The sequence below is a fragment of the Sorex araneus genome, chromosome 5, assembly GCF_027595985.1.
Source record: "Sorex araneus isolate mSorAra2 chromosome 5, mSorAra2.pri, whole genome shotgun sequence".
Classification (NCBI taxonomy): domain Eukaryota; kingdom Metazoa; phylum Chordata; class Mammalia; order Eulipotyphla; family Soricidae; genus Sorex; species Sorex araneus.
In genome coordinates this window covers 34,194,454-34,257,290 of record NC_073306.1, presented here as the reverse complement: position 1 = coordinate 34,257,290, position 62,837 = coordinate 34,194,454, and the positions used below count along the sequence as shown (strand labels likewise).

The window sequence follows — 62,837 nt, the reverse complement described above, 5'->3', positions numbered from 1 at the left end:
GTGTGGGCCAGAGTTCAGAGTCTGGGAGCGGGGAAACACTGTGCACTTTGGGAAGCCAGTGCCCAGCAAGAACCATCTCAGCTCCATGATGGGGGATGCACACATGTTGGTGCCTTGCCTCATATTACACAGCAAATAGAGGGCAGGGCAGGATCTGGAATTACTGCCAAAATTGAAAGCTTGTGACTATTTCCCCCCCCCCCCCATCAAATCCCTTATTTGCAGGGCAATTTATAAAGGGGTTTTTTTTTTTTTTGCTTTCTGGGTCACACCTAGCAATGCACAGTGGTCACTCCTGGCTCATGCACTCAGGAATCACCCCTGGCAGTGCTCAGGGGACCATATGGGATGCTGGGATTTGAACCCGGGTCAGCCGCATGCAAGGCAAACGCCCTACCCACTGTGCTATATCACTCCAGCCCCTATAAAGAATTTTTATTGCATATGCATTTCCTGTTCCTTGGAAATTGTAAGTTTTTGGGTTTTGGGCCACACCTAGTGGTATTCAGGGATCACTCCTGAGCAGCCTCAAGGGATCACCGTATACAAGGTAAGAGTCCTGCCTACTGTATTACACCAGCTCTACATGAGTGATAGTTTCGGGTTGGGGCCAAGCCTGGCTCTGCTCTGGGGACCATATGTAGTGCTAGGATTTGGGCCGGTATCACTGCAGCAGTCACATGCTAGGCAAATGCCTTAACCTTTGTACTAGGTGGACCAAAACATTTGGGGAGGTGGGATGGATGGATTTAGGGCCACAGAGTGGTGCTTGGGGACTATTCTCGGCTCTGTTCAGGAGTGACCTTATGTTGCCAGGGATTCGGACCAGGATCAGTTCTTAAGTTGGGGCTTGTTGGTTGGGTTACATCCAGCAGTCCTCATAGTTTACTTGCAGCACTACTCCAGGGTCACTCCTGGCAGTCCTTGGGACCACATTCATTGCCAGAGATTGATTGCTGCCCCTCCCCCCAAATATTTTAATAGCACTCAGTAGGCATTTCACAGATGACTATCATTGGGGAGTGCACCGACTCATACATGTAAACTTGAATTACTAGATTCTACCCCTATTTCAATTCCTCATAACTAATCTGTAAGGTAGTAGTATATTCATTTTGAAGTCAGGAAAATTTTGAGGTGCGGCGTCAGGAAGGAAATTCAGGGTCTAATGTATTGGCCATGCAGGCACTGACCCTAGTTTGGGTCCTGACAAAGCACATGTTCTGAGCACATTCTGAGGCTGGGGCTGGGGAGTACAGCTGGTAGGTCACTTACCTGGTATGCGACATGAGGGTTTAATCCCCAGGACTCTCTGATCCCTGAGCTCAGCCAGGAGTAAGCCTCAGCTGAGCACAGCTGCGAGTGGCCTCAAAATAAAAACAGATGTCCGGAGAATAAACAAAATAGGGCTCTGTCTGGACCAACCTGGAAACCTGCTTGATCATGGGTCTGGGAAATGGCTCACAGAGGCTTTGCATATGGGAGGCCTGGTGGCCTGGGTTTGTCCCTAGCACCTATGTCCCTGAGCACCACAGAGAGACCCCTGGGGCACAACTCAGTGTGGCCTCAAAACAAAATAGAGTGATGTGAGTTGTCAGGAGAAGCTGGTAAGGTAATGGGAGCCAGATTTTAAAGGTGGGGGTGGGGGGAATGCTGGAACCGTAGTATAGCGGGTAGGACTTTTTTCCTTGCACTCGACTGACCCGGATTTGATCCCCAGTATCCCATATGGTTCCCCCCACACCACCTGGACTAATTATTGAGTGCAGAGCCAGGAATAACCCCAGAGTATTACTGGGTGTAACCTGAACAGATTTTTTTCTTTTTTTGGCTTTTTGGGTCACACCCTGCGATGCTCAGAGGTTATTCCTGGCTCTGCAATCGGGAGTCATTCCTGGCAGCGCTGGGAGACCATATGGGATGCCAGGGATTGAACCCTGATTGGCTTCGTGCAAGGCAAAAGCCCTACCCACTATACTATCGCTCCCTCTAAACCCATTTTAATACCCATCTTAATGGGTATTAGATTCCATAATAAAGCTTTTGGGTTGTTGGGGCAGAGAGATTGTACAGTTACGGTACTTGGCATCCCACCTTGCATCCCATTGCCACTAACCCTAGTTCATATCCTGAATGTGGTCCCTGAGTACCTCTGGGTGTGGCTAAAATTGTCTCTTACACTAAGGAAAAAGCCTTTTGGACTGTGGACAATAGAGAGTTTAAAGTAAGGGAGTGGCACGATCATATCTGCCTTCCAGATAAGCACTCAGGCTAGTATGGAGAATGAAGGAGTGTGTCAAGGCTATTGAGAACCCGCTGATTTGTAAACCAGATATCAGTTGGGGCTTTTCTGACCCCTAGAGCACTCTGTATCTCTGCCTTGAAAACCACAGAATGTGGGGCTGGGGAGATAGTATGGAATAGGAATTAAGGTACTTGTTGGAGTTACCCTTGAGCATTGCTAGTGGTGACCCAAACTCTTCACCACCTCCCCAAAATAAAGGAAAATTCCACAGAGCAGGGAAGTTGGAATACACAAATTCTCTACATTCCTGGGACTTAGGTACTCGCAGTCTTTGCCTAAGCATCTATGTGGTGCCCATGAACCTCGTCACAGGTGCTGTCCGCTTCCCCAAGAATTGTCACATCCAGCATTTTATAATCCCTTCTAGAGGTTAGGAGTCAAGGTGGAGTCAGATGTCAAGTCACTAGCTTCCTCTCTTCTCCCACCACATACCTCATCCGTCTCTGATTGTTCTGGAAATGTCGGAAGGCTTCAGTCTGTAGTAGAAAGTTGCTTCCCTTTTCGTAGCCCCTGCTGCCAAGTACATGCTTAAAAGAACATAGCCCATGAAACAGTTAACCCACATAACCCATTCCATAAGAGTTACAAAAGGAAATTTAGAGATTCACAAAGCATGTGAATATTAAGGTTCAAGACAGTGGTCTGAGTGTGATTTTTGCCCCCTTTCTGAGACCCCTACTAAAATACCAGAAAAATGATATCAACTCATTACATTTCATTTTTTTTGGGGGGGGGGTCACATGCAGCGATGCTCAGGGGTTACTTCTGGCTCTGCACTCAGGAATCACTTCTGGCCGTGCTCGGGGGACCATATGGGATGTCAGGGATTGAACCCAGGTCCGCCGCATGCAAGACAGACGCCCTACCCACTGTACTGTCGCTCTGGCCCCTATATTTCAGTTTTTAAGGGGGCAAAGAATGGCAGGGAGGGAAAATGGTGATAGGTACCAAAACTTAACGAATTTTCTGGAAGTATATATACATATCCATGGCTTAATAGTCACGGTCCAGAACATTAGCAATGGGAGCAGGAGCCAGTCTTCATGGCAATCCCGGGGCTCCTCTCTGTGTTCTGAGTTTATAATTGGCAAGCGCTCAGTATCAACTGGAAAGCATACCTGAAAACAAGGGAGTTTGTAGGCGTATCTTTGCCAAAGCTGCACCATTCACTTCTTATCTGTACAATAGCGAGTACCTGGCACAGTTTGCCTCTGAACACACTCAGGGAGAGAGCACGCACAAACCCTGCCAGGTTCATACTACAGAAGCCCAGTAAGTCGGGGCCTGAGTGATAGCACAGCAGGTAGGGCGTTTGCCTCGCATGTGGCTGACCTGGGTTCGATTCCCAGCATCCCATATGGTCCCCTGAGTACCGCCAGGAGTAATTCCTGAGTGCAGAGCCAGGAGTGACCCCTGAGCATCGCTGGGTGTGACCCAAAAAGCCAAAAAAAAAAAAAATAGCAGAAGTCCAGTAAATCTTAAATCCTTCAAAAAGACCCATCTCAGTCTTCTGCTCAAGAGAGTGACTTTTAAGGGAAGCATCTACAAGGGAGAGAAAACAAGGCAACAGAACTGATTCAGTCGGGCCCGAGAGTACAGTGAGTAAGGTGCTTATCTTGCTCGCAGCTGACATTTGAAAATCCCCCAAATACCACCAGGAGCAGCCCCTGAACACAGAGTCAAGTGAGCCCTGAGCAAGGCTGGGTGTAGGCCCAAATCCCCCCAAGATCAAATAATAGCAAAACAGGAAAGGTTGCTAGGAGAAAGGATAATAGAAATAGCCTGGGCCAGAATGGTAGTACAGTGGTAGGGTACTTAACGTGCTTGCAGCCGACTGGGTTCAATCCCTAGCATCCCATATGGTTTCCCAAGCACTGCCAGGAGTAATTCCTGAATGCAGAGTAGCCCTTGAGCATCACTGGGTGTGCCCCTCCCCCCAAAAAAAAGCCTTTTGATATTTTGTTTTCTTTTTGGGTCACACCTGGAGATGCGGAGATGCACAGGGGTTACTCCTGGCTCTGCACTCAGGAATTACTCCTGGTGGTGCTGGAGGACCATATGGGATGCTGGGAATCGAACTTGGGTTGGCCACGTGCAAGGCAAATGCCCTACCCGCTGTGCTACTGCTCCAGCCCCCAAAAACCTTTTTAAATTGAAAGCTAAAAATAAAACATTTTGTAGACCAGAGACATTGCTTGTGAGTTCCCAAGAAAAGCACTGTGGGGGCACTTGAGGGACGAGAGCGTTCTGTGGCTGAGAGCCGTGCCCATGGCCAGCCCATGGCCACAGACGGACGAAGGACTGGGGAAACGGAGAAACGGGCCAGGCTGGTCGGTAGACAGTTTATTTCTCTCTCCTCCCCAGCGTAGTCTGATCTCTCCCTTACAGCACAGTGGAGTTGTAGTTTTGGTCGTAGTCCCAGTCATCATATTTCCATCACCCTAGTCTCGTAGACCTCAAAGTCCTCTACTTCATCTTACCCCATAGAGCATAGTTACATAGTAGTCATGAAGGGTGGGGATTATCAGTGCTTGATGCAGTTGGGGGTACATGTAGGTGGGGTTGAACCTTCTCATTACACAAGCAGAGGGAAAGCCACTTTTTCAGGGGAAGTTCTAGGGGATTAACATAAAGACAAAATCTCATGGGAGGGCTCAGCACTCTAGATTACTAAATCTGCTCGAGGGCAGGATTCCATCTAAGGTGTGTTGCTTTCTCCTTTCCTCAGCTAGTAATCGATTTATTTATTTATTTATTTATTTATTTATTTTGCTTTTTGGGTCACACCCAGCGATGCTCAGGGGTTACTCCTGGCTTTGCACTCAGGAATTGCTCCTGGCAGTGCTTGGGGGACCATATGGGATGCCGGGGATCGAACCCAGGTCGGCCGAGTGCAAGGCAAACGCCCTACCCGCTGTGCTATCGCTCCGGCCCAGCTAGTAATCGATTTAAACAATCATAGTGAACTTAACTTATTGAAATGTTTCTAGCCATTTCGTATGAGCACAGTAAGAGATACATTAAGCTTAAAGGTTGGCTCTTCCTGGGGACAGCTCGCTAGATATCCCAGACTAGAGTCCTCAGGCCAGGTTAGTCTTTCCTAACCCCAGCAGGGTTCTTATTGATTACTTCTTTTGGGTTCATGATAGAGTTTGTTCCATGCCCATGCACTTAACTTCTACTTACGGTGCTTAGCTTGTCCCCTTTCAATGCCAGGGTAGCTTACAGCTTGCCCTGGATTCATCCAGTCCCTTCATCGGGACCTTGCTTTTTGGGGTGTTAGGAAGTAAGGGCAGCTGAGGCTTGCGTCAAGTAAATATGATGGAAGCCCAGGAGTAAATATTGTTTGGAGTCAATTAACTCCCATGTTACAAAGCATAGCATTAAAACCGGCTCCCTGTGTCTGTACAAAAAGGATCATTGCTAAATGAACCATGGAAGTGACATAAAGGAAAGAGAAAAGCAATATAGGATTATCAGTGCTTGATGCAGTTGGGTGTGCCTCAGGGGCACTGTTGTGGGAGGAGCTCAGTAAACCTAAGCTCTTCCTCTTTGCGGGAGGAGCAAGGACAAACCAGTGTTATCCAACAGTAGCTTAAAGGCCAAGCACATGCTTTACATGCGGGAGACCAAGTTTCAATCAGGGCCAATGCATGGTCTTCTGAGCTCCTTTGGGAGTGAGCACAACCAGGAGTAGTCCCCAAGGATTTTCAGGTGTAGGCCAGACTCCCAAAGACATTCTTTTTTTTTTTTTTTTTTGCTTTTTGGGTCACACCCAGCAATGCACAGGGGTTACTCCTGGCTTTGCACTCAGGAGTTACTCCTGGCGGTGCTTGGGGGACCATATGGGATGCCGGGGATCGAACCCGGGTCGGCTGCATGCAAGGCAAACGCCCTACCTGCTGTGCTATCGCTCCGGCCCCTCCCAAAGACATTCTAAAGATCACTGGAAGATAAAAGGCCTTCTGAAATTTATTTATTTGCTCTTTGGGTAACACCTGGTAATGCTTAGGGGTTGCTCCTGACCTCAGGAATTACTCCTGGTGGTGCCCAGGGAACCATATGCAATGCCAGGGATTAGTCCTGGGTTGGCTGTGTGCAAGGCCAACACCCTACTCGCTGTACTATCACTCTGGCCCCCTTCTGAAATGTAGAGATAAAATACAAAGATATGGGCGGAAGACACAAAGGACATAGATGATCAATCCAGAAATTTCTTTTGATGAAACTGCTGGTTGACCTCCAAAATCTATTCACCTATTTCAGTTGGGAGGGGTGGAGAGAGGGCACGGAATCCTTAAGGAACCCAACATTTCCCAGCCACCTTTGAAGCTATGTTTAGCCATTGCTAATGAAAAATGACCAAAAATGGTATGTGATACGATGGGGTCTAGACCTCAATATAGAAAGTAGGCAAGCCTTCACTTCATTCTGCCCTCCCCCGCAATTTTTCACCAATTGCAGCCTACAGGAATTCTGCTTTGATGATTGCAGACTACACAAAGCCCCAGTTTAGTCTTGCCACTGTCTGTTTATAGCAGATACCTATTTAAAATTGAATTTCGGATAAACAATTTTTTAGTATAAATATGTCCTGAATATTGCACCCTTGTGAATGACAAAGCGATTAGATAAGAAGAACTGGGCTCTTGCATTTCACATGTAGCAATACTACCTCATTCACTGGGATACTTACCTCCCCATTGCTAGTGGGAGACAAACACACTGTGTACCAAGCTGCTGCTTCATTGCAATTCTCTTGTGGCCTAACCTTTTATCTTAACTAATACTTATAGTTAGAAATGAGTTTTTGGGGCTGGAGAGTTTCTGGGGCAGCAGGTAAGGTGCTTACCTTGCACATGACTGACCTGGGTACAATTTTCAGGACTCCATATGAACCCTGAGCCTGCCAGAAGTTATCCCTGAGCTCAGAGTCAGATGTAAGCCCTAAGCACCACTGAGCTTAGCCCCCAAATTTAAAAATAAAGGGGCTGGAGCAGGGCTGGAGCTATAGCACAGTGGCGAGAGCATTTATTTGCCTTGCATGCAGCTGACCTGGGTTTGATCCCTAGCATCCCATAGGTCCCCAAGTCATCCAGAAGTGATTCCTGAGTGCAGAGCCAGGAGTTACCCCTGAGCACTGCTGGGTGTGCCGCCCCCTACCCCGCCAAAAGGGAGGGGGCTATAGAGATAGTACAGCTAGTACAGCGGTGTAGGATATCATTGATTTGTCCTTTCTCCCTTGCCACAAAGAGTTTAGGTTTATCTGGTAATACCCATCACAGTGCTCTTGAAGCACTTCCATTCCTCTGTGTTTATTGGAATGTAGCTCTAAACATTTTAGGACAACATTGGTATGTCCTGTTTCCCTTGCCACAGGAAGCTTAGGTTTATCACAGTGCTCCTGAGGCACTTCCATTCCACTGTGTTTATCTGTAAACTCTTCTCTATGCTTTTTTCCCCAACCAGTCTATCACCTGTCCCCCCTAATCAGACTCTGTTAACTTATAAGGTCAGATTCCTCAGAAATCTATGATTTTTATGTGTATGAGTGAAATACTGCCTTTCTCCTCTCCTTGTGTCTTTTGAATAGTTTAGTTTAAAGCAATGTTCTTTTTGTATGGACAAAGGAAAACAGTTAATATTATGCTTTTGCAACTTGGGATTTAATTGCTTTCGAATGTTATTCCCTCCCGGGCATCTGCTTTCTCGAGTTAAGCCTCAGTTGCCCTTAGTTCCTAGCACCCCAACAGCAGGGTCCCAATGAGGAACTGAATGGACCCAGGGCAAGCTGTGAGCTACCCTGGCATTGAAATGGGCCAGGCCAAAGCGCCGTGATTATTATTTTTTTTCTTTTTGGGTCACACCCAGTGATGCACAGGGGTCCCTCCTGGCTCTGCACTCAGGAATTACTCCTAGCTTTGCTCAGGGCACCATATGGGATGCTGGGAATCAAACCTGGGTTGGCTGCATGCAAGGCAAATGCCCTACCTGCTGTGCTATCACTTCAGCCCCCATAATTCTTAACTATAAGTTAAGATTTTGATCATGGACAAATGTTGTCATGATCCAAAAGTAACGACAAGACTATGACCTTGCTAGGGATAGGAAAGACTAATCTGGCCTGAGCACTGTAGTCTGAGATCGAGATGACCCCAGGAAAGCAATTCTATAAGCTTAATGTAGCTCTTATTGTGTCCATTCAAAATGACTAATATGAATGTGAGGTACTTGTCTTGCACATGCCCAATCTGGGTTCAATCTCCAGCACCCCATATGGTCCCCCAAGCACTGCCAGGCCTGAGTGCAGAGTTGGAAGTAACCCAAAGTATCACTGGTATATTGATACCCTACTGCCCCCCCCCAGAAAAAGTCCAAAGTAAAAAAAAAAAAAAGAGTGTTCAATAGCATATTTAAAAAACTACCGAAACTTGGCAAACTCAAAGAGAGGTCATTTGAAATTTTTGAATTAGATTAAATAAACAAAAGACGGGACCTGATGAATGAGTGGGGAACGCACGTGCCTTGGAAGATGATGTCCTGAGTTCAATCGCTGGTGCTGCCCACTTGAGTTGCATGCAGTCTGTTGGCTCCAAGATCCGGGAACTCCAGCGCTGCCACAGCATGTGATCTTTAAGCAAAAACAAGTGTGTGTGTGTGAGTACTGAAACTAAAGCATGACCTGAGGTGATCACCACTACAGAAGGATGTGCATGGCCCGTAGAGGGACTCACAGCAAGCAGGTGTGTGAGAACCACAACCAGAATCCCAACAAGTGTATGTGTGAGTACCACAACTCGAAGTATGTGCCCCCCCCGCCCCCGGGAGCTCCATAATGGTGGAATACCACGGTGTATATGGATATAAACTGATAAACTTCCCAGTCAAAAGGTAGAGCAGGAGGGGCCGGAGCCATAGCACAGTGGGTGCTTGCGTGCCTTGCATGCGGCCAACCTGGGTTCGATCCCCGGCATCCCATATGGTCCCCCAAGCACTGCCAGGAGCAATTCCTGAGTGCATGAGCCAGGAGTAACCCCTGAGCATCGCTGGGTGTGACCCAAAAAGCAAAAAAAAAAAAAAAAAAAAAAAGGTAGAGCAGGATTTTTTCCACTCTGGAGAGTACGTGTTCTCTCTTGAGCATGTATTGCGCTCTCTGTCTCTCTGTTTCTGTCTGTTTCTGTCTGTCTCTGTCTCCTTCTGTCTCTCTGTCTCTTTCTCTCTTTCTGTCTCTCTGTTTCACTCTCTCCCCTTATAAAACAAAACAAACTTGGTTTGCCTTAACAACAAAAAAGACAGGAGTAGAGACTGAGTGATAGTACCGTGGATTGGGCAAACCCTGCTCACCCTCCCCTCTGCCCCCCAGAAGCAAAAAACAAAGACCAGGGGCTGGAGCGATAGCACAGCGGGTAGGGCGTTTGCCTTGCATGCGGCTGACCCGGGTTCGATCCCCAGCATCCCCTATGGTCCCTTGAGCACCACCAGGAGTAATTCCTGAGTGCAGAGCCAGGAGTAACCCCTGTGTGTCGCCAGGTGTGACCCAAAAAGAAAAAACAAAAACAAAAACAAAGACCAAAAAAGGAAATGGAAAGAGATTCTAGGGACGAGCAATGACTAGTTTTGTTTGGGGGCCACATCTGGAGGCGCTTAAGGGCTACTCCTGGCTCTCTGCTTGAAGGTTGCTCCTGGTGGTGCTCGGAGGATCATGCAGTGTAGGAATAGAACCCAGGGGTAGGCCTCCTGCATGCAAGCACCCGTTGAGCCCACTGAGATATTTCTCCAGTCCATATTTATATCTGGCAAAGTTAAAACACGCCCAAAGGGGGCTGCAAAGGGAGCTCTGTGGTAGAGCACTTGCCTTGTATGTGTGAGGGCCTGGGTTCCATCCCTGGCACTATAAACCATAGATGGGCCAGAGAGATAGTACAGCGCCCAGTCTGGGTTGGATGTTTGCTTTACATGCAGCCAACATGGGCGTGCCATTCCCTGCCACCAAATATGGTTCCCCTGAGCACTTCCAGGAGTGATACCTGAGCACAGAGCCAGAAGTAACCCCTGAACATTGCCAGGTGTGGCCCCAAACACAGACAAACAAAAAAACAACAGAAAGAACAAAAACCCAACTGTTCCAAGGACCAGAGAGAGAGAGAGAGAGAGTCCGTGGACTGGAGCACATTACTTGTGTACAGGAGGCCTGAGTTTGACCCCTGACCCTCTGATCCCCCAGCACTGTCAGAAGCATCCCCAAAGTGCTGAGTCAGGAGTAACTCCTGGGTACCACTGGGTGTGGCCCAAAAACCAAAAGGAAAAAGAAAATTTCAGGGGCAGGAGCGGTAGTACAGCAAGGTGGGTGTTTGCCTTGCACGAGGTCAACCTGCTGGGTTCAAATCCTGGCATTGCATATGGTCCCCGCCAAGCACCTCCAGGAGTAATTCCTGAGTGCAAGAACCAGCAGTAATCCCTGAGCATCGCTGGGTGTGACTCAAAAAAGAAAGTAAATGTTCAAAGAGACTAAAACATTATATAATTTTAAAGCAGTTGTTTCATTAGGAAGATGTGTGGTTATACATGCAGGCCAGGATGTAGCTTAGTGATAGAACATTTGCCTTTCTTGTCTGTGGCCCTGGGTTTGATGCCAACACCAGGAAAAGCAAACAAAGAAATATGTATCAACCATCATCATCACACAGTATATAAAACAAACATTGTTAGAACCGAAGACAAAAGTAATAATAGCTACTGGAAAGTGGGGAATCTGGGCGGAAGAAGCCCAGTCCCGATCCGAGCAGGCTTGGAGGTCTCAGCCCCGGGTTCCACACAACTGGGTTCCTCTGCTGGTTCCTTCATGCTTGAAGCTCGTCACTTTAACACCGAAGAGTATATTTGTCAGACTTTTTAAATCTTTGGTGAGGAATCAGGATTTCCCCAGGAGGAGCACTCGAGGCTCTCAGGCGTGTAGTGCTCCCCCACTGATCTAGGGGCTTGTGTTTGACTCAGTCATCTGGGACAAGCTGTTTTTCAGCCAGCCACCGAGTCTTCCAGCTCACCTACTCTTTTTTTTTTTTTTCCTTTTTGGGTCACACCTGGAGATGCACATGGGTTGCTCCTGTCTTTGCACTCAGGAATTACTCCTGGCCATGGTTGGGGGACCCATATGGGCTGCTGGGAATCGAACCCGGGTTGGTCGTGTGCAAGGCAAATGCCCTACCCACTGTGCTATCGCTCCAGCCCTCACCTACTCTTAACTTAGTAAAGCTCCATTTCTCTGATATGTGAATCTGGTGGCCAGGAATCTTGAACTAGATCTGGCATCCTTGAGCCTCAGTCACATTCTTTGCTCTGCAGCTTGATGCGGTTGGACGTGATGACTTGGCTAATGTGAACACTTCACTGTGCCCCAGAGATTTCCAAAGACACCCTGAGTAGCTTTTGGAGCCTGAGGTTGGGGCCAGCGTGATGACAGATACAGATACTGTGGATGTCCGCCATAAAGGGCTGTGTCCAAGGTCCCTTCTGGTAATCTCTACAAAGAACAGTCCACAGCACTGCCAGGGAGGCTGCTGTCCGCAGCCGCTGCAGAGTCCCAGAGGGACGGCAGTCTACTTGGCTTAATTAGCCGCAGACCAATTGAACTTTTTGACTTATTTTGTTTTGGGGGGGCACATCTGTTGGTGCTCAGTGCTTACTCATGACTCTGTGCTCCAGGGATTACTTCTGGTGGGAATCAGGGAACCATCTGTTGTACCCATACTGAACCTGGGGCGACACATGCCAGGCAAGCCCCCTAACCACTGTACTATCACACTGGTCCCTGTCACGTGTTTTTAAGCATATATAATATTAGCTTCATATACACAACATAATGATTTGATATATATATGTAAATGATGATCACAATGCCTATTTAATATCCATCGCTAAAGTTATGATTTTTGTTTGTTTGGGGGCCACACCCAGTGGTGCTCAGGCTTACTCCTGGCTCTGGAATCAGGATTTAGTCCTGGAAGTGCTTGGGAGACCATATGGGATGTTGGGGATTGAACCGCAGTGGGCCTCACACATGCAAGTGCACTACCTGCTGTAGTATCGCTCCGGCCCCTCGTTCCCCAGGTCTTGGCCTGTGTTTAAACTATGTTTCTCACATGATTTCCGGAGGAGGTATCGAAACAGAATTCTAAGTTTACTTCAGACAGATTGTTGCATCATAGTACATTTTTGATTTTATTTTTTGAATGTTTATTAGCATATATAATACATATATATTCACAATGGACCCCCCCACCTCCTGCTTCCCGTCCCATTGTTCTTGTGTTGTTTGCCAGGACTGCTACATCTGTTGTGCTCACACTTGTGGCTGCAAGTTCTCATACTTTTAGTTGTGTTTGCACACCTGCTCCCTCTCCTGGGTGTGGTGCTCAAACATTTTCACAACTAAGGTTGTGTATTTTAGTTGTGGTACACAAATGGCCGTGATGTGCTGGAGATTGCGCACTGTCTTATGGCTGTGTTGGGGTAGGGTGTGTGTGTGTGAGGGAGGGAGGCAGGGAGGGCGGTCCAAATAGCAACTGCCAGACCACACTCAGCATGTGTGGATACCAGGGCTAGAAAACAAAGCTTCACGCTGGCAAGATGGGTGGGTGTTTTTGCCACTGAGCCACCCCTGCGGCTGTTTGTATGAACTTTTACAGATTTTTTTTGGGGGGAGGGGGTTACTGTAAATTGGTATCATTTTCTTCAGTGGGAGTGTGCTGTGATCTCCACTCAGCTGGATCTTAAGTTGTTGGAGGTAAGGATCAGAATGCCAAAGTTGTATTTTTTTGTTTGTTTGTTTTGTTTTTGGGTCACACCTGGCAATGCACAGGGGTTACTCTTGGCTCATGCACTCAGGAATCACCCCTGGCGGCGCTCAGGGGACCATATGGGATGCTGGGAATCGAACCCGGGTCAGCCGCGTGCAAGACAAACACCCTACCTGCTGTGCTATTGCTCCAGCGCCCAACGTTCTATTTTTTGAATCTTTTTGTTTTTGGGGCCACACCTGGCTGTACTCTGCACTCAAGGATCACACTTGGCGGTGCTTGGGGGACAAAATATAGTATTGGGGATCTTACCAGTTTGGCAAGATCTATGCAAGGCAAGTGCCTTAGCCACTGGATTATCTCTCTGGTTCAGGGAATATAAGTTTTTCCACCAAACAGTGAAATTCGGGGTGGGAGAAGGAATTAAGCTATACAGAACCTGCTCAGACAGGTTTAGGAAGATCATGCTGAGGTTGGATACAGGATCACCAGATGGCTTTGTTGTAATAATACCAGTAAAGAGCTTTTTCCAACATGATTCTTGCTAACCCCCTGAGAGTTGGAGGTTGAAACCAGCCTAGTCTTAAATGTTTACCCAGCAGCCACTAGTTGGTAGCAGTGTTCCAGGGAACTGACTCCTGCTCTTCAGTTCTGGTCCTCGCTAGCAACTTCCCACTCCAATTCCTGGGGCTCAAAAGCAGTAAAACTTGGTGGGAAAAAGAGGAGGTGAAAACTGTGAAGTTTTTTTCATTTTTTTTTTCTGGTGGGGGGTGGAGCACACCCAGGGGTGCTTAGGACTCAGAACACCAAATACAGTGTCAAGGACTGAACCTGAGTCTGGGGGTGCAAGGGAAGTATCCTCTGTCCTATCTCTGTGGCCTGTTGTTTTTTAAAAATCCCAGGGGTGGTTTTTTGGTTTTTTTTGTGTCTTTTTTTTGCTTTTTGGGTCACACCCAGCGATGCATAGGGGCTACTCATGGCTCTGCACTCAAGAATCACTCCTGGCGGTGCTATGGGATGCTGGGATTCGAACCCGGGTCGGCTGCGTGCAAGGCAAACGCCCTACCCGCTGTGCTATCACTCCAGCCCCAGGGGTGTTTTTTTTTTTTGGGGGGGGAAGGGTTAGGTGGGGGCAATGGTGCTCAGGGCTTACTCCTGACTGCACTCAGGGATCAGTCCTGGTAGTGCTGGGGACCACATGGGGTGCTGGGGATCAAACCCAGGTCAGCTGTGTGCAAGGCAAGTGTCTAGGTCTTTGAACACAAGGCATGCACCTGACCGCTCACTCACTCCCCAGCTCTCAGGGAAAATTTTAACTAAGGTTCATGTCTTTTTGTGTGTGTGTGTGTGTTGGGGGCTTACTCAGCAATACTAAGGGCAAGCATTGGCTCTGCACTGAGGAATCACACCTGGTGGTACTTGGAGGACCGAACCGGATGCCAGGGATTGGGCTGACCTACTGCAAGGGCAAGCACCCTACCCACTGTACTATCTCTCCAGCCCCTAGAGGTGCATTTGAAAAAAAGATCTACTCAAGCTGCAGTTGGAGAATGCGGGGAAAGTGCTGGAAGCAGTGAGGAGGTGCTGCAGGAGCCCAGGAGCGATGCCCAGGAACTGCAGTCGGCCCTGCAATTGCAAAGGACACAGCTTTCTAGGAAACTTAAAATTCTTGAGGAGACACAGAATGATCTCGCATATGCGGGACATAAAGAGACATAGTAAGGGGACAAAAAATGGCCAAAGGCAGCAGAAAGAGCATGAGAACTGGTCTTAGGTAGGAAGCTTGCCACTGGGGTGGGGTGCGGGTGGTGGGACAGGTCAGGGAAGGGAACACCAAGACTATGGTGAAAGGAAAACATGCCTGCCATAGAGGTAGGCTGGAGGGAGAGTAAAACCGGGAGTATTCTTAGAGGAAAGTGGACACTGGTGAAGGAATTGGTGTTGGAACACTGTACAACTGAAACCTAATCATGAATAACTTTGTAATAATTCACAGTGATTCAATACGAATCTTGATGGGATCCTGGGGCTACAAGAGATAGTACAGCGGGTATAGGGCTTGCCTTGCACGCAACAGACCCGGGTTCAATCCCAGGCACCCCAAACCCCACCCGGCATGATCCCTGAGGAGAGCCAGGAATAGGCCCTGGGTGTGGTTCAAAAAAGGACCAAAATATAAGAAATAGAATTTTGACAGAAAAAAAAAGGAATGAATGTATTGGTGGGGGAAGTGGGGTGGTGGCAAAGCCGGTGCTGCTCAGGGCTTACTCCTGGTTCCGTGCTTAGAGATTCCTCCTGGCAGGGCTCCAGGGCTCCTCTGTGGGGATCAAACCCCAGGTCGGCTGCGTGCACGGCACATGCCTTACTCGCTGTACCCAGAGTGTGTAACTTCTCTCACCCTGAGTGTGTAACTTCTGATGCATTCAGTGGGCAATCCTGACCAGTTCACAGTCACAGGAAGACAGAGGAGTGACTAAGCAGAGGCGTCCCCAGCTTGGAGGGGGGACGGTCAACTCCCGCACAATGTAGAGTGCGTATTGATGGTCAAAAGACAGGACGCTGGAGTGATAGCACAGCGGGTAGGGCGTTTGCCTTGCACGCGGCCGACCCAGGTTCGAATCCCAGCATCCCATATGGTCCCCTGAGCACCGCCAGGGGTGATTCCTGAGTGCAGAGCCAGGAGTGACCCCTGTGCATCGCCGGGTGTGACCCAAAAAGCAAAAAAAAAAAAAAAACAGGACGCTGAGGATCGGGCAGCAGGGCCTGATGAGGACCGGTTCCAGGGAGGCAATAGCAGACGCGTGAACCTGAGTTCAGATAAAGCATCTCACAAAACTCTCGCTGGGAGCAACTACCAAATGACACGTCGTCCAGAGAGGTGCGGCATGTCTTCCAGAGGAGCGACTACCCAGGACACCAGCGCGGAGGAGGCAGCCACCGCCCCTCCCCGCTGCCGCTCCGTAGACCTGTGCCCACATTGTCTCCAAGAGCCAGTGCCAGGGCCGCTGCCCGCAGCAGACAGCTCCCGATAGGAGGCCCGGGCCGTCCCTCACCAGCCAGCAGCGCGGCCGATTGGTGCAACCCTCGCCGTAGCTCCGCCTCCCCGAAGGTGGGGTAAAGGAGGCTGACCAATCGCTTGGGCGTGCGACCGCCCAGCCAGGCCGGGCGATGCGCGGGGCATGACGGACGGTCGCGCCGGCCGCATCTCCAGCCGCGGCCCACCGCGCTCTTTAGAGAAAAGGTGTCAGGGGACCGGAAGCCGCGTGTCCCGGAGCATTGTGGGCCAGGGCTAGGCGGGGCCGGGCTCGGCGCCTGCGCAGCGCCGCGGAGGGAGCCGGAGCGCCCCTGCCGCTTTGCGTCCTCGACTCTTTACCACTGGGTGGGATGACAGCCGGGAGGACTAGGGTGGGCGAGCGTATGCGCGGCGCTGTCAGCGCTAACTCCCCGCTCTAAGCTCAGGAACCACCCCAGGCGGGGCTCGGGGAAACCAGTGCAGTGCCACGGATCGAACCGGGTAGACCTCTTGCAAGAACCTTAACCCTTTTGGGGCTGGAGCGATAGCACAGCGGGTAGGGCGTTTGCCTTGCCTGAGTGCAGAGCCAGGAGTGTCCCCTGTGCATCGCCGGGTGTAACCCAAAAAGCAAAAACAAACAAACCCTTAACCCTGTGCTGGCTCCCCGGCCCGCCTTAGCAATTGTAAGGGGGCCCGAGGGCACCCGTGGGAACCGGGCCCCGTTGTACTCTTCATCGTACCGCCCCTGTGCACCCGGCTTCTTCCCATTAAAGGTTGCACATTTGACCAGGCTTTCTCGGATCCCTTCCACCCTCTCAGTTGACTCCAAGTCAGCTCGCCCAAGCTCAGGCTGCGCGCATCTGTTTTCTGAATCTCAGCGCCCCCACTTGTGAGCCGGACGTTAAGGTTTCCTTTTACCAGCCCTGGAAGAGGACAGCGGGCAGGGCGCTTGTCTTGCACGTCCAATCCCTGGCACCAATATGGTCCCCAGAGTTTAGCCAAGGAGTGACCCAGAACAGAGCCAGGGTTAAGTCCTGGGCATAACTGGGGTGTGGCCCCCATTAATGCACATAGACATTTCCTTTACTAAGTACTTGTTCTCTCCTCATAACCTTTTGACAAGGTATTAGTTTGCCAGCTGGAAGTCACTTTGTGGCTTCAACAGGCAGCCCCCTCCCCCACTTCTATCATCTGAGTCCCTAACACATCCTTGGTGCTTTATTTCACTATGTTCTTAGTGTCCTTGGCACACCAGGCTCTGATTTTCACACAGAAGACTCAAAGTGAACGAAATGCGCTTTTTGTGTATGTGAGATGGAGACTGGTGAGAGGCATGAGGGTAGATTGATAGAAGGAAAGAATGATCTACACTTTATATTCACAGCTGCAGAAGTTTAGGAGTCTGTAGCACATAAACTAGAACCGGAGGGGGGGTTTCAAGAGAATAAATGGGAGAACGCACAGGACACTTTATTGGGCTCATGGAGTGGTGGTTTATTTTGCTTTTATGTGGGTGGGCTGGGAGATGGGGGTAGGGATTGGGTAGTATCATTGTTAAAAGCAAGGATTTGGGGCTGGAGAGATAGTACAGGGGTTAAGGCACTTGCCTTGCATGCAGCAGACCCTGGTTGGATCCCTTGCATCACATATGGTCTGCCAAGCACTGCCTGGAATAAGCCTTGGGCAGTCAGAAATATCCCCTAAGCACCTCTAGGTATGGGCGCCCCCCCAACCCAAAAACAAAACTCTTAAAAACAAGGGATTTTAGCATATTTGCTGTGAGACTAGCGACATAACCTCTTTGATCCTGTCCAAGGCACAGACATGTCTCACAAAGTAATGCATATTCAGTGCTGGAGTAATAGTAAAGCGGGTAGGGCGTTTGCCTTACACGCAGCTGACCCAGGTTCAATCTCTGGGCATCCCATATGGTCCCCTGAGCACTGTCAGGTATGGCCCAAAAAGCAAGTCAAAAAGCCAACAGAAACAAAAGCAACCCCCCCCCCCCAAAAAAAAACCCCAACAACAAAAAAACCCAAAACATGCATATTCAGGCTTAAGCATCATCAAAAGAACATCATGTTGTTTGAACACCGATGATCCTATATGATGGAAAATAGGATGCTTTGAATGCCAAGGTACTCAGATTTTCATCCTGGCAGTGGAGAGGAGGGCCAGAAGGATTTTTGAGTGATGGAGACTGTGGATCAGGTGCCTGGGACTGGAGCTCAAATCATAAAGTGTGAAAGCACTCCAGCAGGCGCTTCTTTCCCTACCCTCAACCCACAAGCATTGCAAAACCATGTTTCTAAAAACCAGCCATTTACATGTTTTGGTGAGTGACAAGAGGGAGTAAGGTGATGTATTTACAAGTTGGTCTGTCCAGATATAGTATAACTTAGTGTTTGTATCTGCATGTAATATTGACAACCAAAAAATATATATATATAAATATCTTCCATCTATACAGGGCAGGCAGGAGTGTCTGCATCTTCTTGAGCAGTGAGCTCTCAGCCTCCCATGGCCCACCTGTCACGGTGATCGTCTGGCCCTCAGTGCAAAGGAGACTAGAACCTGTCAGCCCAGCCCGACCCTTTCCCTCTCCTCCCTGCACTCCAGTGCTCCCAACTGGTCTCAGGCAAGGAAAGATGAACGTTGAGTGGCTGGGCAGGCAGAGCGGGGAATGGGCGAATCCTAACACTGCCCCGACTCCTAGGAGGGGATGCAGACCCGAGAAGGGAGTGGCCACAGCTACCTCATCGAAGGTGAAGGCTATGAGGGTAGCAGCCTCATAGTTCGGAGTTCGATTAGTGTGTCCTTGGTCACAGGTCCAGCCCTATAGATTAGCAGGAGGCAAGTGTCTAGGCAGGGCTTGGGCTCCACCCTCAGGTACTGAGCCACTCAGGGTGAAGCCGAGGTGTGGGTACAGGAAACTCTGGCTGATAAAAAAATAATAATAAAATCAGTAATAAAAAAAAATTATAAAACCTGTTGCTTGTCTAAATAGATATGTGCAACAGTCTTGCTTTTGTTAAAATCCTGGAGCTGTTAAGAGTCCCGAATATTCTTCTGGGAATCATTGCTGGCTGAGAGGAGCCCCAGGCCCGGCTCCGCTGAGATCAGTCTAGCTTGGAAGTCTTCTCCGGCTGCCTGTGCTCCAAGAGATCCTTGGGAGGCTTCGGGGAGCAGGCCGGGGCTGCAGGTGGGGGCAGTTCACACTTGGGAATCAGCCCCCAGGGGGTGGAACAGCTCCTCTGGTGTCTTGTCATTTTGGTTGGCTCCACCCTGCCGGAAGCCGGAAGCAATCTCGTCAAAGGTCCGGCCTTTAGTCTCAGGAACTTTGAAGTAGGTGAAGATGAAGAATAGAACCAGGAGCACGGTGAAGATGATGAAGACATATGGACCACAAAGTTGCTGCAAGACACAAAGAAACACTGTTTCAAGTCCTGATAGTCTCTCTTGGATGTAGGACCTTAGATGAGGCATTTTACCTCTGGGACTTTGATCTGAAAAAGGGAACCACCTACCTACAGTCCGGTGTGTTGGCTGGGAAGACAATAAGGTTCCCTCTGCCTATAGAGCTGGGAGTTAGTGCTCTGCTGCCCACTAACTTATATTTTTTTCTTTTTGAGTCACACCAATGATGCTCAGGGGTAGTTAAGTTACCCCTGGCTCTGCACTCAGAAATTTCTCCTGGTGGTGCTTGTCCCCACTTATTTATATTTGGTTTGGGGGCCACACCTGGCAGTGTTCAGGGCTTATTCCTGCTTCTTCCCTCAGGGATCACTCCTGGTATTGCTGGGGGGAGCATCTGTGGTGCGGAGAATCAAACCTGGGCCAACCATGTGCAAGGCAAGCGCCCCGCCTGCTGTATTATGGCTCTGCCCGCCCCTCCCCACATAGGTCCTCAGTTAAACAGCAAAATAGGAGAAATCCAAAACTAAGGAGAGAACCCTGGAGTTGAGGTCGGGGGATTCTGAGTCTCGGTTTCCTCCTGAGCACAGTTCCATGGAGAGCAGCTGCGAGAGCAAACCACACAGCACAAAAGGGTCCTGCATGCAGGTGAGAAATGCCATGTCTGGAGTGAAGGCTGTCCTCACCTCGACATACTGGAAGCACATGCCCACGATGAAATTTGAGGTCCAGTTGGAGAAGCCAGCCACGGCAATGGCAGCTGGGCGAGGGCCCTGGCTGAAGAGCTCGGCCACAATGAACCACGGGATGGGACCAGGACCCACTTCAAAGAAGGCCACGAAGCCAAAGATGGCCACGATGCTCACGTAGGACATCCAGGGCAACTGCTCCTGTTGATGAGAGGTGGGGGGGATGGTTAGGTTGGGCTGAGAAGGGTCCTCAAAAGGAAGCAGAAGCCAGAGGTAGCCAAGGGCAGGACTGAGAGCTCTGGGCGGGAAGGGAACAGGCCTGGCTCTTGGAACGTGGCACTGGATTTGTCCAGAGACCTAGGAGCTTGCCTTGGGGCTTGTTTCTTCATCTGAAACGACTTAAAGCGGCAGGGAGCAGGAGGCCACCCTCTGGGAATGGTCATGTGTGTGCACGTGGGTGGTGCTCCGAGAGGTCCCTATGGTCCCCTGGTTCTGGCTGCCGCACAGGCTGCCTGCTGCCTGGCAGGGAAGCCGAGAAGGAACATTCCTGGGGGTGGGTGTCAGCAGGGCTGTCACAGGGGCCAGCACAGAACAGGCCCCAGGCATGTGCTTCTATATATAATCCTCCGAGAAAGCTACGTAGAAGACGTTAGGGCTTCCGTTTACAGATCCAGGTCAGCTGATCACTCCTTTGCTGAATCTCTTGGCAACCAGCAGACGCGCTGTGCCTGGGATCAGCTGTGAAGTTAGCACGCTGCCGCATTCTTTAGGAGCGGGCAACAGGAGTGGGTGCGTGTCCAATGTCAAGCCCAGGCCAGGGGTCCAAGAAAGGAAAGAGCAGCCCCCAGCTGGAGCTGAGAAAGGTCCTCTGCCCGTCCTGTCCCGCCCCCCCGCCATGGGGCCCCACACTCCCCATGTGCAGTGACTCACCAGCAGGGCCAGTGCGATGGTCATGAGCACAGCACAGCCTGCCATGCCAGCCAGGCCGATGAGGTGCAGGGTCCGCCGGCCGGCCCGTTCCACTACAAACAGCTGTGGGTGGGCAGAGAGCGCGTCAGTGGCCTTCCGTTCCACTCCCCCTGTCAACCCACTTGCACAGAGCTCGGGGCAGATGCCTCACTCAGAGTGAGGGGGAGAGGGCTGGCCCCCAAGCCCGACAGCTGAGCATCCCGGCTATGACCTTGGGGGGAGCCGCTGCCCCTCTCCAGCCTCAGCCTCATCAGCTGTTTGGGGCTGAGCCATGGACTTGACAAGCTGTGCCTGAAATGAGCTCATGCTCATGGGGCAGGCGACGAGGGTGGCTGGTCAGGTCACGAGGTCCCGAGCCGTGGGCAGGGACACACACTCACCGACACGACAGTGAAGGCGGTGTTGACCACGCCGGAACCGATGGTGGCATACACCGGCTGCGCCACTCCTGCCTTCTCGAAGATGCTCGTGGAGTAATAGAACACCTAGGGGGGCAGAGGCATGATTGGGGTCAGGCGAGACACGGGCACTTCCCGGGCTTCTGTCCCCGGGCGTGCGGGCAGGTTCCTCCCCTGGCAGGGATGAGCTTCAAGTTGGGGACCAGAGCATGCTCTTTACCCAAGGGCTCTGTGGCGGGGGGCTGGGGGAGGGGTGAGGAGGGAGCACGTACCGCGTTGATACCGGACAGCTGCTGGGACAGCTGCAGCACCATGGCGATGAGGATGGGCTGGCGGTAGGCGGCCGAGCGGAACAGCTCCAGGATGGTGACCTTCTTCTCCCGCATCATCTGCCGACTCTCCTCCTTCATCTCCTGCAGGTCCTGGGTGACGTCCGCTGTCCCGCGCAGCTTCTTCAGCACTGGCAGGGGCGAGCGGGGTGGGGGGGTGGCTCAGAGGGCGGGAGGAAGCCCGGGGCAGCGGGGAGGAGGAGGAGGGCAGGGCCCGAGCGTACCGCTCTTGGCGCGGTTCTCCTCGTTGCGGTTGATGAGCAGGAAGCGGGGGCTCTCGGGGCAGAAGGGCAGCAGGATGCACTGCAGCAGGGCCGGGATGAAGATGATGCTGAGCAGCAGCGGCCACAGCTCCTCGTTGCCCATTATGGAGTCCAGCCCGAACACCTGCCGAGGGCAGAGGGCAGGGGTGAGTGACCACCAGGCCCCCGAGTGTCTGGTCGGGAAGGAGACGGGCCTGCAGGGGCTCGTCTGACGGGCTGCGTCCTGCTCCCTGCCCCGCCACTCACCTGAGCGATGAGGATGCCGACGACAATGCCCAGCTGGTGCAGGGTGCCCAGGGCCCCCCGCAGGGCCGTGGGGGACACTTCCCCCACGTACATGGGCACGAAGCCCGTCGTGAGGCCACAGTACACGCCGATAATGAAGCGGCCCAGGATCAGCATCTCAAAGGACTTGCCCAGTTTGGAGAAGCCCATAAGCACCGCAGACACGAAGGCCAGCAAGTTCATCATCAGCATGGAGTTTCGTCTGGGGGAGGGAGTCAGAGGTCAGGCAGGCCTCAGGGATGGCTCCCTGGGGCTGGGTCCAAGGTCCTGACCAGCCCGGGTGGGAAGAGGCCCCCCCACACCACTCGAGACATAGTCACACCCCGCTTCTGCTCACCGGCCAAAGCGGTTGACAAAGAGACCCACAGAGAAGGAGCCGATCATGCCGCCGACAGAAAAGATGGCCACGGAGAGTGACCAGAGTGTGGTGAGCGTGGTGGGGGAGATGCTCTCCTCATAGCGGTGGATCCACGTCTGGTTGTAGAACTCCTCGATCACCTGTGTGGGGAGAAGCCATGGGTGGGGATGCGCGGGCAGACCCCAACCCCAGGCTGGTTGGCAGAGGGGCATGGGCCGACCCCCACCCATCCTGCAGCCTGTGTGCTGGGGGAGAAAGGGCCGGGCTCCTCTCCCACCCCGACACATGGCTCCGGATGCCTCGCAGGGCCTGTCAGGGCGGCTGGTGGTCGGGGGGGACAGGGAGAGCGGACAGGTCCTGAGAAGGCCCCTTCCCTTCTCCCGGCCCCCTGCTCCTGCCAGCACCAACACCCCATGTCCACACCAGGGAGGAAATGCAGCTGGACAGGCTCCCTGACTGCACTTGGGGCCTGGGGCGGGGGGACTGGACCCACGGGGACTCACAGAGCTACTTCCTGTCCCCCAGGCCCTGCGCCTGGTGGAGGTCCCAAGACTTCCTCCCTTTTCCCAGGGGCCCAGCAGGGAGGCGCAGGGAGGGGAGGACAAGGAAGTAGTTCCAGGAACTGGAAACACCTGTCGGAGCAGGGCCAGCCCACTAGCCCTGCCTCCCTGCAGGCCAGCCTGGCCGCCTCCCAGGTATGTGGAAGGTGGGCAGCTCCGGCTGTGCGGCTGTGCGTGAGGGCGCTCACCCTGCGCACCTGTAAGCAGCACACACGCACCTCAAATGCTAACAGAGCAAGCCTCTCGATCCTCACAGCCCAGATTCAACTCCAAGGGTACCCGGCACCTCCCTGCAGGCCTGCGGGGGGGCCCTCCCAGGGAGCTAAGAAAGAAGGCCGTGGGTCCCCCAAGGGGAAGCTGAGGCGCTGCATCCCCAAGAATGCCCAGTGGGCTGAGAAGTTTCGCACCACAGCTGCACTAGGTCCCTGGCCTCTGGTCACACTTTTCCCCACCCTGCTGCAATCTGACCCTGATCTGGAGACCCTGGCACCCCAGAGGGTTGCCCCAAGGGTTTAGGATGGAGATAGGGGGAGGCAGCCAGAATGTTCCCAAGGGGCGGCTGCTATCACTTTCAGATGTGACTCCAGTACAAATACCTTGACGGCCCCCCCTGCAGCACTGCAGCCGCACGGGGTGCAGGAGCGCATGAGGCCCTCGCAAAGGCCTCTCCTGGCGTCTGGTCCCATCGCAGAGACCCTCCCCACCACAATCCGGGGGCTGAAGTGGGGGCACAGTGGACCAAACCTGCACCCCCCAATGCAAAGTGCAGCAGGCCCCTGCCTGCCGGGGTGCAGCCAGCCTCTGCTCCGGCCCCCGCAGGTAGCCCACCAGAAGCCCCGAGAGCCAGTTCGCAGCTGTCCTGGGAAGGCTGTCCCCCCCACCCCCCCGGAGGGCAGGGGCCCGAGCAGGGCCCAGGGTGGCTCCAGGAGCTGCGCTGTTATTGGGGGAGTAGCCAGTGAAGAGCGGGCCTCAGGCACGCCCCCTGGCAGCCACACTCCAGCCAGGGGCGGGGAGAAGGCCGGGCTGACCTGAACAAAACACAGAGTGCTTGTGTTCTTCAAGGGATGAGCGCGAGCCGGAGGAGGCTGGGCTGGGGACAGTGATGCTCCATTTATCAGGCTGCGAGAACGGGCTGTCCTGGGTGAGGGACTCTGCTGCCCGTGTTGGTGCTCCCCCGCCCCTCACTCCTGCGCCCGGGTATACTTCCTCATCCCTCACTCCTGCACCTAGGGTGGGGTGCTCCCCCGTCCCTCACTCTAGCCCAGAGTCAACAGACTCATCTGGGATGCGCCCCACGGATGGTCCTGGCTGGCTTTGAAAGATCCTCGCCCCCTCATTTCCAGGGTGTCCCTTTATCTGACGCCCGGGGTTGAGGCCCCGTGGCACCCTTTCCAGCAGGTGGGCTCTGGCTGAGTGGTGCGCACAGAGGGCGGAGCAAGTCCGTGTGCCGCCAGAGCTGGCCGCCCAGGGGAGCTCAGTTGTGGAGCCTAACTATTCAGGGTGGGGGTGTGTGTTTGTTGCTCTCTTTGAGGAGGTCCAAGCAGCTAAGTGATCTGCCCCCACCCCACCCCCCATAGCGGGTGGCAACTCCCGTCAGAGGAACCAACCCTCCTCCAGAGTGAGCCCCTGGGCTCCAGGTCCCTCTGGCCCTCAGACCATGTCTGAGAGGTGATCGTCCCCTTCGCTGAGCCCCAGGAGCATGTCCCCCTCCCCGGCCCTACCCACTCCCCGTGAAGCTGTGCTGAGGGGCTCCTGCCTCCCGGGGGCCCGGGAAATGTCTGGAAGCAGCTTTGTGCCTCTTACCCAGCCCTGACACAGGAGTGGGGGGCAGCGTCCTCTCCCCATAACCCAGGGGGCTTCAAAGCTGGCCCTCAGCCCAGACCCACTCTCACAGGGGCAAGTTCGAGGGTGACCCCCTTCACCCTCCACCCACAGTGGCCGGGCGCCCTGGGGAGAGACGGGCCTGCTGGCTCCTGGCCTAAGGAACACCCCCAGAGCAAGCTGGTTCCCTGCGAGGCCAAACAGTGCTGAGGAGACTAAAAGTGTCAGTGGGTCTCACCCTCTTCCCACCAGCCAGCTCCCCATTGGCTTCAGGCAAGCCCGGCCCCCCACCAGGGCGAGTGGGTTTGGCCTCACCATCTGTCCTCCCTACCCACACAGCACCTGTTCTGGGGCTTACCTGGACCTGCTTCCCTACTCCTTCCGCTCCCCCCGCCCCCAGCCCCTCGTGCGGGAGTCACAGCTGAAATGCTCCCAAACAAGCTCTGCGTGCAGGGGGCTGGGCGGGAGGGCCCTGGTCTGGGGACAGGGAGTAAGACAGCCGCTGGGCACCCCTGCACCGGCGTGGGGAAGCAGCCGTCTTTCCTCTCTTGCCACCTCCTGACTGGCTGCTTTCCAGCAGAAAGCCCTCCACTTCTGGGGCGGGGCCACTCGCACCCTGGGGAATCCCCACCCTCCCCCTACTGAGAGCTGTGGGTGACTGACGTGACTGCCGTGACTGGGGTCTGGCTGTCTACAGAGGAAGTGGGCATGGCCTTTGTCTGGGCAGCGGCCTAGCCCTTGGAGTGAGGGGGTTGCCTGCTGATGAGTGGGGGACAGGGCTCCCTGGCCGTGAGCGGCTGGGAGACAAAGCTGGGCCCAGGGGGCTTTCAGTGGCAGGAGGGCTCTGCAGGCAGCAGGGCCCACAGACCAGCGGCGAGGCAGGGTGAGCACCTCTGGGGGAGATGCTCACCATGCGGGCAGTGAGTCCCATCAGCAGGGAACATGCTGGACACAGGACTGGGCAAGACTTTAGGTAAAAGCCTCGGTGGAAAATGCCAGGAACAACCACACTTTGTTTCTGCTGCTTCACTTTCTCCCCACTGCCCCAGGCCTTTAAAAACATGAAATCGACTCCCTTAGCTCATGAGCCACGTAGAAGGCCCCAGAAACAGGCTCGAGCGAGGGCTCTGCTTTTAGGGGCGGAGTCTGTTTTTTTTTTGGGGGGGGGACACACCTGGTGATACACAGGGGTTACTCCTGGCTCTGCACTCAGGAGTTACTCCTGGCGGTGCTCAGGGGACCATATGGGATGCTGGGATTCGAACCCGGGTCAGCTGCGTGCAAGGCAAATGCCCTAAGGGCTGTGCTATCGTAGGGGCGGAGTCTGGAAAAGGCTGTGTGGATCAAGCCTGCATGGGTGTCAACATACATTACACACAGAAACCACACACTTAAAGTGACCCCCACACTCAGTCACGAGGCCCATCAGGCGGATGAACCCTGGTTTAAAAAGCTCGGGTAGGGCCCAGAGCGACAGTGGGGAGGGCAGGGTGCTGGACAGCACACGGCCAGCCGAGGTTGGATCCCCAGCGTCCTGTTAGTCTCCTGAGCCCACCAGGAGTGATGCCTGAGTGCAGAGCCAGGACTAAGAGCTAAGCACCACTAGGGGTGGCCCAAAAACCTAAAGGTGGGCAGGGGGAAGCTTTGTAGCACATGCCCCCCCTCTCTCCTACAGTTAAGCCTGGAGATTCATCAGGAAGAGGAAGGAGCCTCCCCCGCACACACACACTGACTCTCTGCTCAGCCTCAGCCTCAGTCCGAGGCTCCACGTTGGGGTGGGGGTTGTGGTGTCCTGCGTGGCCCTGGGGGAAGAGGCCCAGGCAACAAATGGAGACAGAGGCTGGGTCCCGAGCCAGAGCAGAGGACAGACCAGCCAGAAAGCACCCCCTCTCTCGGCTGATCTTCCCTGCTCCCAGACTCGGAGCCCCTCAGTACCCCTGGAATCTTGAGGACAAAGGGTCTCCTTCAACCACAAGGCTCGTAACCCCCTGCTGTCTGAGCACCCCATCCCTTTACCCCGTGTAGGTACAGGCCCCCGTATCGGGGTTCTCGAGACGCGTCTCTGCCCAGCAGTTTTCAGGGGGAAGGTTTGGACCCCCTCATTCAGACCCTGGTGAGTAGGGGCATCTAGTAAGCAGGGGCTGGGGACGCCGCACATCCTACAAGGCAGAGGGCAGTCCCCCCCCCCCCCGCCGTGCCCCCAAAGGTAGATGGTGTTGAGCAATCCAGGCTTTCGGTGTGAGCACCTTCTCCTGCCAGCTCCCTGCTCCCACTGGGCCCTGTGCGCATCCTCCTGGGGTCCGCCGGACTCCTCTGTGTCCCTGGTGTCCGAGCCAGGAACCAGGGAACAGCAGCAGCAGCTGGCTGCAGAGCCGTGGCTGTGGCAGGGTGTCGCGGGGAGGAGGTTGTGCAACCTCGTGTGGGAAACTGTTGAGACGCCTGGACATGACTGAGCTTGAATCAGCTGGGCAGAACGGAGCGGCCTGGCAGGGGGCGGAGGTGTGGAAAGAGGGTTCCTGGGCCATGTGACTGCCGTGTAACTGCCATTCCTTCCACAATGGCCAGAGACACAGACTAGAGCCAAGGAAGGTCCCCTGCCACGGAAGGACTGTGTACCCTGCGTTTATTTCTTAAGCCTCTCTGGCCCCCGTTTCCTTTTTGGTCACACAAGGCTTACTTATTCCTGGCTCTGTGCTCTGGGATCCCTCCTCAAGGGACCACTTGTTGTGTCGGGAATCGAACCCAGACTGGCCGCATACGAGGCAAGCGCCTTACCCGCTGTCCCATCTCCTCGTTGACCTAAGGGCCTTTTCTAAGAACTGGATGCACTCCTATCTCTGAGACCAAGGCTGGCGCCTAGGAATCCAGCTGTCGGCTGTGAAGGTCTGCATGAGTGAAGACGGGCCGAGGGGGGAAGCGCAGAGCACAGAAGCTGCCCAGAGGCCCAGACGACCCAGTCCGAGACAGGTCCGGTCCCCGCTTCTCGGCACCGCCCCCCACCCCGGGGTTGTCCCGGACAGTTCTCACGGGCAGACGTGCCTCCTCTCCAAGCCCAGCTTCCCATTTGTCACACAGGAAGGCCTGGGGACACTCGGGCCCCTCCACCAGCCCACACCCCCTGATTCCCGGACATGCCCCACGCTGGCCCTGGGCCAGGCACTCAGGGCTCCCACATGGCCTTGCGTCAGCTCTGCTGGCAGCTCTGCGGAGGGCAGCGCCTGCTGGCTCAGGACGCCTCGGCCGGGGGGTCGAGACGCCCTAGTTCATGTCTGTGCTCTCGGGGGTGGCACCAGCCTCCTCCAGCCTGGGGAGAGGGGGCCTGACCCGGAACGGAGCCAGGAGGCTGTCGTCAGCGATGACACCACCGGCGCACTGTGGGAAGGGCAAGGGCGTGGGGACCGGCCCCTCGCGCTCCTAGGTGAGCTCACTTTCCTCGAGTAGCTCCTCCCGCCTGTGGGGTTATAATTTATGGGGTGGTGCTTTGTAAACATTAAAGATAATAATATGAGATTAATTAACCACTTCCAGGAGGAAGCCCTTTGGGGCCCGTTTCATGGAAGCGGCTAGCAATTAAAAGCTTTGCCTTTTTGTTTTGTTTTTGGGGATGCCCAGAGTCTCCTGTTGCTGGTGGTACTCGCAGGACCATGCAGTGTTCCTGAGGCCAAGTGCAGGGGGCGCAGGCCCTCCCGCCATCTCCCCAGCACCCGTAGGTCCTATGGCAGAGGAGCAGCCAGACAAGCTCGGCGCAGCTTCCTGGCCGTGCGCCTCCGCTATGCAGGCGGGTGCCAGGCACGGCAGCTGGCGCTGCTGCAGCTTGGGCCGCTCCAAGGCAGCAGCATCTTTGCACAAGCTGTGCCCCGGCCCCTCCTCCAGGGGTGGGGGCGTCCCTGTCAAGGCCCCACAGAGCCCTGGCTCCAGCTCCCAGCTGGCCCGGCCCCGCCCACCACCCCTCTCTGCTTCCACAGCCCCTCGGTTAATTACGCTCCAGCTTTGCCAGCGGGTGCCCCCGCCCCAGCCCTCTGGGCTTCAGGGCAGACAGGGCCTGGCTCAGAGCTCACAGTCTGAGGCTCCTGCTGTGTCCACGGCTGTGTCCCTGCTACAGGGCCCGGCAGAATTCTGTGCAGGCTGCAGCAGTGCCTTGGGGGCCTCGGGGCCTGTAGCTGGGCTATGCCCAGCCCTGTGAGTGCTTACTCTGGGTACCCCTCTCCCTGGGGTCCACTGCTCTGGGCTAGGAAACCATGCATGGCTGGGAGGGGAGTGTCTGTGATGAAAGCCCGCATGAGAGCAATGCCCCCTAAAAGCTCTACTGAGTCTTGGCCCAAGTCGTCCCCCAATCATGCCCACTCTGAGCCTTCACTTCATCCTGAGGCAGGGTGAAAAGGGGAGCTGAAGGGGCTTCTTCTGGCCAGAGGCCCGCACTGCTCCCGCTGGGCTGTGCACAAGCTCGGCACCGCCTTTCAGCAGTTGTCACCTCTCGCCTATTTCTGCCTAGACAGGGAGCCCCAGGACTGTAGCGCCTCACCCCCGGATGAGTCCATAACTACAGCTGGAAGCAGCTCCGACCCTCCGGCCCGACCAGAAGCAAGCACCTGTGGCAATGCCACCCCACCCGAGAGCCACTCAGGCTGGAGCTCTGTATACAGGAGACCTGGGCTCAAGCCTCAGTACTCTAGGTCTCCTGAGCACTGGGCGGAAGGGAATCAAGCTCAAGTATCTGTTGTCCTCCTGGCCCCCATCTGATACCACTGGGTGTGGCCCAAAATCCAAAAAAGGGAAGGAAAAAGACCCCACCCCAGTTCGCCACACAAACCTACCAGGCCCCCTCCCCCCCTCCAGGCCAAAAGGGCTGCACTGCCTCTCCATTTCCCCCTCTGCGGCCCCCGGGTGCTCGCACCCTGCTCCTGCTGGTGTGAAGTGCTGGTCTCCTGGCTTGGGGGCACTCTCCTCCACCCAGGTCCCACTCGTCAGTGAGGAAGTTCTCTGGGGCTTGTCCCAGATCTCTTCTGGGTTTCCCTGGCCGCTGGGCCACCAGTGACCACTCTTCTTCTCTAACTGACCTCCTCCACACCACCCACCCACACACACCCACCCACACAAAACAAATCCCAATGTCCAAGTGCTTCCGGTGCACACCCAGCTGAGTCACCAAACCTCAGTTCCTGCACGTGCCATGGGCCCGGCACACCTTCTGCAGGCCCCACCCGAACATCTGAGTTGGCATCTGGAAGTCCTTATTTTCTATTCTATTTTATCCTTTGGGTTTTGAGGTCACACCCAGAAGTGCTAAGGGCGTACTCCTGGTTCTGTGCCCAGGGATTATTCCTGGTGGTACTCAGGAGAGCTGGGGATGGCTGTGTGCAAGGCAAGTGCCTCGATCCCTGTATTACCTCTCGGTCCCCGGAAGCACTTCTGAAACCCTACTCCATGCTGGTCCTCACACGGCACCAGTGACCAAATCCTGCTCAGTTTCTTCATTTTGTTTTTGAGTCAAACCCGGTGATGCACAGGGGTTACTCAAGGCTCTGCACTCAGGAATCACTCCTGGCAGTGCTCAGGGGACCATATGGGATACTGGGGATCGAACCCAGGTGCGCAAGGCGCAAGGCGCGCGCCCTACCTGCTGTACTATGGCTCCCGCCCCTCATTTTCTTTTTGTTTGGTGACAGCTCATGGCTCCTATTCTCAGGTCCCTCCCACAATGCCACACTTGCACCATTTTCTCAAAAATGCAAATTCGAGGGGCTGGAGCGATAGCACAGCGGGTGTTTGCCTTGCATGTGGCCAACACGGGTTTGATTCCCAGCATCCCATATGGTCCCCTGAGCACCGCCAGGAGTGATTCCTGAGTGCAGAGCCAGGAGTAACCCCTGTGCATCGCCAGGTGTGACCCAAAAAGAAAAAAAAAAAAAAAGCAAATTTGATCTTGTTGTCCTCTGGGTCCTCTGCTGTGCGTCCCTGTGGTCTTCCTGCTCAAGCCCACACTGCCGCATGTATGTGCCCACACACTAGTGCCTGCAAACCCGCTGTGTGCCAGGGGCTGGACCTTCCTCCAGTGAGGGGGAACTCCCGCGCTCTCGCTCTCTCCACAGCCATGTGGACTGTCCTTCTGAAACGCTGCCCCCACCCACCAGCACAGCTTGGCAAGGGCTGCTCAGAGCACTTAGCAAAAGCAGGACTTGGGGCCCTTCCAGGCACAGGCCCACAGTGGCCGTTTCATACGGACGGGGAAGAATCCCGTCATCTCCACGGCTGTGGCTCATCGTCACTGAGCAGGCCAAACCTTCCTGTTGACCTGCTCCCTGGCTTCAGGCGTGGCCCTCACAGCCACCTCCTGCTTACCTGGAAGCGGCCCAGCGCCGACTCCTGACACTGGCCAGCACTCCAGCTCTCCCCAACCAGCCCCTGCTCTTTCGGAGCCCATCACACCCACTTTCTGGTCTCACCGGTCTGCAAGACGCTTATGGGCTGGCCACTCAGCCTGCACACCCAGGAAGGGACAGGTTCTTTTTTTTTTTTTTTTTTTTTAGTGATTTTTTTAAAAATTTATTTTGTAATTAGTCAGTGAGGGTACAGTTACAGATTCACATATTTTCGTGCTTGTTTTTCCCTCATGCAGTGTTCGGGAGCCCATCCCTCCACCAGTGTCCATTCTCCACCACCAATGAACCCAGTATCCCTACTATCCCCCCAATCCCATTCCCCCCCACCCCACCCCGCCTCTGTGGCAGGGCATTCCAATTTGTTCTCTCTCCTTTTGGGTGTTGTGGTTTGCAATAAGGGTGTTGAGTGGCCATTGTGTTCAGTCTCTAGTCTACTTTCATCGCGCATCTCCCTTCCTGCATGGGATCTGCAATCACATTTTACTTGGTGTTCCCTTCTGTATCTGGGATGACTTTCCCCCAGCGTGTGAGGCCAGCTTCCAAGCTATGGAGCCAACCTCCTGGTGTTATATACTACCATTCTTGGGAGTTAGTCTCCTACTCTGTTGTTCTATATTCCACAGATGAGTGCAATCTTTCTGAGGGACAGGTTCTTAACGGAAAAGGTGGCTGACCGGGGAAGACAGCCTGGGGTGGTGCAAACAGAGGAGACTGGCCTCTGCCTGTCACTCCTGGGTGACCCTGAGCCCAGAGGTCATCCCATCGGCCAGGGGAGGAAGAAATGGCGAGCTAGGCTCAACCTCTTCAACGGAGGCCAAAAGCTGGTACAGGCAGGGACAGTTTTCCACTGCCTGTCCCTATTCCTGTCCCTCCCCTTCCATTCTCCTTCCACTCCTCTCATCTCCCCTCCTCTCCTTCAGGCAGGCTGGGCTGCAGGTGGAGGCATGGTCCCTCCCAGTCCTGATGCTCAGGTGAACAAGTGAGGACAGAGCTGTGTGGAGGCGGGGAGCGGGAAGCAGGCTCTGGGGGGAGGCTGCGCGGGGAGGGAAGTTGGGGACGGAGGCCTGAGTGCAGCTCCGCCCTGGCCTGGTGACAAGGGGCTGCCTGTGACCACGCATCCCACCTGTAGGACAGGCATGCAGCCGCTGCCAGCGAAAGAACCATGAAAGCCCAGCGCCACTCCACCCACAAACTGCTCTGATTCTCACCCATCTGTGTGGGGTGGGCTGGAGGCTGGCAGAGACGACTGATAACCACCCTGGGGTGCTGGCACTCCTCCCGCCCACTTCTGCAGCCCCTAGATACCAAAGTCAAAAGTCTTCAACCTATTCAGGGCCCCCAGAATGCCAGGGGGGTTGGGGGCACAGCTGGGGAGGTGATACCAATGACCCAACACCCCAGAGAAAGGATGCGTGTGTGCGGGTGTAGACCCGCCAGGGAAGGAAGAGCACTCACCTTCTGGGGGGCATTGATGACCCCGGTGTTGTAGCCAAACTGCAGGGAGCCAAGCACGGCCCCTCCCACGGCCAGCAAGAGGCGGCCCGTCAGCTTCTGCAGAGAGAAGACACAGCGCGGTTACAGGCCCGTCTGCGCACAGGTTACTACCGGACACGGCTGGCTGGCTCAGATTTCTTGCATGACTCCTGGCACCACACCAGTCATTCTCCCAGGAAACTTGGCGACTCCCTGACCTCAGAGCCCGGACCAGCCCCATGGATTTCTAACCTGGGGCAGCCAGATTCACTCCCGGGAAGATGGGTGTTGTTGGGGGAGGGGGTCTCATCCTGCTGCCGGGTGTTAGCTAGAAGGGCTGGGCCATGCATTCTCAGGGGTCTTGTGCCCGTGCGTGGGAGGGCCCTGTCTGGGGAATTGGGAGATCCAGGAACCCAGTCCCCTGGGGAGGGGGTGGTGCATGAAGCTAGGGGACAAGCAACCTAAGTGGGAGCTGGCGCCCTAGGTCCTTTGAGATCCAGCTCAGTGGTTTAAGATTCCAGCCCGCCTGCCCCCTTGCTCTGTGAGTTTGAGTGGACAAAGGCTGTCATCTTCCATGCTCCTTCTCGGACCCTCTATAGGTAGGTCTCTAAAAAGGATCAGTTACATCTGGCAGCACCACAGCACATGTCCCCCACCCTCCCTTGGCCCCGCCCCGTCTATAGGGCCCCAAAAGGGGAGCTTCCGCTTTCCCAGCAGTCTGCAGAGAGCTGGGCTGTAGCCCCAGCACCCACCCCAGACCACATGCCTCCTGAAGTTAACTGCACATGCAACATACCAGGCCAAAATGTGCTTTGGAAAAGTCCCTGGCATAAGGCAAGAGTCTCGGGCCAACAACTTTCCAATGGGTCAAGTGGGGGTAGAGACGGGAGGCAGGGGACCCTGGAAGCCAAGGGCTCAAAGGCAGCATGCAGGCAGGGAAGGGGCAGCAAGGCCCCTCGAGGGAGTGGGAAAGGACTCCTCTGGCTTTGAAAGTGGAGAAGGGGGGCACGTGACAGGAGGCAAGTCCCTCCCAGGCTGTGACAGAATGGAAGTGGGGTCGCCAGAGAAATGGCAGGTTCTCCACCTGCAGCACAGCCAGCTGTGATGGAAGGAGGGACACACAGACACTGTGCCAGGCTGCAGACGGGGCAGCTATCTGTCACTCATGCTTGCCATCGGTCTGTTTCCCACACAACCCACGTGCGCGCGCGCGTGTGTGTGTGTGTGTGCGTGCACGTGCACATAGAGAGCAAACCCGGGGGGTTCTACGTGAGGATCACGAGCTCTCCCTGGCAGTGAGCTACATCCCCCAGGCTCATCAGAGTTCTAGGTCTTCTCCTTCAGCAGACGGAAGTGGCGTGCATTAGGGCAGCAGCCCTCTGATAGGCCGCTTGGGGCCTGCGTGGTCTAGCCCTGGACATCTGTGCTAGATGCTAGATTTTCTTCAAGGGGAAACTACCAACGTCGGGGCTCAGCCAAACCCTCTCCACAGCCTCAGACCGAGTGGGCGGTGAGCACCTGGAAGACCAGCTCTGATGGGCCCCCGCCAAGTCCTGGGCAACTGTGGGCAGGATTAAGTAAGAAGGTGTCACAAGGTACTAACCAGTGACGCAGGAGGGCTGAACCCACCAAACAAGGAGGGCACTGTTAGATGAGTCTCCTAGCAGCTCAGGCATCCACTCCACAGTGCTGTCCAGAATGCAAGCCTCTGACTTGGTGAGATGCAGTACTGCTGCCCTAGACCTAAGGAGGTGGCTCTTGGGCCAGAGCCATCCACAAGTTGGTGCTCGTGCCTTGCATGATACAGTCCTGTCCCGTTCTTCCTGCCACCACTACACTCCATCAGAAGTGACCCCAGAGCCTGGAACCTGAAGTCAGTCCTGCACACCACTGGGTGTGCCCCTCGGCAAAAAAAAAAAAAAAAAAAAGTAAAGAAAGAAAAGGGAGCCAGAAAGATAGTACAGCGGGTAGGGCGTTTGCCCGGCATACAGCTGACCTGGGTTCGATTCCCGGCATCCCATATGATCCCCTGAGCACTGCCAGGAGTAATTCCTGAATGCATGAGTCAGGAGTAACCCCTGAGCATCACTGGGTGTGACCCAAAAAAGCTAAAAGAAAAATAAAAAGAAAAGAAAAGGCTCTTTATGTCACGATTTGGAAAATCCTCTGAGTTATATAAAGTAAAAAGCTCACTTGGGCCAGGGAGGTGGCTCCAAGGCAAGAGCGTGTACTTGGCGTGTTGGAGCCCTGACAGGCCCCCGCACACCAGGACTGACTCCCCCCGCCTACCTCACTGGCTTGCCCCAAGCCAAGGCCAACCAACCAAAGCAAGCTTTACAGTGGGGTGTGGTGTGCGTGACCCTGTGCTCGGGCGAAGACACGCGCATCAGCTTCCACAAAGGCACCAGGAAACATTCGTCTGTTGGAGGATAGTGGGAGAAGACGTGTGCCAGAGGGGAAGAGACAGACTGCTCTGCACATTTGGGAATTTTCTATGATGTATCACATATTGGAAATAAAAAGTGTTCTACAACCGGAAGTCACGCCCTCGACCCCCCTCGGCGCCATCTTGCCACAATCAACAGAGAAGCGGCAGGCATTCTGGTGAACAACAAGGCCCGGAAAATGCTCCGGACCCGAATTGGGGCCAACAACACTGGGGAGCCAGAAGGAGGAGGTGCCGCCAGCACACCTTCTCCAGATGGAGCCCTGGCGACACTGAGCAGCAACTAACACGGCTCCGGGATTCGGGACTGAGACACATCCGAGCCGCGCGACCGCGCGACCTTTTCTAAAACCTGAAAACATACAATCTTTTAATGGAAAACTAATTATCAAATGCTTCCTTAGCAGGGTTATCTTGTTTGGGGATATAACTCCCACAACAATAGTGAGTTTTGTGTTGAAATATGGAACGTAATCAAGGTGAAGAGAAAATGAAGTGAAATTCATCAGTTATACAGTTGGGGTGGGGGGCGGGGGGTATACCGGGGATTTTGGTGGTGGAATATGAGCACTGGTGAAGGGATGGTGTTTGAATACGGTATAACTGAGACATAAACCTGAGAACTCTGTAACTTTCCACATGGTGATAAAATAAAAAAATAAATAAACAAAAAAAAATAATAAAATAGAAAAAAAATGTTGAATGTAATCAACTATTGTGAACAACTTTATGAAAATAAAATTTAAAAATAATAAAAAAAAAGTGTTCTACAAGCCTCTGGTTTCTGATTACGTCGACCAAAGCAATGTAAATAAGATGAAAAATAATCCAGCTAATCCGCGGGTCTGGTGACCATCCTGCGGATGGCACCGGAATGACTGGGCTCTGGGCGAGGCAGCAGCACGGTTACGGGCTGTTCCCATCGGCCTGTGAGGTGCCAGGAGTCCGTCACCAGTGGGGCCTCTGCCGGCAGCTGCTGGATTTTGCGTTGGCTTTAGAGAGTCTGCTTACCACACCTGGGCTAGAGCTACAATCTCCAGCCAGGTGGCTGCATTAGGACCTGGGCCTGGACCATACAAGTCCTAACATCTTGAAAGAGCCTCTGGCCCAGTGTTACAGCAAGTAGGGTGCTGGCCTTGCATGCGGTTCACCCAGGTTTGATCCCTGGCACCACATGTGATTCCCCTTGGTTGCCACCCTACAACCAGGAGTGACCCCTGAGCACAGTGGGTGTGATCTAAAAACAACACACACACAAAAATGGGTGCTGTGGGGACTCTAAAGAAAGAACTCGAGGCTGGAGCGACAGCACAGCGGTTAGGGCGTTTGCCTTGCACGTGGCTGACCTGGGTTCAATTCCCAGCATCTCATATGGTCCCCTGAGCACCGCCAGGAGTAATTCCTGAGTGCAGAGTGACCCCTGTGCAACACCAAGTGTGACCCAAAAAGCAAAAAAAAAAAAAAGAACTGGGTTCGGCAAGAGCCTTGGGACCAGCGTTATCCATCTGGCCCTGGAGGTCACTGTGGAGCTGGGCGGGAGGACAGGCGGGGAACTCACCAGGTATGGAAACAGTGGCAAAAATGCATTCCAGGGACAGAGATGGCTCAGGGGGCCGGGCGCCTGCCTGGCATGCTCAGGGTCACGGTTCCATCCCTGGCACATGCCCCCCCTGGTGCTGACAGGTATGGCTCTGGCAGCTGCCAGCTTTGCTGGGGAGGCCCCAAACAAGCAAAATCGGCGCATACCAGGTAGAGAGAGGAGCACCAGAGATGGCCAGATGCAATGGAGGTGTGCTGTGGAGGGGACGGCAAATGCAGGGGCAGGGGCCAGGGGAGCCTGGAGCCCGGACTCTTGATAGGCAGAGAACACTGAGACTCGCTCAGGCTCACCCCCTGCCCTCCTGCACCCCTCCTGCAGCTCGGTCGTGGTAGAATCAGAGTGCTTCTGCCCTTCACCTTTGAGCTGGAGAACAGGGTGGGCGGTGATGCCTCTGGGCCTGATTTCCTCACTCAGCAGTGGGGACAAGAGTCCTCCCCACAGGGCTGGGGCGGCAGGGGTCCTGTATCCACCCCTGCCCTGGAGCCTGATGGGCTTCATTTGCTGAACCAGGGCAGGATGGTAAGCCCCCCGCAACCAAGGCATCATCTGCCCCCACTAGTTCCTTGACTGCAAGTGTCCTTGGCAAGGAGGTTTGTTCATTCAACCTGTGTTCATTTCTGGGCCAAACTGGGGGGACCTTTTGTGCCCTTCAAGAGGGACACAAAACCCGAAGCTTGTAGCTTCTGGGGGAAACCTATCCTCAGACCCAAGTGGATGGGAGTTGGGCCCTGGCACGCAGCCTGTGACCATCCCTGGGATGGGGCTACCTTCTAGAATACCCCATGCTCGGCTAACCCTTTGCCCTTAGTGGACTCTCCTCTCAGTTCTGCTCCTGCTCTAAGCATCTGGGGATGGCCGGCTGCTGCTCACGGCTCCCATCCCAGGATGGGGAAACTCCTTAAGAAGGGGCCCTTAGGGGGCTGGGGAGATGGCTCAAAGGGCTGGAGTTAGACATGCCGAGGCCCTAGATTTCATTTCCCAGCATTGCATGGTCCCCTGAACCCTGCTGGAGTGGCCCGATGGGGCCCCCGAGAAGGGGACCCGGACTGTGTTGGTCTCTGCAGCCAGGACAGGGCAGAGGGCACTGGTGAAGACGTCCGTGCAGCAGCACTGAGAAGGGGAGATGAGACCCTGTGCATGTCACCCTTGCCCCCCAAGCCCACAGGGCTGCCTAGACCCCGGGGTGCAGCAGCACTGAGCCCCAACTCTCCCAGGGGTGCACAGAACTCTCGGTTCTGCAAACTCCCTGTCTCAGGGCCCTACACAGCAGGACTCGAGCCCTCACTGCTCACTATCCCTGTCCTGTGTCCCGGAGTTCTGGGGGTCTGGAGCTCTCCCTTCTGCCAAGAGAGCATGGCTGCGGGCTCAGGGGTAGGCTCTGGGGCTTCTTCTCCCACAACCGGCTGCCCACCACGCTGCATTCTCAGCGCCGAGGTGCAAGGCCTCTCCTCGGGGCAGTGCTTACCCTCTCACCTTCCACCTCCCACAATTCTGTGTGGTGCCCAGGGTGATGCACTGCGTCATCACGGGACATGGAGCTTGTTCCTATTTCCAAGGAGGAAAGGGAATGGGTGGGCAGGGACCTACCCTAGATGCTTCCTGGGGCGTGGTTTGGTTTGAGGACCACACCTGGCTGTGCTCAGGGCTCAGCGCTCAGGGATCACTTCTGCCAGGCCCTGAGGGTCGTATGGTGTGCCAGGTCAGCCCTGTGCAGGGCAAGTGACCTACCCGCTGTGCCACTGCTCCAGCCCAGATCCTATTTTTTTGGGGAGGGCAGCCAGTCATACCTGGCAGTACACAGGGGTGGCTCCCAGCGGTGCATGGGGTCCCAGGTGGTGCCAGGGATGGCTCAGGAAGCAGAAGCTCAGCCTGTTGACCCCCTCTCTGGCCTGGCAGCTCCTTCTCACATTTATCTTGGGTTATTTTTTCCCCCAGATGTCATGTCTACTATACATTGAGAAGGAAACCTCCTATACTACAACGTTGCTGTGACCCCTCCATGTGATGGGGGGGGGGTGTCTCGGATCAGAGCTACGGAGCCAGAAAAGCCAGAGCTGGGGCTTGAGTTCTTTGGGTCCCGAGACTGGCACTGTGCCCAACCTCTTCTGGCTTGCCAGGCCTTTGCCAAAAGAGTGACTGGGCTCCCCTCCGGTGCTGACCTTCAGGTGACCTCAAGCCTTTATTCCTCTCCAAAGGATTTTCTTTGAGCTTTCTAATGCTATCAGAACTTCTGCATGGCTGAGCCTTCCCGCGCCCCATGGTGACCCCGGAGGCAGAAGCCATCATCAATCTCTCTCTCAGGGATGGAGGAGGGAGACGCTGCATTTATCAGCACCCTCAGTACCAGGGAGGTGCCGGGCTGGGCTGCGTGCCAGGGGCTGCAGACACATCCTGATTTAACCACCAGGCTCTGGGGGAGAAGCTCCCACTGCACAGATGAGGAAACTGCCTCAGAGACGGAAAAGTGCCCCACCAGAAAGACCCGGGCTTTCCCGAAGCTTCCACTGGGGGGTGGGGGTGAGGGCAGGGGTCTCTGGTGCAGGAATTCTTCACCCTGTCAGCTCATTCCATGCCTCCCCCCACTGTTTCCGGGTGCTGGTCCCGGAAGGAAACAAGGTTTCTACCTGGTGCTGTCTATGGAGGTCAAATTCCAATCCTGCAACTCTCTGGGGACTGCTGGGCCGGTGCCAGCGCAGACCCAGCTCAAGTCAGAAATCGTCTGGCCTCCAAAACAGAATCTTTCGGATGGATTTTGCTCTAAGCCAAGATTGGCAAATCCTGGTCTGCGGGCCAAAATCCTGCCTGCCAGCCAAGAATAGGGTGTACAGATCTAAGTGACTGGGGGGGTCGAGGGGGGGTGTATTTTTTGATACATGAAAGTCTATTAAAAAGTTGTTGTTCTAGTGTGAAAAGTAAATGTCAGGAGCCGTTAATGAAGCTGTATGAAGAGACAAACCTGGCCTATTGTTTACTGTAGCCGTGGCCCATTGTTTACATATTGTTTGTGGCAACTTCTGGGCTGTGTAGGCAGAGATGCCCCATTGGACCAGGATTTTGTATACAACTCTAAGATATTTACTTACCATTTGACCCTTTAAAATAAAGTCCAGGGCCAGAGAGGTAGTCTGGGGTAGGGCGTTTGCAGACTCAAGTGTGATCCCACACGCATACTGGCCCCCAAGCACTGCCGCGAGTGACCCCCTGAGCACGGAGCCAGGAGTAAGCCCTGACGACCACCAGGGCACAAACACTGCACCCACCCTCCCAAAAGTCTGTTGATATCCACTCTAGTCTAGTTCTCATCTCCAGGTCAAAGCAGCTTCACGGGCTGAATGCTGATCACATACATGCCTTGCCATGGGAGGCCCTGCTTTGGTCACAGCACACAGGGGGCTGCCAGGTGTGATCCCCACCCACTGGGGGGGAAGAAAAAAAAAGGAAAAAAATTCCAATTTTTGCAAACTCCAACTATAGACTATGCAGGATTTTAAAAGCCATCCAGGCAAAAACAAATGAACTTCCCTTAATAAGCCAAAGTTGTGTGTCCAAAAAGGAGGCACTGAATGCAAAATAGCTGGCTCCCAGACTGTATGTGGCTCTTGCGTGGCTCCTGGGTCGGAATCTAGGGCATCTGGAGAAGCCAACGCCCCCAAGGAGATACCCAGGGGGGTGGCTGAGAGAGATGGGCCCCAAGGCGACCAGGATAAAGTTACTTTGATGAGAATATGCGAAGGGCCCCATCACCCAGAGCAGCAGATTAGGACTCAGCTCCTCCCCTGAGTGACCTTGGAGAGAACTTTGTTCCCTCTCGCCCGTGATAGTACGGTGGGTGACAGGCTTGCACACAGCTGACCCTGTTTCGATTGCTGGCACCATATATGGTCCGTGAGACCCACCAGGAGCGATCCCTGAGCACACAGCTAGGAGGAAGCCCTGAGCACTGCCAGGCCCCCAAACTAGACCAAAAAAGACTTAAAAACTCCTACTAAAGGGGCTGGAGTGATAGCATAGCGGGTAGGGCGTTTGCCTTGCATGCGGCCAACCCGGGTTCAAATCCCAGCATCCCATATGGTCCCCTGAGCATTGCCAGGAGTAACCCCTGTGCATCGCCAGGTGTGACCCAAAAAAACCAAAAAAAAAAAAAAAAACAAAAAAAACAAAAAAACAACCTCCTACTAAAGAAAGATAATGCCTGCATGCACATTCATGACACTGGTGTGGTCAGTGGGGACTCAGTAACACACTAAACCAAATCCCAGTCTTCAGGGAACTGGGTATTTGAGGTGGGGAAGAGAGACCGAAAAGAAATCATTAATATCAGGGGGTAGGTGGCTGGAAGAAAGGAGGGTGGTGCGATGGCTTCATTGCGGTGGGCAGGGCAACGAGGGAAGAAAACCAGCAGTGACACCACCCATCTGTGGGTACTTGACAGGAGAAGCGCCAGGGAGATCGGCAAGGGAGGGGAAGACAGTGCACCAGCACGATGGCCGCATGTGCCAGAGGAAGAATGCAGTGGAGATGCACGTTGACGGGCTGCCAGGTGACCAGGATGGGCATGCAGGGACACACACCACTCTGTCGCGAGTGATGACATGACATATAAATGACACTTCTGGGCACACACGGATGCCTGTTCAGGCCTGTGAGGTTAAGAGGCCAGACTACTACTACTGGGAGAAGTGACTCCAGCCGCTTCTTGGGAGTTGGCCCATTGCTTCAGCAACTAAAACCCCACAGGGACCAGAGCGACAGGACGGCGGGAAAGGCAATCGCCTTGTATGCCGCTGACCTGGCTTCCATCTCTGGCACCACCTATGGTCCCCCCGAGCCCACAGCACACAGCCAGGAGTAAGCCCTACGCACCCGCCGGGTGTGGCCCCAAACCCACCCACACAGCTGGGCCCAGAGCAGTGGGGGGGCTCCAGTGGTTGAGGCAAGCTCCTACAGGCGGGTGTCAGCCTGAGGTCAAGTGGCAGAGACGTTTCCCAGAAGCCCTTTCCTCCCAGCTCCCAGATGCTGGGCTGGGGGAGCTGAGCTTGGGGCCTGGGGGCAGATGTGTCCTGCAGGGGGGGCTCAGTCCCCCCAAAGGTTCCGTAAGCGGCAGATCTGGCGCACGCTCTCCCCAACTTCAGGGCGCAGGGGCCCTGGCACGGCAGAAACCAGTGCCCCAGTGGGGTGGTACTGCTGAGGCTCTGGAGAGGAAGGACGCTTCCCAATTCTGCAGAAGTGTCACTCCAGGGAACCGCGGCTCCGGCACAGCCGACCCCCATGTCCGAGCAGTGGCTGCCACCTCCCGGGCCTGGTGGCTGGGGGGGGAGAGCCACAGGCTCCATGCCACCCCTCCCACTGAGGGACCTAACAATTGGATTTTTGTGCTGGTGGCCAGGCCCGGGCCTGCCAGCCAGGACACGGCCTCTCTACGCCTGGGAGCCTGCTCGGCTCCACCATCCAGGGGATGCCAGTTCCCGGACTGAGTGGCTTTGTCACCTCTGCCCAGGAGTGAGCTGGGGGAGGGGGGAGGCTGCAGGTCCCCGGCCAGTTCATACACTTCCCCCTTTGTTTCAGGCTGCCCTGGCTCTGCCCGCCTGGGGTGCTGGGGTGCGCCTGGTATGTGTGGGGAGGGTGGGGGGGGGAGAAATTGGGGGGTGGGGGCAGGGATGGATGTCACCCTGGGAACTAGAAAAAGTGCAACTCCGATTGAGGCTGGCACAGCTTGGAGAAAGCAGGGTGCTGAATGGCTCGAGAGGAAGCCAGGATCGCCATGGAGACAGTTACGTGTCCACCCAAAGGGTCTTTCCACTTAGAACCCCACCTCCGACTGGACCGTGGGTCGGGGAGAGGCTCACCACACCCAAAGGAGGTAGCCAACCTCCCCGGGTCTCCCTCCAGGGAAGGAAACCAGGGCTCCCAGGAAAGCCACTTCCCCAAGTCACGGTTTTGTGAGGACACCTTTTGTTTCCATTCACAGAGGGTTTCAGTTGTCAAGCTCTGCAGCGCGCCCAGAGAGAGCCAGCAAAGTCCTGACATCTGGAGATTCTTGCTCATAGGGGTGAGTGGAAGGTGGCACGGAAAACAAAGGCATGGGGGCTGGGGAGCTGCCTCAGGCGGCCCCCGGCCCCCCTTCAGCTGCCCTCGCCTCAGCACTGTTAGATGTGGCTGCACACCCCCCCCCACCTCCCCATCAAAAGAAGGGCTGCCAGGGCCAGAGGGACAGTAAAGGAGCTGAGGCACATGTAGTCAACTCCGGTTTGACCGCTGGCACCCTAAGGTCCCTAGAGCTCTGCCAAAAGTGATCCCTGAGAACAGAGCCAGGAGTAAGCCCTGAGAACTGCTGGGTGTGGCCCAAACCACCCCCTCCCATCAAAAAAAAAAAAAAGCAGGGGTTAAAAAAGTACTTTTGGGGCTGGAGCGATAGCACAGCGGGTAGGGCGTTTGCCTTGCACTCACTCGGCCAACCCGGGTTTGATTCCCAGCACACCATACGGTCCCCTGAGCACCACCAGGAGTAATTCCTGAGTGCAGAGCCAGGAATAACCCCTAAGCATCACAGGGCGTGATCAAAAAGCAAGAAAAAAAGGGAAAAAAAAGTACTTTAAAAAATTTGTTTTGGGCTGGAGGACTGTACAGCGGGTAGGGCGTTTGCCTTGCATACGGCCGACCTGGGTACAATCCCTAGCATCCCATGTGGTCCTCTGAGCACCGCCAGGAGTAACTCCTTAGCATCGCTGGGTGTGACCCAGAAAGCAAAAAAATAAATTAAGAATAAAAAATTTGTTTCGGGGGTACAACCAGTAGGGTTTACTCCTGGATCGACTCAATCCTGGCAGTGCTGGGGGGCCAGGGAGCCATACGTGGTACTGGGGATTGAACCCTGATCAAATACAAGCAAGTATGCTTATTCACTGCACTATCTTCCTTGGTCTGAAAGCACCTTCCTCTTCTTCTTCTTTTTTTTTTTTTTGGCTTTAGAACCACACCCAGCAGTGCTCAGGGTTCACCCCTGGCTCTATAGGGCCCACTCCTATTGGCACCTGGGAGACCATATGGGGTGCCAGGGATAGAATCAGGTTGACCACGTGCAAGGCAAGCACCTTAGCCCCCTCTACTGTGTCTGGCCCCACGTACACCTTTTTCTTTTGCGCTGTAGAACACCTCCATTTCCCTATGAAAAAACCTCCTTTTGGACAAGGCTCCTGCCTTCTGCCCAGTGGCAGGTCCCTTTTTCTGACTTTCCATTCTCCTCTGTCATCCCAGAAAAAGCTTGTGGTCGCTGTGCAGTGGGAGGCTCTGTGGGTGACCTTGGGAAAGTCACTTGGCATTGCCTTATGACTGTCACAGGCACGTATATCTCTTAGGTGCAGAGCAGCCTCCTCTCAGGGCCTGGAATTCTCACCCAGGTGAGCCTCCGCAGGAGGAAAATTGGCCAGCAACGGAAACTTGACAGATTTACCCACCAAGTAACACTCCTGGCCTGGACATCGTGGGGCTCAGGTTACCAGAATCCTAGACTTCTGACCTGAGGAGGCAGGCCACCCTGGCACAATTCACCTAGGGGCCCAGGTAAGTGCGGTGCATCCTGGGAGTCCAAAGAGGTGAAGGGCTATTTTCCGAGTTGTCTGTGGAGGGACAGGCATTTCCCCCTTAATTTTCAAACAGAGAATGAAAATAACACTGTGGAGATGAGACAACTGAGCTAAGCTGGAATCCAAAACCCCGTCCACAGGACTTTCAGAGACCTCTTCCTACCACGGCTAGGTTCGCCCTTGCCTGGGCAGGAGCAAAGTGAGCCCCCAGGGGGGAGGCATGTGACACCATCTGTCAGCTCCCTACTTTTGAAAGGAGCCACACCTGGCAGTGTTCAGATCATATATGGTGATGGGGACAGAAGGAAAATCAACCACATTCAAAGCAAATGCCGGGGCTGGAGTGATAGCACAGCGGGTAGAGCATTTGCCTTGCACATGGGCGACCTGGGTTTGATTCCCAGCATCCCATATGGTCCCCCAAGCACCGCCAGGAGTGATTCCTGAATGCATGAGCCAGGAGTAACCCCTGTGCAATGCCGGGTGTGACCCAAAAAGCCAAAAAAAAAAAAAGCAAATGCATTACTCTGTACCATCTCTTCACTCCCTGGTTTTACTGGGGGGCACACCCAACCATGCACTGGGGTTGCTCCCAATGTAGTGCTGGAGAGGGACAGAGGGGTAGGGGTGGCACATAGGGGCACATGCTCATGTGCCTCTGCCGTTCAGGCCATCTCCTTGGCTCAGCTCCTGCTTCTTTCTACTCAGTTAAACTCAACACCCCCGTGACAGAGGAGCTTGAGAGCACAAGGAAGATGGCCGAGTCAAGCCCTGGTTCCCAGAAGATGAGAGGGACCACACAGCACAAAGAGGTCCAGCATCAGAAACCTGGTCTTATGGCCCTGGGCAAGTGCCCTCACCTTTCAACCTTAGTCTAACATCGGGCGCAGAAAGGCTGGGCCTGCTCCTCAAACCCACAGAAAGAAGGCTTTCTCCCTGAATGTACTCAGGATGACCTGGAGGGCGTAAGCACCCTCACTCCTAAATACCTGTACTTGTAATTTTGCCATTTGAAATTTCTACTGCACATAGGCAGAGAAATCTCCAAATATAACGTGAACATATGAGCACGTGGAAGGCACTCCAAAATTAGCGCTCAGCGGGGCAGACAGTCAAGTCTGGGGGCTGTTTCGTGCAAACACTCGCCCACTAAGCACTCAGAGGGAGTGTGCAAGAGGGCTGCCCGCAGTGAGTGACATCCTCCACCTTCAGCCCCAAATCAAAGCCAGCCCGTGGCGGAAAGGGAAGCTGGCGACTGAAATCTCTTCGTTTGTTTGTTATTTTTGTTTTGGGGCCACACCTGTTGGTGCTCAGGCCTTCCTCCTGTTTTTGTGCTCAGGGTTTACTCCTGGTTCTGCGTTCAGGGATCAAGCCTGGCAGGCTCCGGGAACCATCTGGGGTGCCGGGGATCGAACCTGGGCTGGCCATGTACAACACAAGAGAGCCCTGTGCAAAGGCTCTGGCCCCTGAAATCCTTTCTGACTGGATGGATTCAAATCCCGCTCAGTCCCTCACTGGCTGGAGAACTTCAGACATTTCCCGTCAGCAGCCTGCTGGGAAAGGTCAGGGACTGAGAAGCATTTGGGCCAAGAGCCTGGAAGCCCTAAGTGCCTGCTGATTTCCCCTGCACTTTTCCGTCTCCGCTCCCAATGTTCACTTACCCTCTCGGCAATTAAACACCCAGCTCCTGGGTCAGAGAGATGCCCAACGGACCGAGCACACGCTCTGCATGCAGGAAGCCGGAGTTCCATCCCTGGCACCCCCTGGTCCCCAAGGCTGGGGGCCTCTGGTGCAGGGCCACTCAAGCAACACAGGGTGTGGCCCCCAAAAACAAACAAACAAAAACGCCCAAACTAACCAAAAAGTAACACCCAGCGGGACAGCCCGTTCTTGGCCTTGAGTAAGTGAAGAAACTATCCTCATAATATCACAAAGAACCGAAGCTCAGAGGCGTTGCTGGCTTGCTCCGGCCCAATCGCAACTGGTTTGATTTATATTTTGTTCCATCTCGGCCTAACGGCTCCCCCCAGGATGGTCGGGAAAGGTGCTCACGCTCCGCCAGGTCTCCCCGCGCTAGACCCGGGGTCAGGGCGGGAGCACCAAGTTGTGCGGACGCTACAGGTCCGAGTTATTCCGTTGCCGGCCGGGTGCCTTTAGCCCAGCCGGGACCCAGCTCCATCCCACGAAAGCCCCCGACGGGAAGTGCAGAGTTCCGCCCGGCCCCACGTCAAAAAATGTGGAAATTCACTGCCAAGTGGGGATAATTCAAGAAGAAACAAGGATTCCCCCTACTCAACCCCACCCCCTAAAAAAAGAGGGTCTTGAAAATAACTCTTTGCAGTGGGAAGAGAGGAAAGAAACCATGCCTGGCTCTCAAGGGGGGGGCAGCAGAAACATCTGCCGAAAGGGGCGACTCGGGGAAAACCAAGGACCGCGCCGCAGAACGAGCCCCCCTTGCGGGGGACAGAAGCGCTTCCCGCCCGCGCGGGGGGCTCCCACCGGCGGCGCCTTCCCCGCGCCCCCGGACCCTCGGGCCCCCTCGGAGCACATCTCCCCGGATCTCGGGGCCTGCACCACTCGGAAAGAAGGGCCTCGGGCGCCGGCCCCGCGCGGCCGCTCGTCCCCAGGGTCTCGGGCGGCGGGAGGCGCGCGGGGCGGGGGGCGCGCGGCCGGCCGAGTGGGGGCGGATCCCGCCTCCTCGCGCGCCCGAGCCGGGGCCGGGCTGGGGGCTCGGCCCGCTCAGCCAATGGGCGCCGCGCTCGGGCCCCCTCCCCCGCGCCGGGAGGAGCGCGGCCCGAGTGCGTGAGCGACGTGCGGCCACCCTGCCCCGGGGGCTCGGGGCGCCGGCGGGCCGCGTGGACAGCGCGGCGGCGCCCCCGGAAGGAAGCCGGGCCCCTGGGCGCGGGCGCGGGCGCCGGACCCGCACGCGGCGCGCCCCGCATCCCCGCGAGTGCTGCTGCCGCCCCTCCGCCCCGCCGCCCCGCCGCTCCGCCGCGCCGCGCCGCGCCGGGCCGGGCTGGGCTGGGCTGGGCCGAGCCGGGCCGGGCCGGGCCGGGGGGCGCGCGGCGCGGGGGGCGGCGCGGGGCCCCGCGGGCTGGCGCTCACCTTGCTGCTGGGCTCCATGGCCGCGCGGCGCCGGAGGCTCTGGCTGCGCCGGGTGCGCCGGGTGCGCGGGCGGGCGGGCGGGCGGGCGGCTCCGGTGGCGAGACTCCGCGCTGGCGGCTGGCGACTCCCGCGGGCCCTGCTCTTCGAGTGGCCCCGGAGCCCGCCTGGAGCGTTTTAAGGAGCGGGGCCACGGGCTGGCGGCGGCGGGTGCGTGCGGTAGGTTTTGGGGATGGGCCGAGCCGGGGGGCGGGGCCAGCGGGGGTGCAATTCCGGGGGGCGTGGCCTCCGGGGCCGGGGGCGAGCGCGCCCGCCCCGCTCGCCGCCTCGGGCCGCCGCCGCCGCGCCTGGCGGGCTCCCCGCACCCCGGGGGGCGCGCTGGCCGTGCGGCTGGGCCCGGGGGGCGCGTCTCGCGGGGCCCTGACGGCCGCCTGGCAACATGGTGGCGCCTGCCCGAGACTCGGCAGCCCTCCCGCCGCGCCCCCCGGGACCTGCGTCCGGCCGGGCCGGGCCGGGCGAGGATCAGGCCACCTCCGAGATCTGGCTACTTAGAATTTCTAAAGTGCTGAGAATTAAGGCCGTTCCGGGCTATTGAAGTAGGCGGGGGACAGACTCAGGGGAGGTCTCGGCGCTTTTCTACCTTCTCCACGTCCCGCTGTGCCGGGCCCTCTGCCTGCAAATCCCTATACACATCCCTTCTCTGAGCTGGACTGCTGTCGCCTCCTCCGTGAAGCCTTCCTCCACTCCCAACGGTCCTTGTGAATCTAGGACTGATCTCACTTCTCAAGCCGCCTTGAGTTTGAGCCGGCCCCTGCCGTCTAAAATCGGGCGCAGCGCAACCCCGGCAGGTTTTCCCCTGGGTAAAGGGGACAGATATCTCCAGTCGCCTGCCCTCGCATAAGTCAAAATTTCTACCCGAATTGCTGAAGTCCCTAGCACCGCTAACACTCAGAAACACACTCCTGTAGTACTCCTTGGACATGCACCTGGTTTGTTCCGATTTCACGGTATTGTTTCTAGGATAGCACCTTACACAGTGCAGGGAGATTCCCCCCAGGACAAAAGTCTGGCCGCTATCCTGAGGGTAAACTCTGGGTGTAGGGGGCGGGCCTTTCTCTTAGCAGTGAAGGGGCCAAGCTGAGCACGGGACTGGGAGATCTCCCTCTGAACAGTGTGCAAAGCAGGCCCAGATGCATCCTGACTGGGTAGGGACCTCCCGGAGAGAAGGCAGGCCTTGACTCTTAGTTTTGTGAGGGCCCGGCCACTCAGCCTGAAAAAGTTTGGGGCCGTCTTCTCTGGTTTGAGATGCCACCAAGTCCTGCTGATTTCTCCCAGTCCTCCTTGGCTCCCACCTGCCTGCAGGCCTGCAGCTGCTCTTCCACCCAAGGCCCCTGCGAGTAGTCTGGCAATGTTAGGGATGGGCCCCAGCCTGGCCATAAAGGCCTTGGGCCACTGTCCCTAAGCTCAGGCACTTGCTATTGTTGCAACTTGCTCCTTTCATTCCCTCTGCCTGACTCTACATGCCACATTTCTTCTGATCACACAGAGCACCCCTGGGACTTGTCCCAAGTTTCCTGAGAGGGAATCTCTCCCTGGCCCTTTGGTGTCTCGCCGTAGGCTGCTGGAGGACCTTTATAGGTCTGGACCTTTATAGCTGATAGGTCTGGATGAAGGTGTGAAGGAGAAGGCAGGAATAGATGAAGATCTTCGAACAAATCTTCGTTTCCTGCCATTCTTCCCGTCTTTCCACACTGGGATCTGCCACTTCCCTGCTCAGTCTCTCTGGGGCTCCGTGTGGGCGGCTCATGCCTGGCTATGGGTCTGCCCCACTCAGCGACGGCAGTGTGCAAGCAAGCATCCCACCCACTGTACCTTCCCTCCGGCCCCTGAAAAGCCGTTCTTGGTGGAGAGAACATGTACAGAGACAGCAGACAGTATTTAGAAGCAGCAGAAGACTCTCTAGGTCACACTCAGAGGCTGATTTGGACTGGATTCAGATTCCTAATCTGGATTCCGACGCTGAACTTGGATTCCTGCTAGTGCCAACTATTATAGATATCAAATCCCTTTTCTGATCCCCATAAATCACATCTTAAAAAATGGGCATAATATCCCCCACCTGGCTGGGAAACATGGATGTCTGTAACAGTTTATCCAGGGGGCTGGACAGATAGTTCAGTGGATAGGGCATTTGCCTTGCACGTGGCTGACCCATATGGTCCCCCAAGCCCATCCAGGAGTGATCTCTGAGCAGAGCAGAGAGCTAGGTAAGTCCTGAGCGCTGCCAAGTATGTCTCCCCCCAAAAAAAGTTTATCCAAATAAACTGTCCTAGGACCTGAGGATAGCTCAGTGGCAAAGGTGCCTACTTCATAAGCATGAGGCCTTGAGTTTGATCCCCAGTTCATCCCACATATGCTAAGTGCAGTCCTGGGGCCATCGTGGTATCTCACCAGAGAGTGCTCCGTCCATGTATCACAGTAGGTGTGTTTATGCCACCACTAAAGATAATGCAGGCTGAGACTGGGGAGATAACACAAGTGGTAAAAACATATCCACCGGGCTCCGGGTTGAATGCCCAGCCCTGCGTGGCAGCCTACAGCAAAGGGGGAAGCACTGGTGGCCCCAGAGCACGGCGAGGAGCACCAGACTCTGATTCCCTACCACAGGGAATGACCTCTGGGTAACACGGGTAGTGACAAGCACAACCACAGTATGTGTGACCCCTGGGGACACTGGCCAAGTGTGGCAGGACCCAGCCAGATGTGCCACCCCCTGATGAGTGCCACAGCCAACCCTGTGTCTTCCAATCATCCAACAACAGCACACACAGGGGCAGGAAGGGGGATTCTGTTTATTCATTTAGGTGCAGGGGCCACACCCATCAGTTCTTAGGGGCTACTCTCAGTTCTGTGCTCAGGGATCACTCCTGGTGGTGCTGGAGAGACCGAAGTCCTGGGGATTGAACCCGAGTCTCCAGCATGCAGAGCAGGAGCTCAACCCATTGGACTCTTCTCTCTACAACACAGGAAAGGGAGGTGGAAAAACGAGGGGGGGAGGTGTACCCAGCGCTTCTCAGGGGTTACTCTTGGTTCTGCACTCAGGAATCGATCCTGGTGGGCTTGGGGGGGTCCTACAGGATGCTGGGGATTGCTTGAACCCGGGTGGCTGCATGCAAGGCATGTGCCCTATCCATTGTGCTATAATTCCAATCCCCCCCCCTTAATTTTTTCAACTAAAATCACAACAGATAAACCTGTCTCATTCACGTGTCAGAAATTCAGTCAAATTCTGTTCCTGTGGCCAAAGTGCCACTGGAAGACAAAGCCGAGCAGCCAGGGAAACATCTTTATCTTTGCCGCACCCCGCCAAGCCTGCCCAAACAGACCCCGTTACCTGTCTGAAATTCCAGCTCTGACAAACTCTCTCTTGTCAGGATTTTATGACCCCCGGAGGCTACTGTTTGGCGGCAGCTTCATCAGAAACCCTTAATTCTGGATCAGAGGTTAGATTCTCAGCGGGTTTGTCTGATTTGGGTGGTGGAGTTCTGGGAAACAGGATTTCACCCAGACCAGTGAGGGAACTCCATAAAAAGCCCAAGAAAATGCTGCTGACACTGGAAGTTTGGGGTGCCTGGAGTTGGGGGGGGAGTGAAGGTGCAGTTTAAGGCAGAGCCTGCCAGGCAGAGGAACTCCTTTGAACTTTTCTGTTCTTTTGGGGGCTGGAGGGGAGGTTGGGCGGCACCTGGCTGTGCTCAGGGCTTACTCCTGACTCTGTGCTCAGGGATCACTCTTGGAGGTGTTCAGATGTTGGTGTAGGTAGCATGAACCCGAGTCGAGTCGACGGACCATGCAAGTGCCTTAACCCCTGTTCTATCTCTCAGGCTCAAAGGAGCCCCTATGGGACATAGAATCCCTTTTTCAGCCTGAGGGGGCTGGGGGCTACCAGAATATTCCAAGGGAAGCCACAGGCGAAAAGTCACATAAATGGGCACCACCGCAGGAGCCTATGGGGCCCCCAGGAAGGGATCCAGGTTGAAAGGAAACTCTGGGGCATATAGAGGTTGAGAAGCTGGAATCTGAGTGAGAGAAGTGACAGAGTGGGACCCTCAAATGACAGCAGGGGAGCTCCATGGGCAGCGTGCAACCAGGCCATGGGAACAGAGAGGGTTAAGGGAAGGAAGGGCCCGTGGAACTCGCAGTCAACCTTCTGCCCTCCCCTGCCCGCAGGCTTTTAAATGAGTGTGAGGGCTGGAGAGACCAGTGCCTTCTCCCAGAGCCGGGCTCCCAGGGCAGGCTCTGGAAGGAACTCACACTTGTCTGGGTCTGATTCGAAGCGGTTCCAGCCAGTCCTAGCCAGTCGAATGCAAAAGAAGTCTCTGGGGCTGGCTGGGAAGTGCCAGGTGGCTGGGCGGATGCCGCGGCCGGGTCGTGTCTGAGAGCACGCGCGCGCGCACGTCTGGCTCTGTGTGGGGTGGCGCTGCTGGGAGCCCGAGCGATGGTGTCAGGCAAGAATGAGTAAACTGCCCAGAGAAAAGCTTCTCTTCCTTTTTTTTTTTTTTTTTTGCCTTTAAAGGCAAGCATCTCTGGCGGCTTTGCTGAGTCAGCTACGGATGAGGTAAGGAGATGGGGGGGCCCCCCGGAGTGGGGTGGGGGGGCGTCTGGCCAGCCGGCAGTGGCTGAGCCCAGAGTGCGCCTAACCTGCTGGATGTTTTGCAATTCAAATCTTCTGCAGGTAAACATGGTATTGACTCCTGGGAGGCTGATGGGCCAAGTGGGCTGGTGTTTATTATATTCATTCTGTTTTGCACACCAGCTCGGAACACCTCCTCCCAGAGCACTTTTCAGCATCTCTTTATCCCTTTGGCTCCTCTTTGCCAGCCTCTTCTGAAGTACAGATGGGACCTCCCCTGCCTTCAGCACTGGGAGGTACTGAAGGAACCACCTCTTCTCCCTCTTTCTGGAACACCACTCCCCTCTGGCTATGCTCAACCACGTTTAAAAACCAACGTTCTGGAGTGGGAGAGATAGCACAATGGCTAGAGCACATGTTTTCTATGCAGGAAGCCTAGGATTGATCCCTGCTATCAGGAGTCACCCCCTGAGTACCCAACACTGCCGGATGTGGTCCCCCAAACCAAAATAATAACAATAACAATGGGATGGAGGGATAGTACAGTGGGTAAGGCACTTGCCTTGCACCCAGCCAACCTGGGTTCGATCCCCAGCATCCCATATGGTCCCCTGAGCTCACCAGGAGTGATCCCTGAGCACAGGAAGCCTAAGAACTGCTAGATGTGGTCCCAAAACAAACCAAAATCATCATAATAGTAAATAAGTCTATACTTATTGTCTTCCCCATCCTTCCTGGTCACCAGCTCAGAAATGGCTTTTGTTTTCTTTTTGGGTCACACTCACTGATGCACAGAGGTTAATCCTGCCTCATGCACTTAGGAGTTACCCCTGGCGGTGCTCAGGGGACCATATGGGATGCTGGGAATCTAACCCGGGTCGGCCACGTGCAAGGCAAATGCCTTACCCGCTATGCTATCACTGCTCTAGTCCCAGATCTGGCATCTTTGATGACTCCTCTCGCTCTCTCATTCCCGGATCCAGCGAGTCCTCTGAACTCTGCCCTTTCCAAAGACCACTGGGCTCCCTCCCTACACTGAGCAGAGTCTGGGGCTCCTGCTACTCCACTTGCCTGCCCGCCGCCACTCAGGACTGTAAAGTGCCCGACAGCTCCTCCTCATTTCAGTGCCCCTCCCTGGCAGGCAAGAACCTGGCGGAACCCCAGACAGTTTGTAGGTGTGGGGTGCAGGAAACTGTATGGCCATGTACAAAGAGCATAAATTCATGTGCACACAGCTCAAAAACGAGCGGAACCTACCTGTGAGTTGGGGTGTCTGGAGAGCAGTTCACTGAAGGCAGGGGCCCACAACAACGCGGGGGCTGATGCGAGGGCTGGAGTTAGGCTGGGATTAGCAGCAGTGTGATGAGCTTTTCTTCCTTTGGACCTCGGCTTTACTGTGACTCCCCACGGCGCTGTTACTAAGGCTGTCTTTAGTTTAAAATGTGATATTTGGGGGCTGGAGCAATAGCACAGTGGGTAGGGTGTTTGCCTTGCAAGTGGCCGACCAGGGTTTGATTCCCAGCATCCCATATGGTCCCCTGAGCACCGCCAGGAGTAATTCCTGAGTGCATGAGCCAGGAGTAACCCCTGTGCATCACCGGGTGTGACCCAAAAAGCAAAAAACAAACCAAATAAAATGTGATATTTGGGACCCAAGAGTGTGTACATGGCTTAAAGGAGCTTGCTTTGTATACAGCCACCCCAGGTTTGGTCCCCAGCACTGCCTGGTCCCCCAGCATCACAAAGTGCAGGCCTGGAAGCCTCCAGCTGCACTGGGTGCCCCGGGGAATCCCTGGCACTCCAGAGCCCGAACAGCACTGCATCCTCTGGCCCTCGCACTGTCACTAACCTGGTTGGCCGAGAATCTCCAGGAATCTCCAGGAAGGGCTCTGAGCACTAAAACATGACATTTTTTAATTGTGCATTTAATTGCATTAATTTTGACCTTAAAAAATATCACATGGGGGGCTGGAGCGATAGCACAGCAGGTAGGGCGTTTGCCTTGAACGCGGCCGACCCGGGTTCGAATCCCAGCATCCCATATGGTCCCTTGAGCGCCGCCAGGGATAATTCCTGAGTGCATGAGCCAGGAATGACTCCTGTGCATTGCCAGGTATGACCCAAAAAGCAATAAAAAAAAAAAACCAAAAAATATCACATGGGCAGAGATAGTACAGCGGTTAGGGCACTTGCCTTACACACCTAGATTGCCAACCTAGATTCAAACCCCAGCTCCCCATTTGCTCCCTGAGTCAACCAGGAGTGATTCCTTAGTGTGCAGATCCAGGAGCCCCACCAGGTGTGGCCCCAAAACCAAATATATATACATACATATATATACATACATATATATATATACATATATATGTGTGTGTATATATATATATATAGCATTAGACACATTCTCTTATCTAGGCAATTTGCCTGATCTCAACCAGGGATGTGTATTTGGCTCTCTCCCTTCCAGAGAAACCTATGTTCTTTCTTTTTTTGGAGGGTGGGGCACATCCAGAGATTCTCAGTGCTTACTCCTGTCTCTGTGCTCAGGGATCATTCCTGGTGGGTTCAGGGAACCATATGAGGTGGCGGGGATCGAACCTGGGTCAGCCAGGTACAAGGCAAGGCAAGGAAGCACCTCCTGGCTATTACCTGGCTGCCAAATCATGTGACTTCCTAACACCTCTCTTTATGTTTCTCTAAATAAACTTAATATACACACACACACACACGCACACACACACACACGCATGCACATGCGTGCTCACACAAATGCGTGCACGCACACTCACACACACATGTGTTCATGCACACACACAGAATGTGCATTAAAAGCCTTTATTTTAATGATTGAACTTTCTGGCACCCCCTTTTGGGGCCCTGCTCGAGGTCTTGGCTTGTTCACCACTCCCTCAGCCAGAACCTGCTGCCAACGTTTTGTAAACAGAGTGTTGTCTCACAGGTAGGGTCAGTTTGTGACAATTTGCTTTCAGTTTTTGCACTTTTCTCTATGTGCATGTTATGATTAATTAAAAAAAAAATTTGTGGGAGAACCTCGGTCCAGAGGAGGGATTACCATCCTTAGGTTACCTAAGGTGGCTTTGTTTAGGGTGTGTTAACTATAGTAACTATATTTAATTTCTCGTAGGTAAATAGCTGAGACATTGAAGAGCCTGGCAAGCTCCCCGTGGCATATTTGATATGCCAAATACAGTAACAATACAGGTCTCATTCCCTTCACCCTGAAAGAGCCTCCAATCGTTGGGAAAGATGAGTAAGGAGAAGCTGCTAAAATCTCAGGGCTGGGATGAATGAAGACATTACTGGTGCCCGCTTGAGCAAATTTATTTACAATGGGATGACAGTGACAGTGACAGTGGGAGATTTAAGAGATAGTCCAGGGGCACTTGCCTTATATGCTGCCAAGCCTGTTTTGATCCCTGATAGTACGTATGGTCCCCTGAGCACCTCCAGGCCTGATCCCTGAGTATCTCCAGATGTGACCACCAATCAAGCAAAAAAATCTTTCTGGGTCGGGGGCTGGAGCGATAACACAGCAGGTAGAGCGTTTGCCTTGCACACGACCGACCCAGGTTCGATTCCCAGCATCCCATATGGTCCCGTGAGCACTGCCAGGAGTGATTCCTGAGTGCAGAGCCAGGAGTAGCCCTGTGCATCGCTGGGTGTGACCCAAAAAGCAAAAAAAAAAAAAAAAAAAAAAAAAAAAAAATCTTTCTGGGTCTAGGAGATGGCCCAAAGGAGGAAGCTCAGGCTTTGCACTGCCTGATCTCCCAAGCACCACCAGGAATGGTCCCTGAGATACTCCAGGGGTGCCCCTATCCCGCAATCCTCCCCCAAATATTTCTGTGGTTAAAATTGAATCTGCTCTCAGTTTCCTCTAGCATCGTGGTCAGCACCTGAATAATACCCCACCTATACTTGGGGACTCAGGGTCATCGTTGAATGAATGGATACAATATTATTGCAGTTTATTCCCCCAACCTCACGCACACATACAAAAATTACAACTGGAGGGGCTGGAGTGATAGCAGAGCGGGTAGGGCGTTTGCCTTGCACGAGGCCGACCCGGGTTCGATTCCCAGCATCCCATATGGTCCCCTGAGCACGGCCAGGGGTAATTCCTGAGTGTAGAGCCAGGAGTGACCCCTGAGCGTCGCTGGGTGTGACCAAAACGCAAAAAAAAACAAAAAAACAAAAAACAAAAAACAAAAAAAATTACAACTGGAGTATTTTTCTTTCAGATTTTTTTAAAAAACAAAACTGAGTTTCAGGGAAGGAAAGTAATTTGTCCAAGATCATACAGGTCATTGGTATGAGCTCTGAAACCTCAGCTTAAAAAACAAACGGGCCAAAACTCTGGACAGTAGAACGTGTTCAGACACCTGACCTGTCCTAGCACCAGCAGGTCTGGGTCTGGCTCTTGTCACTTAATTACGTTTATTTGAACCTTATCATCCCCCAAGATAATGACTTCTTTCAGGCCAGGCACTTGCATTCCTCTTCCTTCTGCCGGCTGGCCAGGGGCTCAGCACAGGGAAGCTGCTGTCAGTAGTTAATAGAGTGGATGGGCCAGGAGGCTGCCAGTGGGTGCGGGACAGGCGCAGGTCAGGGAGACAGGCCTGCGTGCTGTGTGTCTTCGGGTCTGTTACCCAATCTTTTTTCTTGGCTTTTGAGCCATAGCCAGAGGGCTCAGGAGCTCCTCTGTGCTTGGAGATTGCTCCTGGTGGTGCTGGTATGGTGCCGGGAAGAGAATCTGGGCCTCCAGCATGCTGCCTTGAGCTCTCTCTCTCTCTCTCATTCCTCTCTCTCATTCTCACTCTTTCCTTTCCTCTCTCCCTCACTCTCTCATTCTCTCTCTCCTTTCCTCCCTCTCACTCTCTCTCCTCTTCTTCTCTCAGTCTCTCCCTCACTCTCACTCTCCTCCCTCCCTCACTGACTCTCTTTCTCATTCTCTCTCTCCTCTCCTCACTCTCACTCTCTCTCTTCTTCTCTCAGTCTCTCCCTCACTTTCTCTCCTCCCTTCCTCACTGACTCTCTCTTTCTCATTCTCTCTTTCCTCTCTCTCTCTCTTTTTTTTTTTTTTTTTTTTGCGCTTTTTGGATCACACCCAGCGATGCACAGGGGTTACTCCTGGCTTTGCACTCAGGAATTACTCCTGGCGGTGCTCAGGGAACCATATGGGATGCTGGGAATTGAACCCGGGTTAGCCGCGTGCAAGGCAAACACCCTACCTGCTGTATTATTGCTCCAGCTCCAGCCCCTTTCCTCTCTCTTTCTCATTTTCTCACTCTCTCTCATACTCTCCTTCACTCTCATTCTCTCTCCTCTCCTCTCTCCCTCACTCACTCTCTCACTCTCTCATTCTCTCTCTCCTCTCCCCGCCCCACCCTGCTTACTCTTTCTGAGTCTCAATTTCCCCAACTGTAATATGGGAGCAGCATCTGTATACTTTTTTTCGGTTTTTGTTTTGGGACCACACATTGTGACACTCAGGGGTTACTCCTGGTTCTATATTCGGCAATCACTTCTGGTGGTAGTTGGGGGACCATATGGGATATATGGGATACCAGAGATCAAACCCGGGTTGACTGCACGCAAGGAAAATACCCTACCCTCTGTACTATGGCACCAGCCCACAGTATCAGTACTTACTTCGAGAACATGAAGTGAAAAAGTGACTGTCAGAGGATGATCGTTTTAAAAAATACTTGAAAGAAGACAATTCTTAGGGCCCAGAGGAGTAGAGCAGCAACCTGGAGGCTTCTAATCTTACAAGCAGACAATCATGAGTTCAAATCCTGGTATCCCAGTAGCCCTGCTGCCCGTGGTTCTAGGTACCAAAAGATACGTGGTAATGGTAATAAAAGAGTATGACTTTTATTTTTATTTCCAGTGTTTTCTCAAAGCCTGATTTACTCCTGGGTGGCAGGAATCTGCCTCTTTCAATTTTCAGATATTCTTTTTGGTGGGGGCGGGGGGAATTCCTCTGGAACTGGGGGAGGAGAGCTGATGAGCACCCTCCACAAGTTTTCTTCAGCAAGCCCCCACAGAAGATAAGCTCTAGGGGTCTAGAGAGATGGTGCAGCAGGTAGGGCGTTTGTCTTGCATGCAGTCAACCTGGGTTCAATCCCCAGGATCCCCTATGGTCCTGCTGAACCCATCAGGAGTGATCCCTGAGCACAGAGCTAGGAGGAAGCCCTGGGCACCTTCAGGTGTGGCCCAAAAGTCAAAAGACCCCCCTCCCCCAAAAAAAACCAGACCCTGCAAGGGCTAGGGCAGTCTGGAATGGTGTTAGGACCCCTCACCACCGTGGATCTCTTTGTGTTGAGAGGTTGATGTCTGTGCACCTCCGTCTCCTCTCTGTAGAGTGGGACTCTGGGAACGGTTCCGTGTTCCGTGGTTGGGGCTTCACCGAGGCAGAGTCTGGCACCCTGGGGCTCAGGGAAGGGTAAAGACACCCTAAAAAGTCAGAAGAGGAGGGGTTGGAGTGATAGCACAGCGGGTAGGGCGTTTGCCTTGCACGTGGCCAACCTGGGTTTGATTCCCAGCATCCCATATGGTCCCCCGAGCACCGACAGGAGTAATTCCTGAGTACAGAGCCAGCAGTAACCACTGTGCAATGCCGGGTGTGACCCAAAAAGAAAAAAAAAAAAAGTCGGAGGACTGGTGTGAGAAATCAGTGGCGTGGCTGGACTCTGGGCTCCTGAGAGCCTGGTTTCTCCTGAGAACTGAGTTTCCAGTGCAGCCTTTTGTCCTGATGTTTACAGTGCAGGGACCGGCCTCCCTGGCCCTTCTCGGATACTGCCGCCGTGGCCTCCCACTGTGACCAGGTCTTGACTTTCTCCTCTCTCCAGGCGGGTTGGGGAGACGCCGCTGGCAATCAGGGGGGAGGAGGAATTTGGAGTAAAGGGAGGGGCAGAGCCAGGCATGAACCCGGAGCTGCAGTTTGCATCTGAACTGTATCATGGAGCTCCCCGCGCCCCCCCAAGCAGGCAGAGGCTCTGCCCAGCTCCCACCTGGATGCCACCTGGCAGTCATGCACACATGCATCACGGGAGAGCCTGACTCACAGCTGACTCACTGTGGAGGACCGTGTCGAGCTGGAGCAGCTCTCCCTTTCTCATGGAGCCCCGGGAAAAGCAGCCGGCCTGGGCCCTTGACCTTGGAGCTCTCGCCGGGGGGGAGCCAGCTGGAGTCAGAGAGAGGCCTCTGCACACAGAGAGGGGACTTGTGTCTGTTCTAGACTCCCCACGGGGTTTCAGGCAAGCGACTGCCCAGTTCTAAGCAGAGTTCCCTCTTTTTTTTTTTTTTTTTTTTGCTTTTTGCGTTTTTGGGGCTGGAGCGGTAGCACAGTGGGTAGGGCGTTTGCCTTGCACGTGGCCGACCCGGATTCGATTCCTCCATCGCTCTCGGAGAGCCCGGCAAGCTACCGAGAGTATCCTTCCCGCATGGCAGAGCCTGGCATATTCGTGGCGTATTCGATATGCCAAAAACAGTAACAACAAGTCACAATGGAGACGTTACTGGTGCCCGCTTGAGAAAATCGATGAACAACAGGAGGACGGTCCTACAGTGCTACAGTGCTTTTTGGGTCATACCTGGCGATGCTCCAGGGTTACTCCTGGCTTTGCACTCAGGGATCACTCCTGACAGTGCTCAGGGGACCCTATGGGATACTGAGGATCAAACCCCAGGTTGGTGGCATGCAAGGCAAATGCCCTGGACTGTTATGATCCCATTTGACAAAGGAGGACGTTGAGGCACACTTTCTGGGTAATATCCCAGGGCAAGCGCGTATACAAGTGGCAGATCTGAGACTTGAGCCTAGTCTGTTTCCCCAAACTCAGAAGCTGGTCTGGACTTAATCTCTTCATTCTCCTAGACCCGTTTCCTTGCCTTACAAGCCAGGGTGGTGTATACCGAGTACTGGCCACGCTCACCCTCCAGAACCCATCGCACACTTGCATGTTGCTGTGTAAGTGAGGCGAGGCCATGTGCCCCCACCCCTGTCCAGCTCCCAATCACGTTCATCTTCCCAGACTGAAGTACCAGCCCGACGAGCCTGTCATCCCTCCTTCTGCCACCCCAGCCCCTGCCACCCGCATTCTGCTCGCCTCTCTGGAAATGTGGCTCCTCTAGGCATCCCGTATAAACTTTCATCTTTAGAATGGTGATAGGTGTGGTCGGGGAGCTAGCTCAGCAGGCTGGATTGCATACCTTGCATGCCAGAAATCTGGGTTTGATCCCAAGCACTCAACTGGGAGTCATTTCTGAGTACCAAGCTGGAAATAGCCCCCATGCACAGTGGGGGTATGGCCCCCCGCCCAAACAAAACACATGCACACACAGAAACCCAAGACGTCGGAAAAAAGTTGGGGGTGGGCATGGAGAGGTAGTCCTGGAGTTAAGGTGCTTGCCTTTCTTGCGGCTGATCCCAGTTTGATCCTTGGCAACACACGTCTCCCCTAAGCGATGCCAGGTGTGGCCCAATCACCCTCTACTCCTTCCTCTCCCCCACTCTCCCATAAGAAAATAAAGGTTAAGGGTTATTTGGTCTTTCTCCCAGTGGGGAAGTGGACTTAGACTTGGAGTGAAGTTGCGGTTCCTCTGGACCTGGCCGTGCGCCCTCAGTCAGATTACTTAATATCTCTCTGTCTCTTCATTTCCACATCTCCAAACTTGGCCTAATGAGCTCTGGCTTTGGGGGCTGTTGAGAGCTCCCTGGAGACGATGGGTAGGAAGGTGTCTGGGAAATTCAATGCCACGTCTAAGCTGTAGGGCTGGGGATGGGACTCTAGCTTTGATTTACAGGTCAGAGCTTTAGAGTTGAGGGACCTAGGCCAATGGAAGTCGATGTGACTCGCCTTACTGTCAAAGTCACGATGTGACTCGCCTTAACTGTCAGAGTCACACTGGAGGGACTGGAGCCATACTACAGTGGGCAGGGAGCTTGCTTTGCATGCTGCTGACGCAGGTTCAATCCCTGGCTCCACACGGAGTCCCTCAGCCCTGCCAGGAGTAGCCCTGAGCACAGCCAGAGGGAACCCCTCAAAACAAAAACAAACAACAAAAAAGAAAATCACACATGAACACACCCGCAAACCTCAGTGCCCCAAACAGCATCCTGCATATGGCAAGTACCCAAGAGAGGGCCCGGAGGGAGGCCTGGCTCTGTGGTCCTCTGCCCAAACAGCCTCCAGCCTTGAACCTAGTCCTGGTGGTTGGCCTGTCCTTGCACCTGGAAGGGGCTGGGCAATCTACTTCCACCTTCCTTCCTTTATTTATATGTTTATCAGGGCTGGTGTTCAGGGGTTATTCCTGGCTCTGCCCAGGATTGATCCCTGGCAGTGTTTGAGGGCCCATAGGTGATACTGGGGATTCAAACTGGGGACAGTAGGAGACAAGGCCAGCACCTTAACACCTGTACTATCTCTCCGGCCCTTCTTCAATCTTCTTTTACTGGTTCTTTTTTTTTTTTTTTTGCTTTTTGGGTCACACCCGGCAATGCACAGGGGTTACTCCTGGTTCTACACTCAGAAATTACTCCTGGCGGTGTTCAAGGGACCATATGGGATCCTGGGATTCGAACCCAGGTCGGCCGCATGCAAGGCAAATGCCCTACCTGCTGTGCTATCACTCCAGCCCATTTACTGGTTCTTTTTACTGGTCTTGAGAAATTCTTATTTCCAGAGTAATGATTACAGGTATTTTAGGTTGCAAGCCTGAGTATATTTCAGCCAATAAAGAATTTATTAATTTTCCCAACTAGGTTTGTATCCCACTCACCTGACAGGACACTGCCTGTCAGGTACCAGCCAAGATCTGGGATTGGTGAGGGATGATGGCGAGGTGGGTCCTGTCGCACTCTTACACAGCCTCTTCTGCTCCCGGGGACGGAACAGTTCCGCCTGCCTCTGCCAGCACTGATGGGGTCATGCCCTCAGAGGCTGCTATGTGCCCTGGTGCTGATTCTAAAGGTCTACGTGATAGTCAGGTGATGGGCCAGGAGGGCTGGATGTCAGTATCCAGAGGGGATGGGAGGCATCACACAAGCAAACCTGTGTGTTCATCAAACACATCGAGAGGGGGAGGGTATATAGTGTAAGGGGCGGAGCACATGGTTTACATGTGTGAGGTTCCAAGTTTGATCCCCAGCACTGCATGACCTCAGAACATCACTGGATGTCATCCTGATGGCCCCCCGCCTCACGGGTAGGTAGCACTGTGCATTGCCAACCCCCAGCACCAAACTGTCAGGGCAGTGTTGTCTGGAGTGGGCCCTACTATTTCCAAGCACCACTGGGGAGCCCCTATTAAAAAAAAATAGATGGAAAATAGATGGACTGGAGAGAGCACAGTGGGTAGGGTGCTTGCCTTGCACACTGCGGATTCAGCACCTCATATG

The 62,837-nt window shown here is 54.5% G+C and overlaps 1 protein-coding gene, 1 long non-coding RNA gene and 1 pseudogene across 2 annotated transcripts; 1 reads left to right on the top strand and 2 right to left on the bottom strand.

Annotated features, from left to right (window-relative positions):
* Window positions 1-11,795: 11,795 nt before the first annotated feature.
* LOC129405352 (small nucleolar RNA SNORA70) lies at window positions 11,796-11,924 on the bottom strand (annotated as a pseudogene).
* Window positions 11,925-14,199: 2,275 nt separating this feature from the next.
* Window positions 14,200-17,846, top strand: LOC129404892 (uncharacterized). Its single transcript, XR_008630233.1, has 2 exons — window positions 14,200-15,665; window positions 15,849-17,846. It is a non-coding gene; the product is annotated as an uncharacterized LOC129404892 (long non-coding RNA).
* Window positions 17,847-19,048: 1,202 nt separating this feature from the next.
* On the bottom strand, window positions 19,049-47,985 carry SLC2A1 (solute carrier family 2 member 1). The gene is made up of 10 exons (XM_055138967.1): window positions 47,788-47,985; window positions 33,036-33,131; window positions 22,799-22,959; window positions 22,423-22,663; window positions 22,138-22,300; window positions 21,857-22,044; window positions 21,567-21,671; window positions 21,148-21,249; window positions 20,215-20,418; window positions 19,049-19,528 (listed from the first exon to the last, which is right to left on the bottom strand). The coding sequence occupies exons 1-10, from the start codon at window positions 47,803-47,805 to the stop codon at window positions 19,328-19,330; spliced, it is 1,479 nt and encodes a 492-aa protein (XP_054994942.1). The 5' UTR covers window positions 47,806-47,985; the 3' UTR covers window positions 19,049-19,327.
* Between the last annotated feature and the right edge of the window lie 14,852 nt (window positions 47,986-62,837).

Coding starts and splice junctions, on each gene's coding strand:
- SLC2A1 (XM_055138967.1), bottom strand. Junction 22,664..22,798: donor TTTGTCAACCGCTTTGGCCG/GTGAGCAGAAGC, acceptor TCCCTCCCCCAG/ACGAAACTCCATGCTGATGA. Junction 21,672..21,856: donor AGCTGTCCGGTATCAACGCG/GTACGTGCTCCC, acceptor CTGCCCCCCTAG/GTGTTCTATTACTCCACGAG.